This window comes from Notechis scutatus, chromosome 6 (assembly GCF_049901735.1).
Source record: "Notechis scutatus isolate UNSWTSFEM ecotype Mainland chromosome 6, rNotScu1.2, whole genome shotgun sequence".
In the NCBI taxonomy this organism is placed as follows: domain Eukaryota; kingdom Metazoa; phylum Chordata; class Lepidosauria; order Squamata; family Elapidae; genus Notechis; species Notechis scutatus.
The window spans coordinates 35,191,449-35,246,307 of NC_142014.1; the positions used below are offsets into that span (position 1 = coordinate 35,191,449).

Below are 54,859 nucleotides of genomic sequence, written 5' to 3' on the forward strand. Positions count from 1 at the left end.
GCATCTCTTCCCCTCCCTACCCCATCAACACTGATTGGAACAGTCCCTAGAGAAAGGAAGAAGCCGAACACAATACAGTGCCTCCCATCTTCAATTCTCAAAGCCAGCCAGAAGGATACCATGATTGATGGAATTGAATAGCTTCTGAGAGGTCAAGAAGAGCCAGGATGGATCCAGTACCTCTGTCCCTTTCCTCCAGAGGTCATCCATGAGTGCAATCAATGCCGTTTCAGGCCCAACCCTGGTCTGAATCCTGATTAAAAGAGGTGTATATAATCCACTTCGTCCAGAGGCTTCTGCAGTTGCTGTACAATTACTTTTCACAATCTTCCCCCCAAAAGAAGCTGGGGTTTGGGGCTAGGCAACAAAATCTTGCACTGATTTGGCTTTTTTTGCCAATGTCAGGCCCAATTGGTGTTGATAGGGAAAGATTCCAATCCATGCCTGCTTTATGTAGCACGCTGCAGAGCTTCATACTCTCTTAACACTTTTAAAAATCTATATGAAGCCATTGAGATCATCTGCCACCATTTGGTTCTGGATGAGATGTCATTATCCCAGATAGCACCAGTCTGCAATTCCTGGACTCATGACTGCTGCTTGTAGTTGTGGCTAGGGGAGCCTTTGCATAACTTCATATTGTGTGTCATTTGCACCCCTTCCTGTATTAGGAGTCTCTGCTTAATCACTCAAGCCCTGGTCATCTCATGCCTGAACTACTGCCACATGCTCTACATGGGCTTACCCTTCAGGAGCATTTGGAAGCTACAACTGGTGCAGTGTGTGCTGGTGTGAGCAGTCCTTGGGGCCCCTAGAGTGGCTCATGTTAAACCACTGTTACACAAACTGCACTGGTTGCCAGTTTGCTTCAGAGTGCAATTCAAATTTTTGGTTATCACCTTTAAAGTCCTCCATGCCCTGGGTCAAGGTTACCTGAGGAATTGTCTCATCCCAATGGGACTGGTCTGCCCCATTCACCTGGCAGAAAAGGCATGCTTTGGACCCTGTTTGACAAGGTATTCTAGTTGGGGGAGCAATATATGCCATGGTTCCTGCCCTTTCAAACATCTCCCCCCAGCTCCAGGGTGAGATCTCTAAAGAAAAGAATTAGGAGTGACATGATAGCGGTATTCCAGTACTTGAGAGACTGCCACAAAGAAGAGGGGGATCAAATTATTCTGCAAAGCACCAGAGGACAGGACAAAAACACTGGTTGGAAACTAATCAGAGAGAAGCAATCTGGAATTAAGGAGAAACTTCCAGTGAGGACAATTAATCAGTGGAATAGCTTGCCTTCAGATATCGTGGGTGCTCCCATCACTGGAAGTTTAAAAAAAACCCAAGACAACCACTTAACTGAAATAGTATAGGTTCTCCTGCTTGAGCGTGGGGCTGGATTAGAAGACCTCCAAGGTCCCTTGCAGCTATTATATTCTGTTCTATTCTACTCTATCTGCTTCCACTCTCCTGACCTTCCATAAGGATCTGAACACCTGGCACTGCCAGCTGGCTTGGGGTCCCAAGGAATTAGTATACTGGAGGTGATTGATGAACCAATAAAAGATCCCATCTCCTCCCCCGAGCATCCTGCTCTATTCCTCGCCTTTTAATTATAATTTGTATTGTTATTAGAATTATTGTTATGGTTTTATTGCTTTTAGTGTTGTAAGCTACCTAGAGCCCCCTTGTGAAAAGATGGGTGGCAAACAAATTTAATAATTTAATAAATAAGCTTAAATAGGCCAAAATTCTAATCCAGTCCAATGGTTTAACCCAGTATTATTTTGAAGCTGTTGTTAACTTGAATGAAACAGAAAAGTATAGACAATAGAAGAACATAACTGTTTGCCTGTTTTTGCAAAGAACTATTAATCAAATTGCTTAACTAAAATGTTTTCATACATAATTTAATCTGAAATACAATAATCCAAACAGAGCCAAAACAGCATTATTTTAGTTAGCAGTTAGTATTTAAAATACTAATTCTGATTTTTAATTGTTGCCCTGGTAGACATTTTATCAGATTTTTATAATACTGTACAGTTCCTTCTGCATTATTTTACATATCCTCATGCATTTATTTTTCCATTCTTATTTTTAAATATTAACATTTAAATTTAATTACACAAAGTCATTAATTTAATGAAAAATTCCACTTGTTAACCCTCATCACTTAGTTTTAGGATTGAAAATTACTGCTGCTCAACCTTGCCAGTCATTACTGCAGCTTTAAAATGTTCAAAACAATTTCTCTTATACAATATGTAAATGTAAGGAATTTCAGAATAATTACTTTTAGATCTGTATCACATTAGGAAAATACAGAATGACAAACCAAACTATCTGAAAGGTGCAGACACAATGGAAAAACAAATACTTCAATTTACAATGTATTTAATTTATTGCAATTATTTCTTTCTAAGTTCTAGCATTTTCCAGTGACTATGACTGAAAAACACTTCAAGAGAAGAAAGTGGGCTCTGGGTTGAAAATTTGAAACCAAATTTTCTGCAGACCCTAAACAAAGAAGTAACAAAAGATAAAGTGCATATAGGAAGAACAAGGAAGGGTCACAGAGAGAAAAAAGTTGATCAAAACTCTGATAATTTTAGTGCACCTTTATGTAATTTGCATGTCCCCATTCAATTCTATACAATTCTGATTTTTCATTCCAAAAATAATTAATTTTCATCATTAAATACTTATTAAAATATTTTTTAAATAATGACAACATGTACAAATGGTTATTTGGGGAAGCTTAGAACTTGTTGTGTTACTGTTGTCTATCTTGTCTTAATAGTCCTCTTATCCTTTGGATCCTGGCTTCAGGCTTGCAAAAGCTTTAGCATTCTTAAGAGAATAGAAAGTTTCATGGAGGAAAGAGATAAAATGAGAGTCTCTTTCAGACTTTTTGGATTCAAAAATAACCACAATGGTAAAATGAGGTTCAGGTCGTGTTAAGAAGTATGTGCTCTGAACTTTGTCATCAAAGAAATGGACAACCTTTTCCAAAGTATTCAGATCAGAAGCTCTATCAGTCATAATCATGATGACATTAGGCCAGTGCATGACAGGCCTGTCATTGGGTAGTGATACCACTGCTGGATACTGGTCTACACCCTTTGGGGCTTCCCTATAGGACTGTGGGTGATGATAACCATGTCCCTGAAAGCTCTCTGAGCCACGATTGTCAAAGATTAATGAAACATTAACAGCATCGTATTTCCTGATGAAGCTAGAGATTTTCCCAAAATAATCAGGAGTAGCTTTTGCAGTCAAAGTTTTCATTTCAGATAGGGTTGTTTGTCGACTAAGTGCCTCATGAAAATAAAAGCTAAATTTGGCAAGGAGAATATTTTTCAGTTTCATTAGCCACAGGAAAAGGTGTGGAGGTTGAACAGTTTTCTGAGACTGGCCACCAAAGAGATGCTTCTTTGTTTCCCGCTGCTTCTCAAAAATTTGTCCCCATGTCTGCAATTTGGTGTGAGCATTGTGCAAGTGGACCAAGGATGGCAGGAACTTCCATTCAGAGATCTCGGCCTGAGCCTTCAGAAGATGCATAAGCACATCAGTTTCTAACTGGAAACTGCCCTCCAGAGGACTAAGGATTGGGTGATGAAATCTAGAAAAGCGGGGGGAATAGTACATAAAAGGCATTATCTCAACAAGCCATTTATCGTTTTAGTTCAATATATACAAAAACCAGGATATTCTGAGTTCTAGTCTTGCCTTAGGCATGAAAATCAGCTGGGCAACTTTGAGCTAGTCATTTTCTCTCAGCCCAATCCCCCTCACAGGTTTGCTGTTGTAAGGGAAATAGGGAAAAGGAATATCTATAAGAATTTATATGGCCACCCGCTCATTGTCAGTAATTCTGGATGACTTACAAAAATAAATGTTATAAATATTAGGTATTGCTGCTTTATTTATAAAAATAAGGCAGAATATAAAGTTTGATGAATGATCACTCTTACATCACAATGAGTTTATACCAAATCAGCACTAAGTACCCTTGATACTAGATAGCCAACATCTTAAGTGCTATGAATTATTTTATTTACTTGGATGGCACATCTAAAAAGATCGTTATTATCCAACCATTATCCAACAATCATTATCCATCCCATCTCATTTAGTGTACACCTACAGAACTCTTAGGTCTTAATAGAGTACATTCCAATGGCATAAGAGAGATGACCTAAGGATAGCATCAGTTATGTAATTAAATTGTTCTCCATGACATCACTTTTTCTTGTTCGTTCCTTCCCTCAAAACACTTTTGCCTTGAAAATCACATTTGGGCCTATATAATATGAATTTCAGTTTTATGCAAATTAATTATCCAATTATGATCTCTGTTTAAGCAAATGTGTACACATGGACTAGTTTTCTGGTTAAAAAAGTAAAGATGAAAACAGTGCTATATTTGCATTAGAATTTTAACTCTAAATATTATAATACACTGCTCAAAAAAATAAAGGGAACACTTAAACACAATGTAACTCCAAGTCAACCACACTTCTGTGAAATCAAACTGTTCACTTAGGTAGCAACACTGATTGACAATCAATTTCACATGCTGTTGTGCAAATGGAATAGACAACAGGTGGAAAGCATAGGCAGTTGGCAAGACATCCCCAATAAAGGAGTGGTTCTGCAGGTGGTGACCACAGACCACTTCTCAGTTCCTATGCTTTCTGGCTGATGGTTTGGTCACTTTTGAATGCTGGCGGTGCTTTCACTCTAGTGGTAGCATGAGACAGAGTCTAAAACCCATACAAGTGGCCCAGGTGGTGCAGCTCATCCAGGATGGCACATCAATGCGAGCTGTGGCAAGAAGGTTTGCTGTGTCTGTCAGCGTAGTGTCCAGAGCATGGAGGCGCTACCAGGAAACAAGCCAGTACATCAGGAGACGTGGAGGAGGCCGTAGGAGGGCAACAACCCAGCATCAGGACCTCCGCCTTTGTGCAAGGAGGGACAGGAGCACTGCCAGAGCCCTGCAAAATGACCTCCAGTGGGCCACAAATGTGCATATGGCTGCTCAAACGATCAGAAGCAGATTCCACAAGGGTGGTATGAGGGCCCAACGTCCACAGGTGGGGGTTGTGCTTATAGCCCAACACCGTACAGGACATTTGGCATTTGCTAGAGAACACCAAGATTGGCAAATTCGCCACTGGCGCCCTGTGCTGTTCACAGATGAAAGCAGGTTCACACTGAGCACACGTGACAGATGTGACAGGGTCTGGAGACGCTGTGGAGAACGTTCTGCTGCCTGCAACATCCTCCAGCATGACCAGTTTGGCAGTGGGTCAGTCATGGTGTGGGGTGGCATTTCTTTAGGGGGCCGCACAGCCCTCCATGTGCTCGCCAGAGGTAGCCTGACTGCCATTAGGTACCAAGATGAGATCCTCAGGCCCCTTGTGAGACCATATGCTGGTGCGGTTGGCCCTGGGTTCCTCCTAATGCAAGACAGTGCTAGAGCTCATGTGGCTGGAGTGTGTCAGCAGTTCCTGCAAGACAAAGGCATTGATGCTATGGACTGGCCCGCCCGTTCCCCAGACCTGAATCCAATTGAGCACATCTGGGACATCATGTCTCATTCCATCCATCAACGCCACGTTGCACCACAGACTGTCCAGGAGTTGGGGGATGCTTTAATCCAGGTGTGGGAGGAGATCCCTCAGGAGACCATCTGCCACCTCATCAGGAGCATGCCCAGGCGTTGTAGGAAGGTCATACAGGCACGTGGAGGCCATACACTACTGAGCCTCATTTTGTTTTAAGGACATTACATCAAAGTTGGATCAGCCTGTAGTGTTTTTTTCCACTTTAATTTTGAGTGTAACTCCAGATCCATGGGTTGCTAAATTTGATTTCCATTGATAATTTTTGTGTGATTTTGTTGTCAGCACATTCAACTATGTAATGAACAAAGTATTTAATAAGAATATTTCACTCATTCAGATCTAGGATGTCTTATTTTTGTGTTCCCTTTATTTTTTTGAGCAGTGTATATATAACAATATTGAAAAATTTCCTAAACTCTGTTGATACTATTAATATATTACATATTTTCCAAAAATAGGAACTAAATCTTATTTTTTGAAATTTAAAACATGCTTTCATTTTATCCAGTGGCTGATCTGATAAGTCCTAATCAGCTTTTAGATCGGGGGTCGCCAACCTTTTGCACCTCAGGGACCACCAAATTTTAAATCCCGCAGACCACTAATATGAATTTTGACTGGTGGTGGCTTGCTGACATGGTGGGAAAGTCGGTCCTATATTCCAGAGCTGCAGTAGTCACAGGACTGGCCCTTTGGTCATCCCGGAGCAGCTTCTCCTCCACCTGGGTGCACCGGCCTGCCATGGACTGGAGGAGCTCCTCCGGGATGACCAAAGGGCCAATCTTCTGACTACTGCAGTTCTGGAATATGGGACTGACTTTCCCACCAACGTCAGCAAGTCACCCCAGGGCAGATTTCCCTCCCCACTTGGTCTTACCTTCCAGTTTCAGCTCGCGTGACTCTACTCAAGGTAAGGTTTGCGCTCGGCCAAAGGGTGGGGGCCAGAGGATAGACAGGCCATGTGGATGGCGCAGCCTTGTGTTCCCGAGCAATCTGGATTGCTTTGGGGGGAGTGCTTTGGGGGGGGGACATTTCTCTGCGGACCACCGAAATTTTCTCACAGTTGGTAACCAATGGTTTAGATAGTAGACAACAGCAGAATTTCAGCGCTGTTGGCTAGATTGGAAAAGTCCTAAAACATCCTGAAAGCACAGTAACCCACTTTCTTACTGTTGGAAGAATAACTGTGCAAATAGTTACCAAGAACTCAACTTGAGAGTATTGTTACTTTTACCATATTAATAAGAATTTTACAAATCTCCAGTCATCCCATACAACATACACATACTAACCTTGAGCTGTATCTTTTGAGGATGGATTCTAAAACATTTATCAGTTCCTCAGAGTTTATATACTTTTGAGTACTGAGGCTGTACATTTTTTCATAAAAGTCAGCAATTTCCATCCGAGCCTGGACAAAGAAGCAGAGCTGCTCAGAAAGATGAGAGAGTAGTTCTTCAAGGTGAGGAGCTGTTCCTCCCACTGCATTCCGACCAGTTGCTACCACCTTCTTTAGCTCATTATGCAGAGATGTATATATAGTTCGTATAGAATCCTTCCGGCTGAAGAATGATTGCCCACCTATTGTTTGTTGTTAAAGAATAGGGTGTTACTAAAGATAGGAATGAAATGGAAAATAAGATGGTACAATATTCATGCAAATTTTCTTTGGTTTGTTACATTCAGGAGCACATTTTAACAGCTGCTTTCATTATTCCTTAATACCGGTATATATTCATACTATAGTTAAAATATTAACTTATGTTTTATTAGCATGATGTTTCTATTTAAAAACTCCCATATCTCTCAAAATCCAACCTTTGCTTCCCCAATATTTAGAATTTTAAAATTAGTTATAATGACAATGAGTTCCTTTCTTGGGGAATTAATGTAAAGAGTCATTGTTAAATGTTGATACTTCACATTGCTACTAAAAGCTCTAGAAGATGGTTCAGCTTTTTGACCAATCAGAAGATGGAAGAAACTCTATATAACTATATAGCAATCAAGGTAATTAATGGCTATATGTACCAGAAGACTTGCATATAAAACGACAAGACTATTATAATAACCATGAAGAGAATTAAGAAAGAAAAATAACCTTTCCATGAAGGTAGATCCATAGGTAGCTGCAGATTTAGAACCAATTTTAAATTAGAAGTATATTTTTTTCTTTCACTTTATCCCTTCTTAAATACTAAGACATTTTCATTACTTTCCTCAGAATGTGCCAGTCATTTTATTATCAAGTTATTTTTTTAAATATTTTTTTCAACTACTATATAGTTTCATTTCTCTCTCCATCTTCCTTTCTTTCTTTGACCTGTAATTTTTATTATGTCTCTAAACCAGGATAGTTTTTAGCACTACTACAAATTATAACAATTACTCACATTACATAATGCAATATAATCCAGAAAAAAAGCCTATAAATACCAACTTTGGTACTTCAAGGGCTAGTCTTAAAAATATGAATAAAATTTATATTACATTAGCTGGCAGACTGTTCCTACTACATTTATCATAAAATAAATGTCCATCATAAAATGGGCAGCACAACTCTCCAAATACCAATCTATATTACAGCCACACTTAATCAGAAATGGTGTGTGTGTGTGTGAATTTGTTACTTGTTTCAAGAAAACATTAATTTTTCCTACGTAATCTGCCCATTGTGTCCAAAAGTAACACCTCCCCACCATAAGCAAGGACAGTGGCACTTGTAAGACCTCAACCCCAAATATATTCGCTAAAGATGCAGAGGAAGGAAAGAGAGAGAGGTGTGCGGAAGTCATTCTGAATAGAGCAACCGTGCTTCGGATAAGCTTAGAAATGCACGAATTTGGAAAAGTGAATCGGTTCTGTAAGAAAGATCGGGATTGAAGCCTCCCCAGCGCTGACTTTTGGCAAGCCTTGAGGGAGGCTCAGCAGATGAGGAAAAGGCTTCTCCCACCCCCCCAGCCCTCCCTGCAAGGGTTGACGTGCCCATGACTCAGGACTTCTTCCCAGGGAAGCGCCCCCAAAGCAAAACGGGGACAAGGTGGGAGAAGGGCAACTGCAGCGCCCAGCAGCAGCAGCAGCAGCCCGAGTTCGGGTACCTAGTTTCTGGCCCAGGAAGGTCATGTTATGGTAGGCTTTTTCAGCCGCCGCCAGATGGGCCAGTCCTGCCAGGAGCGAAAGCCAACTGCTCCCGGCATTCTTATTGGCTTCGCGCTCCTTTTCCACGTTGTCCTTGGCCTTGTCGTAGGAGAAGATGCCTAAATGAGAGAAAAACGTCTCCAGCACTGCCTGCTCTACCGGGACTGGAGCTCCCACGGGCATCGGCTCCCCCATTCGCCGCCCGCCGCCGCGACTATCGCGGCTCCCTCCGCTCGCCATCCTTGGCGCCAAGCGAGAACCCCGGACCCCACAGGAACAACAGGCGCGAGCCCAACCCCTTCCCCCTTCAGGAGCCATTCCGGAGAGGCGGTTGGGAAAGGCTCAACCCCACGTGACTTATCGGGGACGGGAAGGGCGTGGCGACGAGGGGCCGGTGGAAGCGGCTGAATCAGCTGTTGGGTTAGGAGGGAGACCTTCTTCCGCGTGTACCCGAGGAAGGTCTTATCCATTTCGAATAGTAGCAAGAGCCGCGAGGGAGGACTAAACAGCTAATTAAGGTCACAGAGCTGAGCTTAACTCGGGCTTAGCGCTTATTTGGGAAACGCTGAAAAAGGCTGCTCAGCGAAAAGCCTTAAAATCAAACCCTGGTTGACTGTTTCAGTGCCTAACAAGCTTTTCTCCTGTGGAACAGCTTTTTCAGCGCTTCCATGATGGATGTTAACCCAAAAAGTTCATGTCTATGATCTTCATTAGTAACAGAGGTCTACTGAGCTTAGTTGCAGAGGAAAGGTATGAAGATTGGAGAAGACCGACAGATCTTTCCCCCTTGTTTGGCGGAATAGTGATTAGAAAGCATTCGAAGACTGCCCGCAGTTCCGCTCTCAAGGTTCACGCAGCCTTCCAGCCTGCCGAGATCGAGAAAATGAGAATACGGATTGTTGGGGGCAATATGCGGACTCTGTAAAGCACTGTGAAGCAGTAAGTCTTAAGTGCTAGTGCTATTCAGTTTGAAGACATGATTGTGCTTGCTTTTTGCAAATTCTAGAACTAGGGACATCAAAGTGGCAGGATCTATTTCCAGAACAAGCAGGACTTTAAGAAAAGTGTACCTGAAAGAAGTGTGACATCAACAAAGTTTTTCTCTGGGCTTTATCAGATCTGCTTTCAGTGTGTCAATGTGCCGTTTTCAGAATACAAAGAATTGCAATGATGCGATGGATTTTCCCAGTGAAGAGGGTCCAACATGATCTGATACACTTTCCAAGTCTTATTTCTCTATTGAGGCACATTTAATTCTAAAGAAGGTAGTACTATATTTTTTTTTTTGGAAAAAATGTGTTCAACATTGTGATTAAGTTTTCTGCAACTTTACTTAGCATGTTGCCAGATAGAAATTAAAATGCTTTTATAAAGTTGAAATTGCTTAATAAAATTGATGTAAACATGCCAGTGAACATTTATGCAAGATCTAAAATTCTTAGCACCTCAGCTTTCTGCATAATTAGGGTATAGTAGAGCTGGATCAGAATACACCATTCCAAGGTGATATACCAGAACAGGGGTCTTCAAACTTGACAGCTTTGACTTGTGGACTTCAACTCCCAGAATTCCTGGTCCAGTCATGTTAGCTCAGGAATTCTGGGAGCTGAAGTCCACAAGTCTTAAACTTGCCCAAGTTTAAAGACCCTTGTAGCAGAGTATTTTTGATGCATTTCATTTGCAAGTCAGAACCACCTCGACTTGATTATGTCCATTTGTCCCATCATGTATGACATGAGAAACATGCTATGGATTTTGTCAATTAGTGTCATCTGGCAAATGCCAGGAAGAGAGCCTTTTGTGTTATAGCATCTGCTTTGTGGAACATAATTCAGATTGGCCCTGAACCTGTTGACCTTTCCTAGAGCTGGAAGGATTGGTGTCAGAGCCTGTACAGCTATTGTGTTGATATTTGTCTTGGCTGCTAGTTAATGCTTGTTAAATGTTTTAAATATTTAAAACTGCTGCCATTCAAAGTCACACTAATGAGATGAGCCATTTAAATAAGAGTAGAATAAATATGGTTTAAAACACAATCGAATGTTCAAAAAAACTTTATTGATACATGGAACTTATCAATCAAGCCTACATTTAGAAGAATGTATTTGGCCTCTTGGTAGTGAAGCGTGGCCTATGCTGACGGCGCAACACTCTGTGTGGCAGAGGGAATTTAATTTTAGAATCCTGTAAAAAGAGATTACGTTTCATTATAAGCACAAATAAAATTTCATCAGTTTGGGTACTATTCAGAAAATTTTAAAAATGACACTTTCTAGTGAAAGCACATATATTTCTAATGTTAGTACCAAGCGATAATTTAATCTATGCAAAATAAAGGATGGACTTCTCAGAGCACAACTATAAAATGAATTTTTAAAACAAGGCAAGTGATTATATACTTTTTAAAGCAAGTATAATGCTAAACAGTAAGAAACTATCATTTTGGAAGTCTAAAAATGCTACATATTAAAACTCTATAGCATATTAGCATTTATAGTATTGAGTATGTGTATGTTAGCTTAATATCTCATTTTCTCTAGAAAATCAAATTGGTGCACAAAGCATTCTTCAGTTTTTTTCCAACAAACCTGCAGTAATTTGAGCTGAAAGATACGACCCAATTGTTCTGTAGTTACCTGAACAGCCTGTGATTACAAATTGATGGAGGAACTTCAATATATATGTGTTCAATCAATCTTCTTATAGTCATTGACCAAAATTATAAACAGTTTCATAAAGAAAGTAGAAAAATTTCAAATTATATCGTTTGAGAATACACACACTTAAAATTTGCTTTACTTACATGGAACTGTTTGACAGCAGGTCTGCGGCATTTGCTAGCAGCAATCTCTTCAACCTTCATGATCTGAATAGAATGAGCACGAGCTCTATGACGTGCTCCCATATCACGATCTGCAATTCATTGGTTGAATTATACATTTTAGCAAAAGAATTAGCTCTGATCTAAATACTTTTACCAATCGCCATATAGGAACAGTTATTAGTTGTAGAATCTTTAATTTCACTTTCAAAAACACTTCAGCTCTTGAAAGGCGACAAGAAACATTTAATATCTGCACACATGACAAGAACATTTTATTATAAACAATGCTCTTTGGGTTTGCATGCAGTTAAAAATTTCAAAACTAGTAATGATTTATGGTTCTGCCGTATAAGCTGAGCATACTGAATTAGAGAAGAATCAACAGGTTCTAGAAATGAAAAATGTAATAACTACATTCAATCATTTGTATCCAAAATATGTTTAGATTTTTTTTAATGAATTAATGAATGGCATGTTATTTATACTTTTTAAAATCAGGTGGACTTGAGTTTAAGGGAAGCTAAATATGCAATAAATATTTATATAGGAATTCAATTTTAAGCATTTATTTGGAAAGACTTAAGTTATATTGTGATGTAATCCTTGATACCTCTACCTTAAGATTGCCAATTTTAAGTGCTTTTCAAAGGAAGTATGTAGATCTTCAAACTTTTGAGTTTATTTTTACAAACTTTGTAACCTATTTAATCATATTATTGTATAAAATACTATGCACTGCTAGAAAGAAACCTATTAAAAACTAATGGGGGAAACTGGGGCAAGGGGAAATAAACAAACTTAGTAAAAAAAATTAAAAAATAACCAGAAATAAAACTAAACACACAAATTAAACTATTCAGATTATACAACTTCCTTTAATTTTAACATTTTTAACCAATTAATTAAACCTAGACCACAAATGATATTATCAATTCTTGCCTTTCTTTGTGAAGAAAGCTAATTTGAAAGCAGATAGTTGACTGATTTTTGTTAAAACAAGTTTTAACTTCTGGAGCACAAGTAGCTTCCAAGAATATATCATCACCCTTTTGCAGCAAATTCAACACCAATCTACCCAAAGTTCCTCACAGATTAAAAGATTCCAGTTTTAAGGATATTTAACAAAACACTGACATCTGTCGAAGAATGTGATTCAACATTAACAATCATAAAACTGAAAAGAAATTACAAGTGGACATGTCTATTTCATGTTTCTTTAAATTTATTACATATCCAGCATAAAAGAGGAACCTTTTCAAAGCATCCTTTGACTAACTCTACTAGCCCAATCAAAGGGTTTTTCTGAACTGAATGGAAGTTTAGGATATTAAAAACATATCTAATATTAAAGCCTGAAGCTACTAATTGAATATATATCTATACCAAATTTCTTGCATATTCTCCAAATTAATTTTTGAACTTTTTTGTTGCTTTGGCAATAATTGTCTAATACCAAAAAAGGCCTTCTGGGATATACTCACATGGGTTTTGAATTGATAGACAATTTGGATTTGAAGTAAATATCAGGAAGCTTAGTCAATAGTCTAAGCTAAGGAAAACATTACCTCTCTAAATGGCACTGTATAGAATAACTTATAGCACTCATAGGTAATCGTAACATGAGATATGAGTCTACCAAGTTTCAATATATAACACATTTCAACAATTCAATTTTAACATTGTCAGGTAGTCCTAGACTTACAACAGTCCATTTAGTGACCATTCAAAGTTACAACAGCACTGAAAAGTGATTATTGACCATTTTTCACTTACCCATGATCACATGATCAAAATTCAGACACTTGGCAACTGACTCATGACGGTTGCAGTGTTTCATGGTCATGTGATCATTTTTGCAATGTTCTGATATGCAAAGTCAATGGGAAAGCCATTCACTTAGCAACCATGTTAGTAACTTAACTGCAGTGATTCACTTAACAACTGGGGGGGAGTCCTAAAATGGGGCAAATTTCACTTGACAACTGTCCCACTTAGCAACATACATTTTGAGCCTGATTGTGGCCATAAATCAAGGATTATCTATATTACCATTTGAGAGCCAACTTGGTGTAGTGGTAGTTAAAGCATTAGGCTAAAGAGCAGAAATCCCATGAAAGCCAACTGGGTTATCTCATGCCAGTCATTCTTTCTCAATCCTAGGAAAGTGATAATGACAACCCACTTCTGAAATCTTTCCAGGAAAATTGCCAGGACTTGTTGGGAGTCAAAACTGATTTAAAGGCACCCAAAATACCCCATCCCCCATTATTTACTATCTCCTAAGTTAAAAGTCAAAATACATTAGCTAGTAGTCAAAGTAATAGGAACATTATTGTAAAACCAATACTGAGGAATACCAATTCTTGCAACACTTTTCTTTTATGACAGCAATATCTTAAGATGATCTAATACTGAATGGCCTCTACTTACAGCACTGTGTAACAGCTCCAGCAGTTGTTAAATCCCTGTATTCCCTGTACATATTGTGAGTTCCACTACGAGAATCATAGCGCAGCCAAATACCAAAATTTTTCACCTTCAGAGGAGATTTCTCAAAAACCTAACAGTATAAAAATATCCATGTTAAAATAACAGAAAACTAATCAGTGTTTTAATTAGCATGTCAAGTCTAGAACCAACATCCTAAAGCTATAATCCAATTTCCATAGAATACATTAGATTTTCTCTGGATCAGAATAGACAGGGTAAAAAAACATACCCAAGATTACATGAATCTAATCCTGAAACAAACTGAAATCTTTATGCAGAAGTACTATGATTCTTTGCCCACCCACCCAAAGTGCTTTGTATTCAGCACACAAAAGACTGGTCCCATTTATTACTACTTCACCTATTTCATGGTCTGCTGTTGAGATTTCTCTCTATAAGCATATTGACCTATGGAAGGCCTCCTCAGATTGATTAATTAGCACAGGCACCACATAGAATCAACCTGTAGCTCTCTGAAGAAGCCAGGACTGGTTTGCTTTTCCAGCATTCTACCTAAAGTAGTGGTCAATTAGATGCCTCCACATGTTGGACATAAAATTGATGTATATTCAAAGTAAGATTAAGAACTACCTTACTCTGCAATAGAATATTAGCAATGGATTGTACTAAGTTTAACCTGCTTTTACCTCTCTCTGCCAAATTCATTGAAAGAAATTTAAAAAGGGCACTCTTGGAAAAAAAATCTTTCCATACTGTTTCTAATTTTAAAAGAACTTTATAACTACTATCCTATCTCCAGGTCACAAAAACCAGCCACAATTTTTTATGTTTATCTTCAATAAACGGGTCATTCATTTCAAAAGAGTCATGAAATGAAATAGGATAAAGTAATTTAAATTTTTTATAAGTCATCAGTAATAGAAATTTTAAGACAAACTTTTTGAAAAAAGCATTTTGATCCAATCCGTATAGATACTCATAATTATTAGGGATAAGCAGTATTAGAAAATATGCTTTCAATATTTAAATCTATTCCACTTCCTATTACGATACCTGTCCACAGTATACAATTTCCCCAGAAGATTTTTTCATCTTCTTCAGTTGCGAGACAAAATACCAGAAACGGGACTTTGCAACAACATGGTTAGGAGCAAAGATGCGCATACGATAGAGAGGTGGTGTTGGACATTTGGGAGTAGGAAGGCATCTCCCAACAACTTTATACTCCCTCAGCTGAAAGGAGAAAAAGAGAAAGAAATATGAATAAAAATTCATTATAGTTTTAGAATCAAACCTGATCAAGAGATGCACTTATTACAAGAAAAAGGTGTTATTTAGCTGCTTTACTAGATCAAAGTAAACTCACGCCTCGCCAATGCTCTGTAAACTCAACTATAAAGATTTTCAATAATAATTACAGAGGTAGAACACATATTGTCTATTTGAAATCTCCTCGAGTTCAGTCTTGGAAACCGATACGAGGATGAGAGCGAAAAGAACCTAAGAATGACATGAGTAGGACGGCTCCAAGTGCATTTTCTTCTCAACTGATCTCGCTCTACTATATTACATTCTAGGTCCGGGAAAGATGTGGCGAGTTGAATCCGCCGACCTGAGCAGTCGACCCGGGCCCACGCTACAGGCATTAGCGCACGGGAGACGGCCATATTGGGTGCTCACTCGTGGCAGAGGAAAAAGACGACTGCAAGAAGGATCCCGAATGGAGATTCCTTCCCCGCCTTTCTACCATTCTTTGCCTTGCTCGCATTCCTTCGTCCCCGCAGCAGCAGAGGTCTCCCCGCGCGAGACCCCCAGCAAGGCCACACGCGCAGCACTCACCGTACCCGACGCCTTCATGGTCTCGCTTCTCTCACGGCCGCCCAGAAAAGGAAGTTTCGCAGGCGCAGGACGCACACGTGACCATTGCCGACACGAAGTACCGCCTTGCCTAAGAGCGGCTACCGACTATTGGACTTAAGGAGCACGTTCTTATTGGATGGAGGACGTGTCTGTCCTTAAAAAGCCCGGTTTTACCATCTTCTAATCGCCCAAGCGCCTTTCAGGCGGCGATTTAAAGCTTATATTCGTCTCTAATCGAGTTTGGACGGGCGTGTTTTTTTTCTTCATGGTTAATGAACCGCTTTGGTGACTTCTGAAGACCGACAATGCTATTGTTTTCCCTGGTTTGTTTGCTGCTTACTATAGTGTAGCTTAAGCAGCTAAAAATAGCCTTATTCCTACATAATATGAAGGATTTCTGAATACGCCACAGTTAACGGTGCTTGTAGCACGCCTTTGCCTGGTTTTTTTCGTGCAGACCGTCAGTCGGGGGAAGCGAAGGCAATGGTGTGTTCGCTAACAAGCTGCGAATAGATTGGAAGCGACCAGGCAGGCTTGCATTCCACAAGCCGCTGTGGAAGTGAAAGCTGGGTTATGCGACAGCCAGCGTGGTGCAACCGCAAAGTTCACTGGGCAATTCGGGGCGAATTACTCTGACTCTGCTAGCCTAATTCATGGTGTTGTGGGGAAATATTGGAGGGAACACGATGCTTCTCAAAGGTCTTGACGGAAAGATGGTATATCAATGTAATAAATGCATCATTTGGAAACGTTTGCATAGCTTTCTCTCCTGAACGAATCCCAGAGTCCAGTCATAAACTGCCAGTAGACTCATTATTTGAGAAGAGTGAGGCCTAAAGATAACTGTATAACTAGAATGCTGTTTCTAATAAAAAAAATCTGCATTACAGCCTTTTCCAGAGAGCTAGGTCTTTGTATAATGCATCCAAAGTAGGATAATGATTTAAGCTGGGTCGTTGAGTAAGAAATGGGTTGATGTGTTCAGTGATCTATTTGTTTTTTAGGCTGTCCATAGTATTCTAGTGAGACTTCTCCAACACCAGAAGAGTTTTGGTACGCTTCCTATCCTGCTTTTTCAAAATCCAACTTTCCCTATAGTATTATGGGGGTTGGGGGGGGGGGGGGGGGGGGGGGGGGTGGGGGTGGGGGGGGGTTTTTGTTTTTTTTTTTTTTTTTTTTTTTTTTTTTTTTTTTTTTTTTTTTTTTTTTTTTTTTTTTTTTTTTTTTTTTTTTTTTTTTTTTTTTTTTTACTATAATATACCCAGTTGTTGGCTCTAGATATGCCACAGAAAATGAACAATCCTATGAGAAAAGCAAATATGCCACATCCAGCAGGAATCTATCACCTCATCAATAACTAGCTTATTAGATGATCTAATTTAATTGGAATCCAAATGTAAATGCAATTTGAATATAATTGATAACATATGGAGAGATCTTTGGACTTGTAATTATAATTTAGTCAGTATTAAAATATACCAAGAGTTTACTGCATTCCTGATAACACTGAATCACTTATCCACTGACTTTTGGTGAATGTACTTTATTTAATTAACTTGGAAATCTAAATCCAACTGAGTGTGATGGGGTGCATTTTGCCCAGTCTAAAGTATGTATGTGTATAGATGGATACAGACAGACAGACAGACAGACAGATAGATAGATAGGCATTTTTAGTTCTGTGCTTAATTTTTCTTCACTTCTGATATTTATGTAGGAAAAGATCTATATTCACTCTGTCATTTACCTTTTTTGGATTTTTTGTGCAGATAAGGAATTGGGAATGAAGACAATTAGCCTATGCTTTTATTTAGGTGATAGATGGATGAGCTGGCTCCTGATCTGTTAATATGGAATTAACGAAGCAGGAGTGTATCTACAGGAATATATCTTATAATACTGTAGGAAGGAGCTTTACCTCTCAACAATACTTAGAAGTACTATAAACTTCCTTATTGAAGATTTGTACCAGCCTCGTATTGCTTTATTTTCCGACTAAAGCTCCAGGCACGAATTTGTTTTACATTAGTTTTAGGCTGTAATTGTACGTACACCATATTGGGAGTGAAACCCATGGAAATAATCTGATAGGTTAACGATTGCATTAATTCAGTACTTTCTTCCAGGAAAGTTTACGTGGACATTGCATTTAAAGACTGAAGCCAATTAAATGAGCGCTTTACAGAACTACAATTCCCAGCATCCCATGATATTTAAACAGAAGTTATGTGTAGCGCTGGCATATTCCAAGTATGTCAGTTGTCTGCCAGTCGATGAAAAGTAGGGGAGCTAAAACGATTCAACGCGAGAGATTTTTTTCATTCAAGACCAACGTAGTGATTGGGCATAGCTAAAGATCTGGCCATTGATAGGAACGCAAAGCGAATAGAAAGGCTGGGGGGGGAAACTCGTCTTTTCTATCTTAGGCAGCAGATCGAGAACTATGCTTCCCGTCATGAGTTGCGCCTAAGCAGAAAGCCTTTTTCCCAGTATGCAACGCGTTTTCTTCCCCTGATTGGCGAACTTAAAGTAAGGATCGAAAAACCTGTTTCTAGCTTCCAGAATTTCTCTGAGGCGGTTTATTGCCTGGCGAATCTCGGGTTTGGTGTCGCGGAGTATGCTGGGTGATGTAGTTCGGGAATTGGATCAGTTTCCCGAGCGGAACTGTGTGAAAAGAGATCGGGGTGCTGCGGAACCCCCCAGAGGCGCGTCAGCTGTGTTGCGTGTTTCCTGGCGGAGCGGCAAGTGTGCCGCGGGTGGCCTTCCCTGGCTTCCTCTGCCTGGGCCCCCTGTTTTGTAGCGGCCTCCCAATCGTGCGAGAAGGCAAAGCCCTCCTTGATGGAATAGCTGGGAAGGTAATGAAATGGGCACGGGGTCTGTTGGAGGGCTGAGGGCGCTTCCAGGGTGGCTGTATTTGCAAACTCAGGAGGGGACGGGGACTACCCAACTTTTCTTTAAATGCAGAAATCGCTTGGCCCAGGAGGCCCCAGGGTGCAGTGGCGTGGCCGCCTCGTGTTCTAAGTCCCGTGATCAAGCTTGAAGGTTGTGCTTTGGGGATGGATCCCCCTTTTCTTAGGGCCTTACTAACCTAAAGCCGCATAGATTACCTCCTATCCCTTGGCCCGTGCCTCATTGCCCTTCATTTCGTCCCGTGCTGCGTCTGCTCAAGTATTTTCTGGCTCTTTCCTCCACTTGGGGCTCTACTAAGGTTCTGGCTTGTTACCTTCCAAAATTCTTAGCCAGCTGCCTGGAAAGTCTAAGATTAATTATCCCAAAGAAAGATCTGCGCTTGAGGAAGAGACCTATGTAGAATAGCCATCAATTTCCCAGTGATCAGCCCACTTTTATCACTACCAATACCAGAAGGTATTCTAATGGGGAAAATAAATTATTTGTGCATTACAATGGAAAGCAGATTTTTCTTTTACTTGATAACTGAAACGTAGTTTCTGTCTCATAGTCTTCTGTTGCTTTCTTCTTGGGTCACCTACCTTTCTTAATTGGCAATCAACTTTATTTCATGATAAATATGCCCATGTTCATCTGAATTGACAATGAAAATTGTTTGACATAATATATATGCAAGTCATTTCCTGATAGTTCAGCCAAATGGTGAATGGGAACATAGATAAAATAAAGATAGCAGTTCAAGAAGTAATAAATATGCTTATCTAAAAGTCACTGAAAAGTATTCAAAAATTAGCCAACAACCCTGCCAATATGTACAGAAAGGCATCTTCATTCACATCCTTATATTCCTCTGGTGTTGCCATAAGCATTTTTATTATTTACTCCTCTTGTATTCCAAAATTGAATCTTCTATGTGTGATCACTATTATCAGATTGGCTCAAAGACATTTTATGTCCCTAATGGTTTTTTCAATTGAGGATTTCACTTCATGCATTTCAGTAAAATAGAAAAGATGAGACCTAGTTACCAGCCTTAGTGGTATCTGTGTCACATGCAGCATTCCTGCTAACTCTTAAGGATAATTCTGCACACATTTTGACCAATCTGTCACAAGTGAAAAGCCATTTCACTTCAAGCATAGTTGTTCTATGCAAAGTAGTTATCTAATCTATTCAGTACTTTGGAAGCTAAGATCCTGTTATTCATAAGTCATAATCTAGAATATATATGCAGTGTACTAATAGATACTTAAATATAAGATTTTTCTTGGTGATATTTTCAAATAGAACAACAATAGCAATAGCAGTTAGACTTATATACCACTTTATAGTGCTTTACAGCCCTCTCTAAGTGGTTTACAGAGTCAGCATATTGCCCCCAACAATCTGGGTCCTCATTTTACCCACCTCAGAAGGAAGGAAGGCTGAGTCAACCTTGAGCCTGGTGAGATTAGAACTGCCAAATTGCAGGTATCTGGCAGTCAGCAGACAAAACTCTTTTTCTACTTTATCCACATCTACATTAGCAATAACTTGCTGTGTCATAGAAAGTCAGATATGTTAATTGACTAATTTATTATGACAAAAATTTATGACAGTTCATTTCATCAATCACAACCTAATTACACAAACTTGTGATTTTGAGAAGATTGTAAATAGTGAATGATAATGAAATGTAGTAAAAAATTGTTATGTATTACTTTATTTAGTGACAATTTGAAAATTGATAAATACAATAATTGTACTTGTATATTTATAATGCATTCTGCCATTGGTGATGCTTATTAGTACATAGTGAGTTCCTAAACTACATTAAATTATAATTTGTTTAATCATTGATTGATAATTCATAATTCAATGATTTACAAATTATAAGTCATAAATAATGGTTTACAAATTATAGCACATGGGTTTGCAAAAATCAAACAAACCACATTATACAATAACTAATTTGAAGTGTGGACCCAGCAATAATATAAATGGAACAACTATCCTAGTTGAAGCTTTAGAATAAGGGTCTTCAAACTTGGCAAGTTTAAGACTTGTGGACTTCAACTCCCAGAATTCTTTAGCTAACTGGAGGAGGGATTCTGGGAGTTGAAGTCCACAAGTCTTAAAGCTGTCGAGTTTGAAGACCCCTGCTTTAGAAGATAGAAATTTCTTTATTCATTGTCACACACACACAAAACACAATTTATATATATAAATATAGGTGATTCCTGATTTTCTGTTATCATTGGCAGCAGAAAAGCAGTGAACTAATTCCAACTAGCAATGGACCACTGGAAAGCCCACTGGCTTTTCACAGAACAAGTGCTGTAATTTATATAGATGAGCATTGTAATGCAAACCTCAGACAAAGGGCTGACTGTACCATTCTCTAAATAATTTGAGTTTATTGTTTATAGTACTGAAATAGGTTGGTGGTTTGTTGTTGTTGAGTTTTAGAATTCCTTTGCAATTATTTTAATACAGACAATATTACATTTTTAGGATTGTCATGCCCCTACCCTTCCTTTTAGATCTGCTTGAAGCATAGAAAATTGACAAACCAGTAGAAGGTAGGATTTTTTAAAAAATTTCCTGATCACCTATGACACTTAGGTGAGCCTTTTAATGTCCCTCCATTCTCTTTAATAGCAATGGTAACCCAAAGACAAAAGGCAAGGAGCTAAAGAAAAGCATGACAGACCATTTAGAACCTACAAAAACTGAATCAGTGAGGCAGTTTAACTCTGAGAACTTTTTCCAGATAATATTCAAGTTTTACCTGTTTCTCCATTGGTTGGTTACATATTCTTCACATGAACTACAAAACTCTTTGCCAGATTTTCTTAAGAAAATGAGCTCATGCATTCATTTTCTACTCAGAGAAAGAAATTTATGAGGGTGTTGGGTGACTGTTGAAAAATGTGTCTTGATTAAGAAGTCTAATCTATATAAACTAAACTGTTGTGTCCTGTAATAAAGTGGATATAATTGCAGTATTTGATGCATTTACACTTACTTGACTCATCACATGGTTATAACTCAGGTTATAATCTTATATCTGAGAACAATTATCACAGAATTCTCCTGAATTGGTGCCTGGAGAGTTCTGTTGTGTCACATTCATTTTAGGTCAAGAGTCCTACTTAGTTTCTCACCTTCTGAATTAACATTGTTGGCAGGATTATCGTTTATAATCTATCCATTCTTTTTATAGGTTGTTACACAAAATTCTCATATGCTTTTTGTTTATTTGGCTTTTTATTTATCAGTTTTTAAAATAGTTTTAAACATCTTTTTGCTTTCTCCTATTTTTCATTAAAGGTGATGAATACCATTCATTGGATGTTTATCACCTTTACCAAATTTTAAATTATATGTCTCTTTGAAACAGCTTAGATTCTAAAACAGGGGTCCTCAAATTTTTTAAACGGGGCCAATTCATGGTCCCTCAGACTGTTGGGGGACCGGACCAGCTGGGTGGGTGTGGCTAGGTGGTCATGTGGGTGTGGCCAATTTAGCAGTCCATTAAACAATACACACAAACTAAACTTTTGTTTGTTTTGCTCCTGGGGATGTTTTATTTGCTTTTGTTTGCATGTTGTTCTTTTGATTGACTTTTTACAAGATCATTTTTTAAGTTATTAAGAGTCTAGTGTCCATTTCAGGAAACTCAGTTTTGCAGCAATTCTTCTCAGCCCCAAGGAGCTTACAATCAACAAATAGAACAAACCAGGGAAGGCATTGCCTCTTCTTGTTTTGGGTGGGTGGGAGGCAAGGAACTCAGCCCAAGAGCTGGCTCTCCTTAGAGAGGCAAAGAAGCAGGTTTATGTCGACTCCAGAACCTGGAACCAGGCAGCCTTCAGCAGCAATTTCCCGCATACTTGGGACTTTTCCCCAGCCAAGTCGCCCAACCAGCACAGGCTCCTTTTGTTCTCTCTCCACTGCTGCTCAATGCCAGAACAGACAAGAGGGAAAAGGGGTGCTTCTCCTCTGGGCTTGATTCCTCTGCCCCCTCCCCAATAGCTCCCATGCCAAAATAACATGTTTCATTGTCGCTGAAGCAGCAACCATGAATCTGCCCATGAAAGGAGAGCCTGGCGGCGGCTTTCAGGGCAGGGGATTCAGCTGATGTGAGGCACTTTGGGGAAGAGCCAGGGAGCGTTCCAGGAAGCCTCACTAGCCCCCCCCACTGCTGCCATCACTCAGGCAGCATTTCCCCTTCTACCAGACCCAACAGGCGGCGCCCAGCTGAGCTTACCTGAAGTGGGGCGGGGTAGGAAGTGGCAACCCTCCCAAGGCTGGAGGAAGAGTGCCTTTGAGCCCCAGACACCAGTTTGGGCAGCACCCTATCGACTCGCCTGCACATGTGGAGGGAAGCCCCTTTACCCCCATGCCACGCCTTCCCAGAACGCTGGCCAAGTGGGGAATTTGGCTGAAACTCTCAGCTCAGAACAGAGATGGGGGGGGCTGCAAGACAGAAGGCTGCCTTCAGTCCAGGCAAGGGGCTGTGTCAGTCAGGCAGAACCCCGAAAGCGCTCTGGACTGCTTCCTCACAGGGCAGGGCAGGGCTCTTCCTGCCGAGCAGCCCCAGTGAAGGAGGTGCATCGTTGGGGGTCTCTACCCCTGGCAGCTCCTGGGTGGCAGCTCCTGGGTGGCAACTCCGGCTACCGCTCAGCAGACCTGCCCATCCCAAAGGAGGCAAAGCAACCAGCTAGAAAGGCTGAGTAGAGGTGTCATGCCCCTGTTGGAATCTGATTCCGAGGGGGAGGCTGAGCAGCTGACAGGGAGTGGGAGTGTAGCTTCGGTGGCTGTGGAAGAAACTGGGGAAGGGCAAAGTCCGGCTGGGCAGAGCAGGGGTAGGTAGAGCAAGGCAGAGGGAATTCAGAGGAACATCCAGGCCCACCCCCTCTTCATCCTAGGGCACTCAGAGAGGAATGGAGAAGGGAGCAACATGAGTTGCATTGCTTATGGGGGAGGAAAGGACCCTGATTCCCTTCATTAGCTGCAGCTGGGAACACAGTGTTTGAAAAGGGAGATTGCACACAGCAACTTGTTGGAAGCAAATCGTGAGTTATCTTTTATTGTTGAGGCTTATCTGGGTTCCTGACATCTTCCCAACTGTGTGTGTTTTGTTGGCCTTTGAAGTCTGCAATTCCTTATCTTGCCCTGTCCAGTTAATTGCTGCAGTGTGGTTTGTGTGGATTTTTATTTACAGTGTACATGTACTTTGTTTTCGGACTGAATTTCCTCCACTTAAACACTGATTTGGGAGAGTTTTTTCTCCAGCTGAAGGTAACTGGACATTGGGGGCAAAGTTGGAGGTATTAAAGGGACTTTTCTTACTCATGTGACTGTGTTGCCTTTAGGCCACGCCCCGGGTCATCACAAGAGGTGGTAAAGCATGCCCAGGCCCAGAAGGAAAAAAACGGCCACCGCAAGTGGGGAAAGCCAGATTCCCATTGGAGCCCTGGCTGCCAGACCCAGCAGAGATAGGGAAGGGGAAGAATGTGATCGCGCCAATGGGGATCGAGCTTTCAGGACAGAGTGCTCGTGAGTTGCAGCTAAGGCCAGTCTTTCGGGCAGCCAAAGCCCGTCTCCTCTGCTGGCGCTCCTGCCTCCCCTCAGTTCTCGGAAGAACCACTTGCTGGCCCTGGGTGCCCGAGGGAAGCGCCGGGTGGCTGTTTCAAAAGCAGTGGGAGCAGTTTATGCGTTGGGCAAGCCGCAGGATACAGTTTGATCCTCCTCGGTTGGGGCGCCTCCCTGGGAATTACTGCCTGGTCTGGCCCAGGTGTTGGGGAAAAACAGGACAGTGCGGAAAGGGGAAAGGGAGAGGAGGAGGAGGGGCCTTACCTGAAGGGCAACCTACAGAGAAAAGCTGAAAGGCTTTTCTCTAGTTCTTTCCGGTGAGCCATCCCTGCGTAGCTCTCTGGTCCCCACCCACTGGCCCATGCCCTGCCTTGGCTTTAACTGAGCGCAGTGGACGCAGAGTGTGTCTCCTTCCCGTGCCATCAGGCTTACATTTGCGGGTAGCCACGGTGAACTTTGCAATCCCCGCAGGCTGGAAGGTAAGTCTAATGCCGCTCAGCCCACTCCTCCAGCTCGCATCTCCACCTGGAGTCCTGGACTCTCTGCAGCACAGCTGTTGGGAGTGGCCAGGGACCACGTGGCTGCACTGCTAGCATTGCCCCTAAGCCAGCCAGTCCACACCCGCCACCCTTCACCCTTCACCTTTGTAGTGAACAGACCTTAATCACGCACTTCTCCTTTTGCAGTGCGCAGACCCCAATGGGCTGGAAGATAAGGGTGACAGAGGAGGAGAGGCAATGCGGGCAGCGCAGCATGCAGGGAGGGGCAGGGGGAGGGGCATAATCACTACTGTGCATGGGCCAGATAGATTGAGTCAGCAGGCCATATCTGTCCCGCGGGCCATAGTTTAAGGATCTATGCTCCAAAAGGTGACATAGGAATATGGAGAAATAAACCTCTTTCCCCTGAAAATCTGATCAAAAGTTAGTATGTCAGCCAATTGTTGCTTCCTACAGATATTACTCAACTTATGACTGTTCATTTAATGATAGTTGAAGTTATGATGGCCTTTGAAAAAGTGACTCATTAATTTTTCTCCTAGTTATAACAACCGGATGAGCATGTGTGGTACACACATACACAATATGTGATTGCAATTCAGGTACTTGGCTCGCGTTTACAAGATGTTGAAGCACCTTGTGGTCACATGATTGCAATTTGCAATTTTTTCAGCTGGCTCCTGACAAGCAAGGCCAGTTGGGAACATGCAGTTGGGGACTGCACATAATCACATGATTCACTTAACCACCATGGTAGAAATAGTTGTAAAATTCGGTCTGATAACATGATGGCTTACTTAACGGGTTGTATCACTATGGGGTGGTATTCTACGGGTTTGTTACGTTTCGGTAGAACCGGTTGTTATGATTCCGGTAGTTCAGAGAACCGGTAAAACGTTCCCCTGGCTGGCCCCGCCCCTCTCCGCCCACTCCTCCATTGCTTGCCCAGTCCTTATTGCGCATGTGCGACATTGCACGCATGCGCGAGAATCACTGATGGAATTCTCCCCCTGCCCGTCCCACCCAGTCACTCCTTATAGCACATGTGTGCTACATCGCTTCCCACATTTTCCCGCCCACTGCTATCTCTTCCACCACCAGCCAGCCTTCCACCACCTGATCTCCCTAGATAAGTGAGGCTCTGCAAGCCCTGGTTGCCTACATGCCGCTGCTGCCGCCAGCACCAGTTGAGTCCTGACTCCTGGGCCGGCCTAGACTGCCACGCCACCGCCCTTGCTGCCACAGCCACCACAAGCCCCAGCTGAGTCCTGGCTCCCGGGCCAGCCTAGGCCGCCGCTGCCATGCTGCCACCGCCCTTAGCACTCTCATCCTAGCAAGCTCCCGCCCCACTTGCCTGGCTTGCTTAGCCACCAGCGCTGTGGCTCCATGTGGCACTTGTGGCCTAGCAAGGTTCCCCCCCCCACCCCACTTACCTGGCTTGCCAGTGGCTGAGAGGAAGGTGAGCCAGGGCTGAGCAGTCACTGCTTGGGTCCCGCCAGGATTCTCCACAGTTGCTGGGCCTTGCCTGCTAGGAGCAGGGGATGGGGGGGGGGGGACAACCAGAGAGCACGATCCTATGCCGCCCAGGCCCGCATAGCATCAGGGAAGACAAGCCAGGGCTGAGAGCCGCTGGACTCCTCACTAGCCCGCACCTCCACTCTGGCGCAGCAGGCAATAAGGTGCACCCAGGTGCGAAGAACAGGGCGGCGATTCCCAGCTGCTGCTTCTTTGCTAGCCAGAACCAAGCTGGTAGCCCATGTGCCGTCTCCTTGCAGAAGGTCCCAGCCTCACGTGTGCATACTTGAGGCTGGGATCTTCTGCAAGGAGACAGTGCGTGGGCAAGTCCCTTTGGCACCGCGAGATGCATTGCTCTGTGTATACCTGAGATTTATTATATTTAATTTTTATGTTAAAAATTAATCACACCAGGTACCATGAGATGTATCTGCAAGGAGACTAGTGATTAAGAACATATTGCCTCTATACCTTTACTAACAACATAGGAGAATGATACTTTTGTTTTGCTTCATATCTGGTTAGAAGATTTTTTAAATCTTGCCTAGTATTGACTGTTTCAGGCTTCCAGATGTGCTGGGCTGTAACATTTATTTGCCTGCCTAGTATGGTAAAAAAGAACAGGTATACAAACAAATTTTTGTTATATGATCTTTTTGTCTAAGATGTAGTTTATCTGAGACAAAATTATTTTTAAACCTTAGCTTTAATTTAGAATTTTGCTACCATCTTAATTTTATTTCATCCATAGATGTTTGTATCTCTGATTGTGTATGAATGGGATAATCCTGTTAAAGAAGCTGGAGAATAGCAGCAGAAATGGATGAGCAAGCTCTTCTAGGATTAAATCCAAATGCTGATTTAGATTTCAGGCAGCGAGTAAGTTTAATTATGCTTTTCTCATAATTTTTGTTTTGATAACAAGCTCAGTAAGGAGAGCATTTTAATTTCAGCTTGCTATAAATATTTCTGACCTATAGCCAAATTATGGCTGTTTTTTAAAGCTATATAACGCTTATCAAGATCTTTTCATCTCTACTTCACACTTAGTCCTTACCATTTCATTGCTCTGTAAAGATTTCACCAAGTGCTTTCATAGTGCTGGTCACCTGTATCTTAACATCTTTGAGAGATGTTAAGATGTCCTCTGTCATCCATATTTTCCTATTTTTTTTTCAACATTGTGTTCATATTACTGCATTGTTATCCCCAACCCAATTTTGTCTTTTTTCTTTTTTTGGGTTGTTTCCTTTTGTGACCTGGGTATTCTTCTCTATCCCTCAAAGTCCAGTTAAGATATGGGTAGTATTGGATTAAGTTAAACTGACAATCTGGGTTATTTTTTCAGAAGCAGATGACAATTAAAAATATGTGTTAAAGTGAGAGTGACTTTTTGTTTTGGACCCCTCTCTGGCTTGGAATTAGTGCTATCTGCCATATGATCTCCAGCAGATTATCATGGAGGGGACTTGATTCTTTCCTTAGGTTTTCATCAAAATATGTGAGATCTTGAAAGTTGATAATGGTCATAGTTGTAACCAATTTTCTTTCTCACTTCTCCATGTTTGGTTAGAAAATGAAAAAAGGGAGATACCCTTATATTTGCCGATCTGCAAATATACCTTTCTGCACTATTTGCAGGATTCTTGACCATATGAAGACCTATTCATGTTTAAGGAATTGTAAACAGATCTCACAAAAGACAATATGGATGATAGAATAGAGGTCAGGCCTTCCACTCATTTTCAAGCCTTCACATGGTCAAACATCTTATTTTTTTCCGTGCTTATAATTAATATTTAATTCTATTGGGAATGAGATTTCCTCTTTCTCCTGCTTATTCTCTTTTTTTCCAGTTTTCTACCAAAGTGCTATTCCTCAGACCTCTACTTCACTTACTTTCCCTCAGATTTCCCTTATTCCTTTAGCAACTTTGCACTGATTAAAATAACATGGATTCTTAAATTTACTTTATTTCAAAGTTGTAGAGAATCAGCTATTTTTATTATGCCAATGTCTGTTTATTAAAAATATATTAAAAATAATTTCAGGCATTGGCCTATTTTGAACAGTTGAAGATATCTCCTGATGCTTGGCAAGTATGTGCTGAAGCTTTAGCCCAAAGAATCTACAGGTAACAAAATTTAAGTTGTTTCTTTTCTAAAGTAGAATGATAAGAGACAGTGTATTGTGTAAGCACCATTCTCCAGTGTGCTGACGAGAGAATCCAACGAATGGGTTAACTCCGCCTTTCTGCCCAGAGACTGAGTCCTTTTAAACTTTTTTAGTCACACCTCTCTTGACTGTGCCCCAGTTTAGACTCAATCTTAGTCCAAGAGAGTCGCATTAACGAGCTCCACAGAGCAAAAAAGCAGAGTTAAATTCTTTGGATTCTCTCTCAGCACATCAAGAAGGAGTGTATCAGGTAAGACCAACGCCCCTTCTCATGCACCACATAATTTATAATAATACCAATAAAGGGGAATATTTGTAGTTCAGGGTTGAAATAAGCGGTCCTTGGTGCTCTCTAGGCTTGGTTGTTTTCTTGCAAACATTTCATTATCCAAACTAGGAAATTTTGTTAACACTACTAATGTTGCTTAGTTTGGATAATGAAATGTCTGCAAGAAAACAGCCAAGGTCAGAGAGCACCAAGGACCCCTTGATCCATAATAGCTAGACATCTGAGATTAGTTTATATTTTTGTAGTCATATTGAAATTGCATATGAAGTAGAAACAGTACTCTGTATATACAATAATTGTAAATATAAATTTCAAGCATCCAGCTCTATTATTGTTTGATGTGGTTATATCCTGATCAACACAATTAGTGGAACTAATGGAAGCTGAATTCTCTTCTGTTTCTCAGAAAGTTTGTCAGCCCCCCAGAATTCTTCTTTGAAGTATATGGCTTTGTTTAACTTTATGGGCTAGGATTATAGTGGAAAGAACTGTTAAATTAGCAAAAACCTAGATTGTTCTTATGTGTGAGATTTGTGATTTTCACATACGCTGCTATCTTTAGTGTTTTCAGTTAAAAGTTATTCTGTGTCACTGAATGCTGCTTTTTGTCCTTTTACATGTATGGATCCAAACCAAAGGCTAATCTGTTATTAGTCTAACAGCCTAATTTGTTATTAGTCTGAACAGATATTATAACAGCATGACTGTAACAAAACTACATGTTCGAACAGATACTACTGTATTTCTGTCTCTTAACAGACTTAACAATCTCTTAGATGTTTTAGAAGAAATTATTCATTAGTTCACCCATGCTAAAGTTTGAATAGTTTGAGCCATTTGCTGACAGCTAAACATAACCCGTGTTGTAATATGAATTGCATGCTCGTGATCTCTTGTGATAGTCTGAAGTATCCACAGCCAACTCTATGATCAACCTCTAGGAATTTAGCTTAAATATAAAATCTTGCTTGAATTGGACAATTTTTAATAACATTTTACCACTTTGCCTGTAGTGTCGGAAGCAATGTTTAGTTTGTAGTAATTATAGCTAAATTTTGTAATCTGTCATTAAACCAAAAATAGTTTGGAACAATGATTTCTGCTGCAAAAAGTATGCAATTTTGTTATTTAAAAGGATATTGACTTGAATCCAGATATCAATTTAGGTCTTCAAATGAAGAGCAGAATGTAAGCGAAATCAGTAAATGAATACATATGTACATATTTGTCTATAATTTTATATTTGTGTACTATTATAATTATGAAGAACGCAACATTTTAATCAGTGACTATCCATGGACTAGATTCCTATCCAAACCATCTTTAGATAAAACATAACAAATAAACTGTTTCATCCCAGATTTCTTAAATTGTTTTTTCTATTTCAGTGATGATCACATCAAGTTTTTCTGCTTTCAAGTTTTGGAACATCAAATTAAATACAAGTGAGATACTTGTTTTATATTTATGAAAGGTTGAAGTAGATAAACTTTGAAATCCTTTCCAAATTTACAATTTTTGTAAAGGTCTGTATTGGAGATGGGGAAAACGTAAGACAAACTATATATTAGCATGTGTGCATGTAAACATACACATATAAGTATGCATATATAAATCAAATTACTTGTTTCTGATTATGTATTTTATTTACATATTCAACTCCGGTGTAATCTTCTAATTCAAAAATTCCTATCCATAGCAGTTGTATTTAAAAACCCAAAATCTTAGGTAGCCAACAGGATACTGGAAGCTTCTGCAAGAATGTTTCTCTAAAATATTTGTAAATATTTTGTTACGTTTCAGGTATTCTCAACTAACTGAAGTACAGCAACAGCTAATTAGGGAAACACTAGTAACATGGCTACAGGCACAGGTAAGTTTTTCTCATATAATTTATTATTATTTACCATATGCTTTAATAATTTTCCAAATAGGTTACTTTATCTATAAAAATATAACCACTTATTTCATTTATGATCATATCTTGAAAAATGATAAAAATGTGTTTTTTTCCAGATGGTGAATTCTCAGTCAGAGAAGACATTTATACGAAACAAAGCAGCTCAGGTCTTTGCTTTGCTGTTTGTTACAGAATATCTTACAAAATGGCCCAAGTTTTTCTTTGATATTCTATCTGTGGTAGGCTTGAATCCTCGAGGTGTGGACCTTTATCTCAGAATTCTTATGGCAGTTGATGCTGAACTGGTAGATAGGGATGTTGTTCACACCTCAGAGGTAAGTTCCTTTTTTATAAACTCAATGTGCTCATTGATTTCAGTGTTGTATAACATTAATATTGACATAATAAGTTGGTTTTTGGTGACAGTTTCATAATCAACTGTTTTGTTAAACAAAGCAGATTTAGAAGCCATGTCTTAAAAATGGCATATTTACAAACTACAGAAATGTCTTTTTTAACCTGGTATCATCCAGATGTATTGGAATGATTTCAGAATGTTTGTGCTAGCTGGGGAACTCAAGAAATTTGAGTTCTGACATACTTGCAGAATATTAGGTTGGGAGAAACTGCAATAGAGCTTGTGATACAATATGAGATCATGGTCATATTTGAGATTATAGAAAAAGATTGTTTTAATTTCTACTTTAAAAACAAGAAACTGAAATATTTTTTTTGCCTAATGCAGTTATGAATCATTTCAGCCTCCTTAAATTCCATCTGCTATAATAATTATGTAGGGAGAAACACAAGTGATCTATATTCCATTCAAAGTCACTTCTTACAATTGTACTTGATGTAGTGATATCTGACATATATTGACAATAATTTTCATTATTACAAAGAAATGCTATGTTTTTTAATATGTAAGTTGTCTAATGTTAGGTAAGTGATTGAGGCAACATTCAAATTGATTAGAGTAAATAAATAAAAAAATAAATGATGCAGGCAAAAATGTAAACATTCTGCAAGTCAGCCACATAGAACTACAAATTCATTGTCACATGCACTGAAATGTAACACACACCCCGACCAGAAACAAAAATATACACAGTGCAATAAAGTAAAAAGTATACATAAATAAAAGGGCATACAAGAGAAGGGGCAGAAAGGAAAACTAATTCCCTTAGATTCACCAAATGCATAATATAACATAATATAATACATAGATGGATACTCCTACTCACATGCTCTAAAACAGAAGATAATGCATACAGATACACAGTAGGGGGAAAATAATCCATAGAGATGTATAGACTGCAGCAGCAAGAGAAAAAAAGATTGGTAAGCACAGGATGATGAAATATATCAGAGTATTAAAAGGCAGAAGGCATGAAAAAGCTGAGGAAAGCAAGGCAGGGAGAGAAAGATATTCAGAAACATGGAGGCATGAGTTAAAGGAGAGTATTTTTTAAAAAAACCAACTGCAAGCAGGGCAGGTAGTTAAAAAAAGTAAGAGATAAGAAAAAGTACAGAGCAAGGTGGAGAAGTAATATAAAGATTGTTGGGGCTGTGAGTACAGTTAACCAATCAACATCAAAACTTCTTGATAATCTATCCCAGTAATGCTGCTTTGGGTGAGACCACACTGGAAAGAGACTAAAGTTTGGCATGAGGCCCCAAGAAGGGAGTTTTAGACTTCCTCTCTTTTACGTGCACAGACGACTCATAATTTTTTTAAAAAATGCATTTTATCCCTAATATGTGATTTTTTTTTAACATTTAAACATCATGTCATACAAAGTTTTAACTATTAAACATTTGAAATTACAGAGTAGTGATGAAGAGACATCAGCCATACAGATGCATTTTATGATTAATATTAGATTACTGCTACGATTAACTTTCCCAGCATTTTCAATTTTCAAAGAACAGAAACAGGCATCTCAGTTTTTACTTTTGAAGACTAACGTCCTTATTATATCTATAGGAGGCTCGCAGAAATACTCTACTAAAGGATACTATGAGGGAGCAATGCATTCCAAGTTTGGTTGAATCATGGTATCAAATCTTGCAAACATATCAGTATACAAATTCAGAATTGACATGTCAATGCCTTGAAGTAGTTGGAGCATATGTCTCTTGGATAGATTTGAGTTTAATTGCAAATGAAAGGTAATGCTGTTATTGATTCTAAATTCACTAATGAAGTTACTGTGTAATAAAACTGTAGTGAAATTTTAGAGTAACCATCATTAAAAAATAAATCTTTTTTAATTGTTTGGAAAATTAGCCACTTTAAAATTAATTGTTAGCTGTCTTGCAAATACAGTGAAACCTAATTTTAAAGGGCTATTTTTGAGGAGATTGTCTATTATTTCTGAATATCTGTTAAATATAGGAGTATCTCATTGTGGCAATTTACAACACTATAATTGTACCATTTTATGTTATTTACATGCTGTTACACAAATAGCTTAAATTGACACACAGAAAGTAACATTTACTGGCAATTTCTGTTTTTACCCAGAAAGTAAAATTTTGATCTTTTTTTTTTCTTTAGGTTTATAAATATGCTGCTAGGTCACATGTCCATAGAAGTTTTACGAGAGGAAGCATGTGACTGCTTGTTTGAAATTGTAAATAAGGGAATGGATCCAATTGATAAAACTAAGTTGGTAGAAACTTTGTGTCAAGTTTTGCAGTCTGCTGGCCTATTTATAGTTGATCAGGTTAGTTATTTTTAGTGAAAGAAAAGTTACATTACTATGATTTGTATGACTGTTTGTGTCTTCAGTACTTATAAAAATAATTTGTGTTGTTTGCTCTAAACGGCATTTTATGATAGCTGTCCCAGTAATTTAACTGTGCTTATGTGATAAAACATTTCTTTTCATCAGTGATAAAGCTCCCATTATCCAGCTTCAATGTACAATACTCTGTCTGTAGTTTCTTCCACATTGTATAATTTTATAAGCTTGTCAGCTGAATAGATTTGGGTGGGGTCTGTTTAAATTTCTGCATTTTCACATTTTCACATGCTGACATGATGTGTGTGTATGTGTAAGTAATGTATTCATGTGTAAAAGAATTGGGAATAATATAAATCCATGCCATAGCCACTAACATAATTATAAAATTCAATGTTTGCAAGTGGTCTTGAGAAAATAATAACAACATTAATATATTTTATTTATTGCTGTTTCATCTAGTAAATGCAACCAGTATTGCTGTCTAAGTGATCATTTGAATCTACTATAACATTATGCATCATGGAGATTTTATTTTTTACAGGGATATAATCTGTGACTTGAGTTGTTCATTTTTCTTTAAATGTGTTTAATGTTTAACCTTTACAGGAAGAAGATGTAGACTTTCTAGCTAGATTCTCTAAACTGATCAATGGAATTGGGCAGGCATTGATAGCTAGCTGGTCTAAACTTGTGAAGATTGGAGATTTGAAAAATGCTCAAGATACCCTACAAGCGATTGAAGCAAAAGTGGCTCTAATGTTACAACTTTTGATTCATGAAGATGATGATATATCTTCAAATATAATCGGGTTTTGTTATGATTATCTGCACCTATTGAAACAGGTAAATTTATGAAATTTTGCATTATGAAAAGTCCATGTTTTCTTCAATCTTTTCAGTATTAATATGTGTACGTTGCTTGAGACATTTGAAAACTAGGTTTGTTTCTTTTATTTTGTAGCTCCCTGTGCTTTCAGAACAACAAAAAGCTAATGTAGAGGTAAGAATAATGATATGTCTTTTTGAAGTTCTTTATTTTACTAATCAATAAAACTGCCATGGGAAGCCATTTCAGATCTGCAGTAAAACAAACATATTTTAACATTAAAATTGTAAATTAAAAAAATGAAATAATTCCCAAACTTATTTAAATTCTTATCAGATAATAACTTTTTTTTACCAACAAGTCATGAAATCATTATATGTTCTTTAATTTAGAGGAGGACCCCTGCCCCAAAATGCAGCTGCATGTCATTTTAATAATAAATAAATCTGGTATTTTCCTTCACTCTCCTTCCATCACCAGTTGAACACAATGACTAATTGGGGAAAAAACCCTTCAGGTGATAGTTCTTAGCATTATGAGAGAAGAGGAAGTTTACTTATTGGGAGAGGGAGGGTAACATAGAAGAGAATGGTCAAAGCTAGAGGGGAGGGGAAGGTAATTTATTCTAAAATATATATATATTATTTATTCTGATGTCCAAACCAGCTCAGTAAAAATATATAAATCAAATGCTAAACCGGTTATTTTGAGTTCTCTGCAGCTGAATGTCTTGCACTTAAAATTACTATTTATTTCCTTGCATTTATAATGGTATGGTATAAAACAGCACACATACAGATTACTTTAATAATATTTCATTACTTCTGTTCTGCATTATTTCTGTCGAATCTTTCTCACTGCTTTTATTATTTTAATAAATAGAAGTTTATATTAGATGATAATTTTATCACTGATTTATCTTTCTAGGCAATTATGCTGGCAGTAATGAAAAAGTTAACATACGATGAAGAATACAACTTTGAAAATGAGGTTAGAAGTCACCCTTTAATAATTCAGTGACAATTTCAGTTCTTGTGGTATCTGTTTCTTGTTCCAGTTAGCCATCTAGCTCCAGAAATGATAGTTGGACTAATCTGGATACTTTTCAGAGATACCCCATTATAACTTGTGCTTCACTGGTCTAAAATAAAATATAACCACATTGTAGATGCACAGTGGACTCATTAGTATTTTGCCCATCTTTCCAATGTCATTCTAGAAAGCTGAGAATGAAGGAGCATTATTCAAAGTGTTGTAGCTCTGTCCAAAATAGACTGAATATTTCAGCATGAAGGATTATGACGATTACAAAACAGTGCCCCAGGATTGTCAAATGATTCTGAAGAATGTAACAGTTGACCAAGAACAATTAATAGGGCTAAACGGTTTACATTGTATGTTTCCACTGGCAGGCAAAGCTGTCTCAGTACCACATTCTACATAGCTTTGTCACTAAAATTTTTCAGAATTTCAGGACATTGTTAAGCTAAACCAGGGCTGTCAAACTCAGGGCCCGCTGGCCGGATCTTGCCTGAAGGGTGCTTAAATCTGGCCCGTGGGCTGGCTGGAAATAGCAAAGGATTGATCCACGGTGCCCCTGGCAGCCAAAACGGGGTGCAGTGAGGCCACACACTGGACGGGCTCCTGTAGCACTCTGCCATCCAAAACGGGGGTTGCTGTAGGAGGTGTCCATCTTGTCTCCCCCCTCCACCCCAAGCTGGCCCGCAGAGGAGAAGTACAATGCTGATCCGGCCCTTGAAGAAATCCAGTTTGACACCCCTTAGCTAGACTGACTTATCAAATGCTTATGAAGACCAATATCAGGAATTAGAGGCAATAATATGTAAAGTTTCCTTTTGGGAAGTTAGATTGGCATATGCTTGTAAGTAGCCTTGAAAACTGTATGATTTTTTCATTAGTAAGTTTCTCATAAAAATGGAAACAACTTTGATGTAGATAATTATTTATTTTAACATTCTGATCTAAAACAAACTTTTAAATAATTTTCATAGGTATGTTTTACAAATGAGAAGTATTTGATCCTTTGGGTTCTTTTCTCCTTCTATTTCACACCCACCACTCCATCATCAGCACAAGAGATCAAGTTCCTGTTCCTGCTTTAAAATAACAGTAAAGGAACAGGACCAAGAACAATCATTTTGGTGTAATGGTTAAAGGTACCAGGCTGGAAACCAGGAGACCATGAGTCATTTCCTGCCTTGGGCACAAGGCAAGAACAAATCACATTCAAAAATGTCAATAAAAGTATGCTGTTTTGTCCACCTAGTTATTAGGAATCAAGAGTGAGACAAAAGGTAGTAAGAGTGATAATAATAAAGGCATTTATATAATTGCAATCTAGCAGGACTATAACAGATAATAAGATTACAGGCAACAAGGATGATGGGTCTACTAATGTTTGTTAATCATCTAGCAAGAAATGCCTTGTAATATCCAAATTCTAATATATTATGGAACTAATTTGTTCATACTATCTATGTTGACAGGGTGAAGATGAAGCCATGTTTGTAGAATATCGGAAACAACTAAAACTGTTGTTGGATAGACTTGCACAAGTCTCACCTGAATTACTATTGGTTTCTGTTCGCAGAGTTTTTAACACTACATTGCAGTAAGTTTCAAATGAATTTCTGATAAAAGTTTTCTAGTAATTAGGTAAATATTTCTTTCTGACAACTGATACTTAAGACCTGCTTTCCAGTTGGCTGATTGGTAATGATTACATTTTAGTAGCCAAAATCTGATTACTGGAACTATAAGGATTTCATAGGGTTTTTTGCTATGTAGGTTCCTTTGTTAATTGTTAATACATTTGCAAGTCTAATAGTTTCATTAACCTGAGGGGGGAAAAACTTGTTAACGGCAATACCTTTCTCCCACTCCACTCCCACTCCATTGTGTTCTCCTGGAAGAGGGAAAAAGAAGTGCTTTGCGAATAAATTGGAAAGAATTAAGTGGTATTAGCTTCAAAAACACTTGGCAATTTAAAACACAAGCATAAAATTTTAATGTGGGGAAAAGAGGATTGCATACAACAAACAGAAAGAATTTATTTCATTATAATATTATATTGCCAAGTTAGGTTTCTTCTTGTTCACAAGAAAAATACTTGAATAATCTTCCCTCTTTTAGGGTTCATATTCTTTAGTGCATACTACAGTAAAAATATATAGAAGTTTATACCAAATGAATCAAATTAAATTTCAAATTATTACCATAAGCAATGACTGGTGACTTGGAGAAAGTTTGCCCAGAAGATAGAAGAGAGGTTTGAAGAAGGCTGGTGTAGTTGATAATCCCAGAAATTAATTGTTAATGTTTAATTTATCTGTTGATGAAACATTCATGTTTTTATAGGTATCTTTAATTCACCTGAATTCAAATAAATTATTCATAAAATAATTTCATATTTTGTTAATTTGTTTTCTATCTATTCTTTCTTATAGGAATTGGCAAACCAAACCATTTATGGAAGTAGAAGTAGCAATAAGATTGTTATATATGTTAGCTGAAGCTCTTCCAGTATCTCATACTGCTCACTTTACAGGTGATACAAAAGCTAGTGCTCTGCAAGACATGATGCGGACTGTAAGTATGAATCAAAATTGGTGTAATTTGTTATAATTTTTATATCAACAAAATTGACTCAGTCATTTTTCTGTTTTCCTTTTCTCTTTAGTTGGTTACATCAGGTATTAGCACTTACCAGCACACATCAGTAACTCTGGAATTCTTTGAGACTGTGGTCAGATATGAAAAATTTTTCTCTTTGGAACCTCAACACATTCCGAATGTTTTAGTAAGTTCATACTAGATAGCTATTTGTTTATAAAATTGTCCATAATATTGCATCTCTCTTTTAAAATAATATTGAATAATATTGGATCCCTTCGGATCCAATTTGCCTCTTTTGGTTTGGTAGAAATTCAAATGGCTAAATTGTTCCTTTTTAATTGCAGATAGCATTCTTGGATCACAGAGGTCTTCGCCATACTAATCCAAAAGTACGAAGCAGAATATCATACCTTTTTTCCAGATTTGTCAAATTCCTCAAGTAAGCTTAATGACAGGTCATTTAATAAAAATGAATATTCTGAGACAATGATAGCATGGGGAAAGAATTTTGGCTATACAATAGAATTATATAAATGGTAGAAACTACAGGATTGCAATTATAAGTTAACAATGTCAACCACATATAAAGAAAATTTGTATAAGATGTTTTATAGATGGCCTTTTGCACCAATGAGGTTGGCAAGGATTTTAATGATATCGGCCAAATGTTGGAAGTGCCACCTGATACCTGGTTGATATTATCATATGTGGTGGACATGTGTAGAAGCCAAAAAATATTGGACAAAAATACACACGTAGTTGAAAAAAATGACACAACAGCATATTGATTTAAAACCTGAAATATTCCTGTTGGGGATCTTACCTGAAACTTATAGTAAAGAGAATATATACTTAATTATTCATTTGCTAACTGCAGCTAGAATTGTATTTGCTCAAAGCTGGAAAAGTGAAGAGATTCCTACTGATGAAAATGTGATTAGGAAAATATTAGAATGTGCAGAAATGAACAGATTAACACTTGCAATTAAAGAGAAGGAGCAACCTGAATATTACAAGATATGGGAACTATTTTATTGATGATTAGAGAAAAAACATAAAAGCTAGAAATATCTAATAGATTAGTGAAATAAGGAAAATATCTTAATAGAATTAAACATGGTAAGAAGAGGATTGTTAGAATGATAGATATACAGTATTATACATGCTAATAAGTGAAGATCTAAACATGTTATTGTTATAGTGTAAGAGATATGTATATTAATAAGATAACAATGGAGAACTAATATCAATGTAATGAATATGGTCATAATTTTGATTATTGTTGCAAAAGATATCTGTATTCAGACGACACACCGTTAAATGGAAGATGAATTGTTTGTACTTATAAAAAAATAAAAACTTTTCTATATATAAAAAAGAATATTCTGAATAGAATTTGATAGGTTTGGTAAATAAAGAAGACTGTTAAATACACTCAGAAGGATGTTTTTCCAGCACAAATAATAGAAGCATATCTTAATTTTTAAGATTGATTTTTACTTCCAAAGACCAAAACCATTAATTTATAATTTATTTTTCTCTTCAACTATGTCATTCTAAAATCTATACATACTATTGTGATATAGTTCTAAATCATGATTTTCTTATTTCCACATTAATGAAAATCTAATGTGATATGATGATTAGTACATTCATTAAACACTGGGTCTATCTCTTTTGCTCTGCCATTGGAGTACAAGATAGATTTGTATAATTGATGCTGTAAACTTCTAACTGATAAACTTTAATACAGTGGTATTGTTGAATTTTAATATTGGAGCTATTTAACATATTTTTAAGTGTGTAATGTGGCTTACATTCTTATGCTTTAGTAAACAAATGAACCCTTTTATTGAAGATGTATTGAACAGAATACAAGACCTGCTAGAGCTTTCTCCACCTGTAAGTATTTTCTATTAGCTTTAATGAAGATTGCAGACTTGTGGATTGCTGAAGGAGAGAGGGAGAACTTAGTTTACTGAATTGCCACTTAAGTGTTGGAGATAGCTAAAGGAATTTATGAATTATAATGGATCTTTTTTCTGAAAACTCAAGGTGGCAGATCTCCCCTTGTATTATCTCCATAATACAGCCTATTGTTTGAACTAACAGAATGTGATTGCCATGTAATCATCTGATGAACTCTGTAAATAAGAATGGATTTGAAACTGGATCTCCCTCCCTCAAGCCCATTACCTTAATCTCTGTTTGCATATTGGGTTCTAATATATACACATATTTGATTTATGAGTTCATCAAGTAAGAACCTTATCTCTGATTAGCCACATATGATATGTTTGATTTATTCTTTCAGTTATCATAGAATATGTCATGTCTGTATTTCATCTGAAATGGTCCTGGAGGTCCTGGATACAGGCTTAAATATTTAACTTTTTAAAAATAAAAATAGAAGATACTCACAAGCTCAATTGGTATCTTAGTTTAGTCTGTCTTAAGATAAAGATAAGATAAAAATAAGTGGAGATTGTCTTGACTTTTGTGGAGTAACACATTATATGCTCCTGATTCTTAAAAACATTAGATGACTCCTTCAAGTCATCTCTAGAGAGTAAAATATAAGAAATGCTAAAATATGAATGTGGTTTATTTATATAATAATTGTGTGACTGGTTTAAGATGTATGAAAACTGTGTCTAGACAGTTGGGAAAATGCTGTTATTCCCTTGCACAAAAACAGAAAGATAGGAAATAGAATGCAAAAACTCATACAGATAGTTTCTTCATATTTTTTAACTTTTAGGAGGTCATGGAGAAATTACCCATTTGATAGATTTCATATTATTGTAATTTCTTATTGAAAGAAAGTTGAAAGTGAATAGGGTTGAATAGCAGAGAGATTTGTATAGGTATGTAATTTAAAATCTGTTGTTCTTTATCAGAATAGTTTATAATGGAAAAAGGCTTGTTTGAAAATAGTTGCAATACTTAGCAAATGGGTCAACACTAACCATCAGAAGGCAAGGATGTGTGATGTCTTCCTTGCTTAATATATTTATAGAGAAATGCACGAAGAATGATTGTGGTGACAGTAGAGATGTGTTGGTTAGGGTACGGATATCTGTACTGTTAAGAGTGGTGCAAGTTATACATCAATGACAAAAATGTAAGCAGTATGAATTTGAATATTTTGTTAGAATATTAATTAAATGGGAAAATGGATGGAAAATTTTTAATATTTACAAATGTCAAAAGATTGCTTTGTAGTCTTCTCTGAATGATTGTCAAAATAAACCAAAATGATTGTGTATAAGGATATCCTTCTGCCTATGGTATTACATGTCACGTAAAAATTGGGTAGGCCAGACAAACAAAAGTAAATTAAATGTAGTGGAAATATTTCTTGACGAAACAAGAATACATAGTATTGAATGAAGATAGATGTGTCTAGTATAAAAACAATTCAGGTGTGGATATACAATGAATTAACAAGGATCAAACTGCAAAAGAAACATAAAAAGTTAGTATTGTGAGGTGGATTACTCTATAAATCAGATTAATAAATAGAAAATGGGTCAAGAAGGAAAAGCTAAAGGAAGATGTAGATCAGGGGTATCAAAATTTCATTGAGGGCTGCAGCAGGATTGTGTTTGATCTCGGGGGGCCAGGATGGGCGTGGCAAGCTTGACATCACTCTTGTGATCAAATGCCATTTTTGCTAATAGTTTGTTTTGCTAACACTCTACCAGCAAAAATGGAGCACAGGAGGGCCATACATGGCCTTCACAAGCTCAGTTTTCGCTGGCAGAGGCACTGTGGGCCAGTCCTTTGTTGTTTCCACGGTAGCCCAGCGAATCAGATCTAAACACACTGTGGGCCGGATCTGGCCTGCAGGCCATGGGTTTGACATCCCTGATATAGATGGATGAAATCGGTAAAATTCTCAGGAGGACTGGGAGAAGTTTAAAGAACAAAAAACAATATTTGAAACAGTGTCTGGTCAGGGTGAAACCAAGTATGATTTGCAAGGACAAAAAGATGTAATAGGTAATGGTGAATGGTACAGCTATAAACATTTATGTCTCTGTGTGACATGTGTTCACATGTGTGACTTTGAGTCAGTGTTGATTTCTGATGACTGTCTGGGCAAATTCCCTGCAGTTTTTTTGATAAGATTTTCAGGAGTGATTTGTTCCTGCTTTCTTCCTAAGGATTGGCTCAAGGTCATTTAAACAAGAACTGTTAAATCTTCCATTTTGAACTTATTGCATCAAGATTTCTTTATTTTCTAATAGCAGTGACTGTGGGTGGCTTATAAAAATCACATTCACCATAATACCACATAACAATATAAACCTATGACACCCTGGTTAATCCCCCAAAGAAAAAAGCCACAACTTTAACAGAGGTCACCTAATTGCTTGCCCAATGCATGGGGCAACAGTTGGATCTTCAGAGGCTTATAAAAGGCTAACAGGGTTGGGACCATCTAAGTCTTTGGGTAGGTGCTGTTCCACAAATCAGGCACATCCACAGAGAATACATGATTCCTGCAAGAATCAAGTAACAAGATAGCATTATTTGATGGGGAAGACCCCTGTCAGATTTGATGCAGCAGACAGAAACAGTGGGGGTAGGAGGCTAGTTTGGCCTGGTCCCAGGCCAAACTAGCTCAATGAGCAGCAGTGATATATTAAAGTATTGAGAGACATTAAAACAGGCCTCAATTTTACAGGTTACACTTTTACACTTTTACAGGATTATAGCCTCAATCCGTAGTACATCAATGGAGTATTGAAATGTAACATTTATCTAATAAAGTTACTGTAATTAGACTATGCAGTTGGAAGGGAGCATTTTTAAAGAAACCATAGCTACACTGGTGAACAATCATACAGCATTTGGGACGTTTTAGGAACTTCTGTGCAATTTAGATTGGTTTGGGATTTTGTTATAAAACTTGGGGAGACTGGAGAACTCAGTAAGCAGAATAATGAGAAAATTACTTTAATTCTAGGAGAAAATATTTAATGTTGAACAGCAGACTCTTTTCTTTTTCTTGGTTCCAGGAGAATGGTTACCAGGCTTTTTTAACCAGTGATGATCAACTCTTTATTTATGAGACTGCGGGAGTATTAATTGTGAACAGTGAATACTCTACAGAACGCAAGCAGGCTTTAATGAGGAACCTCTTGACTCCTCTAATGGAGAGATTCAAAGTGCTGCTAGAAAAGCTTGTGATTGCACAAGATGAAGACAGACAGATGGCATTAGCTGATTGTCTAAATCATGCTGTAGGCTTTGCAAGGTAGGATTTGTGGAGCCTATTTGAATTAGATTTAAAAGCAATGTAGTTGTCAGCATAAAAATATCAAGTTGGAACTAGACTTCTTTTTACATTTAGTTAATTATTACTTCAGCTCTTCCCTTCAAGGTGTTCTACCTACACTTAGCTTGGACAACCTCTGCAGAAAGATATTATGATATATGCTAGTGAAAGCCACTAAGTAGTCCAGGAGAATCAAGAAGGCTACTGTCTTTCCTCAATATTCTGATAAAAATCTTGGGGTTAACATGGCAGTGCTCAAACCCAGCTAAAATTGGATTAGGAAATTTATTTCTTCCAGAAGTGTCTGGTTCTAAACAGCAAAGACGCTAAGTGCACCTCATGCCCAGGAAAAGTATGTTGGCTATAATCATAATGATAAAATAAGACTTATAATTGTTCAGCTCTTCTGAATCCAAAGAAATGTTAGTACATCTGGTTCAGAGAAATTTATATAATCCTACTGTATATGAAATAAACCATCCAATTTATCATTTCAAATAATTCATCCTAGGAAACTGTTTTATATGGCATACCAAAACCATAGTGTAATATATATATATATTTATTTTCATAGCCGTACTAGTAAAGCTTTCAGCAACAAGCAGACAGTCAAACAATGCGGATGCTCAGAAGTGTATCTGGACTGCTTACAAACATTTCTACCAGCTCTCAGCTGCCCCTTGCAGAAGGAAGTTCTTAGAAGTGGTGTACGCACCTTTCTTCACCGAATGATTATATGTTTAGAGGAAGAAGTTCTCCCATTCATTCCTTCAGCCTCTGAACATATGCTCAAGGATTGTGAAGCAAAAGATCTTCAAGAATTTATTCCCCTCATAAACCAGATCACAGCAAAGTTTAAGGTAAGAGTCTCTCTTAAATGTCTCAGTCTTTTTGTATCTACTGATCATTTCAAATTTAATAAATAGCTGCTCTGAGGAAAACACATTTTAATAAATGGCTATTATATTGGTTGCAGCTAGTTATAAAATATCTTTTTCATATAATAGAAATCCTAAATGAAAAATTGCTAAAAGTTAGAATGCAAGGCACATATGGCACTGACCTTCATATATTATCAAAATACAAATCTTCTATTCTGAATCCACCATTTGTTGCTGTTGAGACTAAATGAGAAACAAATAGTAAGCTCATGAGTATCCAGCAACACCTCCACATTGAAGACTGAAACCCACTGCAAACCATGATGTTAGTGTCCAAACCACAGTGTTTCCAGCTGTTCCTGGTTATAATAATAAACTGTTAACGCATAAAGGGGAAATGATTGAAGAGTACGAAGTTAATAGTTGAACTTAATTTTATGGAGCAGTGACAGACTCTGTTTTTATAACTTTTTCCATTTTATTGTATTATGTATTTGCTCATCATAAACTTAATTAGCCATGTTTTTCATATCTATAGACCCAGGTCTCCCCATTTCTCCAGCAAATGTTTATGCCATTACTGCATGCTATTTTTGAAGTACTGCACCAGCCTGCTGAAGATAATGACCAATCTGCTGCATTAGAAAAGCAAATGTTGCGAAGGAGTTACTTTGCCTTCCTACAAACAGTCACTGGCAGTGGAATGAGTGAAGTCATAGCAAATCAGGGTAAGATAAGAGTTCGTTTTCAAACAGATACTTTAATGGTAATAAAACCAGAAAACTGGAGATGGAGAATGCCCTGCTCATCAATTTTCTTCGTTAGAAGCACATTTTGTGAATGGCAGCTTCCTCAAAATATATGTATTTACATTTGCATTTTATATTGCTCGATTGCAAATTAATTTTTTCTACTATAAATCATATCTCCTTTTCTAAATAGATTTTGGGGGCTGTGTCTAAATAGATTTTGGGGGCTATACACATACATTACACACACACACACACACATTTTTAAGAATAGCATTCTTCAAAATGTACACACACACACACACACACACACACACACACAGTACGTATGTATGTATGTACATTTTGAAGAATGCTATTTAACATTGTTGGCTGTGGAATAGTATTAATCCATTAAGATCAGAAAGCCAGTTCCCAGGCAAAGAGCAGTCCAAAACTGCAAATCTAGAGTGAAGTTGTTTCCATCATAAAAGATATATTATAAAACTCTACATGCTAATCACCTACATAATTCTTTATATATTGATAACATTCCAAATTTGAAGAATATAGTCAAAATTATTTTAACATCTTTAAATTGTTTCCCAAAACTCTTATTAACATATTTTTCATGTTACACAGTGACTAGTCCTGTTGTTTTAGTTTTTTATCCTCTCCATACTTTACACTTGTAACACATGAAGATGACAACCACTCCTTTTCAAATATTCATTGAAGTGTGCAATGAACAAAAAAAAATGCTATTGAATTAACGTCATCTTAAAATAACAAGATAAAAGGTAAAGGAGTCCCTGCAGATTTTTCTCCACTGGTTTTGCCAAGTATGGAGGAATAGTGATCATCTCCATTTCAAGGCCATTGAGCCAGTGCTGTCCAAAGATATTTCTGTAATCATGTCTAGCATGACATGAGAGAGCGCTGTTACCTTCCAACTGAAGTGGTACCTATTTATCAGTACACAAGTGCATCCTTTCAAACTGCTAGGTAGATTCACCTGCAGTTTTCAAACCAGAATTATCCCAAAATGTAAGTTTATTATTTGAATTGCTGAAAATTAGGATTTTTAATTCTGAAGCACAATATGATTAACATTAAAAGAAAACCAAGCCTTGGACGATACAGTGAATAATTTAGAACAGTATTAAACTGAACTATTTAATACTGTAGAAGCAGTTCTTATATTTATTTTTGTATGTTCCTTGAAGGAGGGACATTTGGAATCCATTTATATGTAGAAAACATCTCTGTCTTTGTAAATAATTTTAATGATTCAGAAGAATTAATTACATATTACTAAATTATACTGTTTCTCTTGCATCTAGGTGCAGAAAATGTAGAGCGTGTACTGTTTACAATCATCCAAGGAGCTGTTGACTATCCTGATCCTATTGCTCAGAAAACTTGCTTTATCATTCTTTCAAAATTGGTGGAACTTTGGGGTAAGCCTCCATTCATATTTTCATATTTAAACTTAATGCATTTTTACTATGTGCATTCAAATCAGCATATTTGAAGTATGGTAATAGTAGGTTGATATAATAATGCACTATTACATGCCTATTTACTAAATAGTGGATGAACCAATTGATAACACTCATATTTTTTAGGAGGCAAAGATGGACCTGTGGGTTTTGCTGACTTTGTCTATAAACATATTGTTCCTGCATGTTTCTTAGCACCTTTGAAACAAACATTTGACTTAGCAGATGCACAGACAGTATTGGTAGGTATTCTATCATCTGATTTTATTGAGAAATTGCTGAATGTGTCTATGCTATTTACTGGTAATTTACCTGGAGTTAAATGAAAACTAGGAATTTTTGATAACATTTGTTGTCCAGAAAATATGGCTGTCAATTTTCATGACCTTTGAATTCTGCCCAAATGCAAAAGTTTAAAGAGTTATCTCAAAGTATTCTAGGTTTCCATATATTACGTTTACGAGGTATATTCACAACTACTTAGTAGCATTAAAATACTCTTTCTATGATTTGTGCTGGATTTCAAACTGCTAAGTTGGGGATCCGGATCTCAACAGGGTTTCTTTGTAGACTAAACCCTGTTCAAAAAACATTGGGCTTTAAGTTCAAATGATATTCCTGATACATGGAAATTAATTTCCACCCCAAAGCATGGCTTCAATGAGTAGAAAACCCTTTGTCTGGAAGACTTTATAATCTGATGGTAGAATTTCCATCTGAATAGGTGAAACAGATGGCTGTCATAGAAATACATATAGGGTTGTTAAGTAGCTTAGATCTTTTAAAGTTGAATACATCATTTTTTCACATAATTTGTACTAGTCCCCTAAAACTTAAAATTAGGAACATTTAAACTATATAATATTCAAATATTTGAATTGAAATCCCTTCGTTTTGTTTTAATAGGCTTTATCAGAATGTGCAGTGACATTAAAAACAATTCATCTCAAAAGGGTAAGTATCCTGAAAGTAATATTTTATTTGAAACTTGTCTTACTCGGGAATTTTGGATTCTTTATTTTGACAGTTTTCTCTCCATGTTAATTTTCCATTTTGTTCTGGCAATAGCACCATCAGAAATCCATTTAGAAAACTGAAATTGTACTTTCTCGATGTAACTTTTTGAAATAAATTACTCATACTGTTTGTTTAAGCTTAATTTTCATAATGATTGATTGCAGAACTAGTGAATTTACTTTATCATGTCAGAATTGCTGAATGGTAGCATATATAATTGCAAGGAGCACTTTTTTGTCAGAATATCTCTTATGTTAAAAATTTTAAATTTCCAATCTCACAATTATTAAAAGTGACTGAAGTGTCTTTTCATTTGTTTTTGTAGTGTTCAGTCCTGACTGATATTACTCTTAATATATAATCTTATTCCATTTCCATTTTTATTAGTTTATAATTTAAAATACAAGAATACAAAAGCAAATAGTAGAAAAAATAGAGAAGGAAAAGAGGAAAGGAAGAGTGTAGAAAAGAAGAGGAAAAAGAAAAAGTAGGCATTGACTTCTGATTGTTTGGTGCAGTAGGATAAGATAATAACATCAAACTTCAACTTTTTACTTTTGCCTATTAGTATAAACTAGCCATTAAGTTTTTTTCCATTAAACTCCAAGAAAAGTTTTTGATTTTATCTTTATATTCACTTTAAGAATTTTCTGTATTAGAATATGAATCATACTCCAATATTTCCTTGCTTCATCACATGTCCACCATAAATGATAAAAAAGTATCTTCTTTACATTTACATATCCAACATTCATTTGAAATACCTTTATATGTTCTTGATAACTTTTCTGGTGTTAAATATCAACAGTACATTATTTTATAGAAATTTCCTTTCAAATTATAATTTAGTATAAATTTTAAACCTTTAATCCACATATTCTCCCATTGTTCAAGCATTACATTATATCCAAAGTTCCTTGCCCATTGAATCATATAATACTTTACATATTCATTTTCCAAATACAAATTCAATAACATTTTATAGACCAGCAATAATACATTCATCACTACCATACAGTAAAATTTCCAATTCATTTTTAACAAAGTCAAACCCATAATTCTTTTTGTCTAACTTAAATCTTCCTTTCGGTTGTGAATACGTAAACCAGTGTCAGACATGTCCTGATTCTAGCTCTTCTTTAGACTTGAGGGTAGGACCACCAAAATTAAAAGACATTATTTTACCGTAAGTCCACCAGTTCGGCTTCATCACCATTTCTTTTCTAAAAAAGGCCTCCTGGGGGGACACTCAAAGAGGCATCTTTGCAAAAAAAAACCACCCTTTTTTAATATTTATTCCAAACTCATAGAATGGTACGTCTAACAAAATGGTTATTGAAATCAACATTTACTTTAACCTTGTCATACCATAAATAACCGTGCCATCCAAATCTTAATTCATGACCTTCTAGATCAAACAGCCTCTTTTCCTGGAGATTACCCACCTTTAGCCAGACCAAACAACAAGAGTCAAAATAGTTTCAAATCTGGTAAACCCAATTCCCCTCGTTCCTTAGCATCTTGCAGTAGGTTATATCTAATTCTTGGTTTTTTTCCTTCCCACATAAACTTAGAAATATCCGTCTGCCATTGTTTAAATCATGAATTTTACCCAATAGTAATAAATGCAATTTATCCCATCTTAATAAATCATTTTTGAGATATTCCAAAGAAGCACATAGTTATTTTGAAACAGTTTGTGTTTGTATTTGTCAGTATGACCTCAAATATTTCACCTTTTTCTCAAGCCTAAAACCAGACTTTCTGGTCAATATGTCACAGTCTGAGAGAACACATTCTGGATAAGTATTGTTGTTTGCTGTTTATTCTAAAATCCACTAAAACCCCAAACTCATTTAGTTTCAAACATATCATTTAGTTTCCTCATCAAATATTCTATATTATTTTTGGGCCTTGCAGGAATATAACCAAATCATCAGCAAATGCCCTCAATTTATAAACCTCCTTCTTGATACTCATACCTGTTACTTTCTCATCTTGCCTAATATCTCTTTTCAAAACTTCCGACACCAAAATAAACAACAAGAGAGACAAGGGACATCCTTGTCTCATACCCTTTTTAATTTCACATGAATTGATTAAGTCACCATTAATAACAATTTTTGCTTGCTATGATGTATGAACGGCTTTAACCCCTTGAATAAAATTATCTCCAAAGTTCATTTTTTTTCCAGAACTTTAAGCATAAAATCCCAATTTACATTTACTTCTCTACATCTAGGAATATTAAAACTGCTGTTTTTTATTTTGATATTGTAAATATTCAATAATATTCAAAACAGTTTTCACATTGTCCCTTAACTGTCTTTCTGGCAGAAAGCCAGACTGATCTTCATGAATATATATTCCTGTAAAAACCTTATTTAATATTTCTGCCAAAACTGCAGCAAAAAGTTTATAGTCATTGTTTAATAATGAGATTGGTCTATAATTCTTTATCTTTGTAACATCTTTACCTTCCTTCAGTAGCAACGCAATATTAGCTTCTTTCCAAGTTTGAGGTATCTTTCCTCCCTGTAATATATTGTTCATTATATCCTTTAGTGGTTGAAGAAGTTCATCTTCGAAGCATTTATAATATTGGCTTGTAAAACAGTCTGGACCTGGAACTTTATAGAGTCTTAAACTATAATCTTGTCAACATGGTGTAATCAAGTAAAATGGAACAAATTTGAAATAATAAAATATCTAATCACTGTCACTGTTTTCTAGGGCCTTGAATGTATCCAGTATTTGCAACAGGAATATCTCCCTTCATTGCAAGTAGCACCTGAAATAATACAGGTTAGAGGGTTTTTTTTTAAATCCAGTGCATGTGGCTTTGGCAGTAGATGGACATATTCTGAAGCTGATCTAGTTTGAAAATTTTCTAAATGTTACAGAGTTTTTCATTTGAGAAGTATCAGCTCAAGTGGTTGCAAAGTGTTTACTGATCTTTGGAACAGTGTATTAATCTTAGTTTTTAAGGAATCAATACTAACTGTCCAAATAGAAAATGAAATTACATGAAAAATTGTAATACTCTGGTTTACTGCATAAATACCCTAAAATTCGTGAAGCGCTATCTGATTATGATGACTTTAATTCAGATTTTTGCCCTCTGCCTCCTCTAATCAAACTAATTGGTGCAAATATAGAGTGTGTTCTTGCCTGCTAGGTTTATCAGTTAGATTACTGAAAATTGGTTATATTTTGCATCAAGTATTAGAGGTGTACTGTCATAGCAAGCAACAACTTCTAATTAATCCTGGTTCTTCTTGGAAAAGGTAAGATTACAACACATTGGATAATTTTCAAGTACGTATTTTTCTGATTTAGAATTCTTGAAATATGTTTTTCATACAGGAATTCTGTCAAGCACTTCAACAGCCTGATGCTAAAGTTTTTAAAAACTACTTAAAGGTAGGTTAAATTCATACTTATATTTTGACTTTCAAGAGTCTTGAACGCTTGTAAACATGAAAAATAGCACATGAACTGTATGGTGAATATTTAAGCAATTCAGCTATGCTTATTGTCTCTGATACTTTCTCTCTGCCTTTGTTGTCTTTGTATGCATATTGTTCTTGAAAAAGGTGAAATGAATGATGGTTGAGATGAAGATGATTATATGAATAACTGCTTCATAATAACGTTATAGAAGTACCAATGTGGTTCAACTCATTATATTTTTTATTGATGAGTGTATCAATATAGAAGCTTTCGTGTGGTTTAAAAAATGGTCATACAAGCATCATTACAAGTTATGAGATAGGTCACCCTATCTCAGTGGGTGGGTGCTCAGATTCACATGCTCAGCAGGGTTAGCAAGGAAAGGTCCCCTGATCATGGCAGATCACAGAACACCTGTATCTGAAGAACTACATATAAGTGCTTCTTTGAAGATATTCAAATACACAAAATATTTGGGGCTGTGTGACCCTGGGGGTTTCTTACATCAACATGTGAAACTCCTACACAACATTTCAAAATAATTGTCTATAAAGAAAACTAATTGAAATGAATGAATAATGAATAATAGAAGTCAATTTCACTCACTATGTTCTCAAAATCTAAACTAGAATTGCATTTTTTCTATCTCGGTAAATAAATAAAGGAAGAGTTTTAAATATGTGTTGTATAATTAGAACTTATTATTTAAATTTGATCTAACACAAGTGCACATTATGAGTATATTTTACTTCTAAATGGTATTCAAGAAATTACTGATTATTACTATTTACAAATTTATTTGTTCACGGTGCATTATATTAAGTTTAAATCCATAATTAAATATATGGCACCAAAATACCACAACACTTTCCTGGAAGTATAAACTATTGTTGTTATGAAGATTATTAGTTTTGGTGTTACAGTTGCAATGCTATATCCTGCCCAAGTTGGATGCTCTGTGCCAACTTACTGCCTTCCATTATATCTAAAAAATTGGCTATAGTTTTCTAAAATTGCTTTTGTCAATAGTACAATCTCTTTCTATTTGATTTTTTTCAGTTTTTTTAAACTCATGTGATATATTTTCTTTAACAGGTATTCTTTCAAAGAGCAAAACCCTGAGGAATCTACTGGAATTTCTGCCTGTCTCCCATAATCAGGAACTCCAGATATTGCTAACTTCTGTGCCATTCATTTTTTTTTCTTTTTTTAGTTTATCTGTGCATAAATCATATGTGTACTAGCTTTTTCCACAATACAGGAGAATTGCCTATACTTTGCTGGTTGATGCACATAAAGACATAAAGATAACACAAAGTCCCTGATTGCCTGTTTCAAACAATACATTGGATAACTATATGTTGTAATTAAAAAAGCAAAAATAAAATGCTTTTTTATTTTGAAATTAAACAGTGTATATAAATTCCAAATTACATAGAAATTGTTATAAATTATGTACATTTTAAAATAAATATGTGCATATTAGAAGCAAGATTAATTTGTTCATGTATTGTGGAATAAAATAAAACAATCAAACTATTTGTAAATGGACTAAAAACAGAAATCAAAACAGTTATTAATAGTATGTGGCACTACCTTTTTATACAAATAAACATTATTCAATGAAATTGTTAAATTGTCTTAAATTATTTTTATATGTTGTCCATTAAGTAAGCTGTGTACTGAATAGAATTGTCGTTTAACTCTTTTTTCAAAAACTGGTATCTGAACAGAATTTTATATTTATTTTAGAAACTCTGTAAACAAATTAATGAAGGACACAAGTTAACTTGGGTACATACGGCTATATTTACAAGACTCAATAAAATTGTCTTCTAGTTATGTGTCATACTTTCTGTTTTGAGAATTCCAGAATGTTTAATTTTTCTCCTGGACCCAGTTTATTCGGGAATGATCTAAAGGAGGAACCACACATTTCAGAGTTCCCTGGGCTTTTAGAATGAACTGTTTTTAAGGTATTTTTGTGCCTCTTTCACTCAGTGTCTCTTAGCTACCATAACAGATGCTTCTCAGAGCAGGATCCTAAGGATGCTTTCAAAGAAGAGATGGTGGGAGTCTGCTAAAGCAAACCACAGAAAATAATGAGATGTTAACAAGCTTTTCAATTTCTCATCTGGCACCTTGTTCTAGTATTTTACTCAGTATAATTAGGTTTTCACTAACTCTTTTCTTTTATGGGCAAAAAGTTCTATTAAATAATCTGTTTTCTGAGCCTTGTACTATTTGTGACATTTTTTAACAAAAGCTTTATTCTGTTTTGATATTCCTATATCTAAAAATAATCAATACCTTTATTTTCAAAGGATTATGATTTTTGGCTAGGTATCTTTTCAATTTCACTGAAGCCATTGCTGCATTGTGTTTACTGCAGATAAAGCACAATAGTACAGTTGGATAATCAGTCATGGTAAAAACCATTGAAAAGCTGCTTTAATTGTAAAGACAGACTTGTGTTAGTTGTTGCACTTAGTGCAGTGAAATGTCCCAGAAGATTGTTAATATTGCCTGAAGGACTAAGACTAGAATCCCCTTCTTTCATCTTACTCAGTTTCAAAAATGGGATCAGGTGGGATTACTGCTGCTGTACCAGCCTCCCTGCTGCATGGCAACTTTCCTACCTGGGCTCTTGAACATCACCATGAAGCTGGCAGTAGAGGTCCTCAGGCTTATAGTTCTGGGGGACTTCAACCTGGCATCCCTGGGAGTGGAGTTGGAGATAGCCCAAGATTTCAGGGAAACCATAACTTCCATAGACCTGTCCCAGGTCATCCAGGCCTGACGAGGAATAGTGGTCACTCACCTGATTTGGTGTTCTTATTGGAGCAGTGCCTATGTGACCTGGAATTGGTGGGGTTGTCCTTGACCCCCCCACACACACACACTTTCATGGTTGGATCACAGTCTGGTGGCAATGAGTTTCTCAAAAGCTGTACTCCCCCTCCCCTGCAGGAAGGCAGGACCTATTAGATTGGTCTGTCCCCGTCAACTAATGGATCCTGACAGGTTCCAGAAGGAACTGGGGGTTGTAACTGCAGATCTGAGCAGTCCATCTGAGCTCTTAGTCACTGTTTGGAATATGAAAGTGACTGGAGGTCTGGATAGGATTGTGCCCATGCGAACACTCCTCACCCATGGTATACAGAAGAACTGAGAGAGATGAAACGGATGAAGAAATGTCGAGAGCGCCACTAGCAGAAGATGGATGAACTGAATTGAACATGGCTAAGAGCTGCTATTAAGGCCCATCTTGTGGCGATTCGTGCAGGGAAGTATAAATACTTCTCCATACTAATGGAGTCTGCAGATAATTGCCCAGCAACCCTCTTTAAAGTGAGCCACCTCCTGGGAAAGGAAGAAATTGAGGTCCACCTGAATAGGTACACTGAGGAATTTGCAGATTTTCTGGAAGACAAAATCACTCGACTTCATTCCCAGTTAGATGCCGGCATAGTTGCTAGTCCAATTGAAGCCCCTGCCCTGTTATCTAGGAATGGTTTGACCATGTTGCTCCTGAGGAAGTGGACAGGATCCAAGGGAAGTATGCATGCAAGCACTTGTGTTTTAGACCCAATGTCAGGTTCCCAAGTAACACAACCCCAAATGAAAGAACAGACACGAGGTTTCCTCAAAGAATATTTTATTAGGATATGTCAAATTGACACGATGCTGGTGAAAACCAGATGTAATTTCCCTCCGGTTTCCCCCCCCCCAATTATAAGCAAAAGTTTGTCACTTCCCCAGAGGTGTCAGTCACATGGTCTAATCATCACAGTCCAGATGTGGGATGGCTTTAGTCTCCACCTCCCAAACACCTGCACACTCAACCTTGGTTCCCAGGGGAAGAATGTTGTTTTGGTTTACCACCCCACTATAGACCCCCCTCCCTATCCCTTATCTCCAGTCTGTGTCAGCACTGAAGCTTTGAAGAAAAAACCCCCAATAGAACAGAAAGATGGCCACCATCTAGTCAGCTTCAGGGTTAATACCCA

General features: G+C 37.4%; 3 protein-coding genes and 1 non-coding gene across 7 annotated transcripts; 1 reads left to right on the top strand and 3 right to left on the bottom strand.

The window, feature by feature from the left end:
• Positions 1–1,893: 1,893 nt before the first annotated feature.
• Positions 1,894–10,174, bottom strand: KICS2 (KICSTOR subunit 2). The gene is made up of 3 exons (XM_026667794.2): positions 8,729–10,174; positions 6,923–7,211; positions 1,894–3,622 (listed from the first exon to the last, which is right to left on the bottom strand). Exons 1-3 carry the CDS (start codon positions 9,084–9,086, stop codon positions 2,806–2,808), a joined length of 1,464 nt encoding a protein of 487 aa, XP_026523579.2. The 5' UTR covers positions 9,087–10,174; the 3' UTR covers positions 1,894–2,805.
• A 632-nt stretch (positions 10,175–10,806) lies between these two features.
• Positions 10,807–15,933, bottom strand: RPL18A (ribosomal protein L18a). 2 transcript variants are annotated; one of them, XM_026667792.2, is made up of 5 exons: positions 15,888–15,933; positions 15,097–15,276; positions 14,023–14,152; positions 11,572–11,681; positions 10,807–10,952 (listed from the first exon to the last, which is right to left on the bottom strand). In XM_026667792.2, the coding sequence occupies exons 2-5, from the start codon at positions 15,205–15,207 to the stop codon at positions 10,860–10,862; spliced, it is 444 nt and encodes a 147-aa protein (XP_026523577.1). In that variant the 5' UTR covers positions 15,208–15,276; positions 15,888–15,933; the 3' UTR covers positions 10,807–10,859. The 2 variants fall into 2 exon arrangements, with proteins under 2 accessions (XP_026523577.1, XP_026523576.1); XM_026667791.2 differs by having other exon boundaries at positions 15,883–15,933.
• On the bottom strand, positions 11,772–11,900 carry LOC113412334 (small nucleolar RNA SNORA68). The gene has a single exon (XR_003370909.1). It is a non-coding gene; the product is annotated as a small nucleolar RNA SNORA68 (small nucleolar RNA).
• Positions 15,934–16,111: 178 nt separating the features above from the next.
• Positions 16,112–52,691, top strand: XPOT (exportin for tRNA). 3 transcript variants are annotated; one of them, XM_087967939.1, is made up of 25 exons: positions 16,112–16,602; positions 27,157–27,284; positions 28,457–28,539; positions 30,258–30,314; positions 30,673–30,742; positions 30,886–31,104; positions 32,757–32,941; positions 33,330–33,498; positions 34,126–34,362; positions 34,481–34,519; positions 35,273–35,335; positions 36,853–36,977; positions 37,813–37,954; positions 38,046–38,165; positions 38,326–38,420; positions 39,814–39,883; positions 43,009–43,247; positions 43,843–44,128; positions 44,688–44,877; positions 46,221–46,337; positions 46,506–46,621; positions 47,286–47,333; positions 50,130–50,201; positions 50,763–50,819; positions 51,945–52,691. In XM_087967939.1, exons 2-25 carry the CDS (start codon positions 27,225–27,227, stop codon positions 51,969–51,971), a joined length of 2,886 nt encoding a protein of 961 aa, XP_087824065.1. In that variant the 5' UTR covers positions 16,112–16,602; positions 27,157–27,224; the 3' UTR covers positions 51,972–52,691. The 3 variants fall into 3 exon arrangements, with proteins under 3 accessions (XP_087824065.1, XP_026523574.1, XP_026523573.1); XM_026667789.2 differs by lacking the exon at positions 16,112–16,602 and adding an exon at positions 18,119–18,432; XM_026667788.2 differs by lacking the exon at positions 16,112–16,602 and adding an exon at positions 18,145–18,758.
• The last annotated feature ends 2,168 nt before the right edge of the window (positions 52,692–54,859 follow it).

Coding starts and splice junctions, on each gene's coding strand:
- KICS2 (XM_026667794.2), bottom strand. CDS start 9,086: ATGGCTCCTGAAGGGGGAAGGGGTTGGGCTCGCGCCTGTTGTTCCTGT. Junction 7,212..8,728: donor CTTCCTGGGCCAGAAACTAG/GTACCCGAACTC, acceptor AACAAACAATAG/GTGGGCAATCATTCTTCAGC. Junction 3,623..6,922: donor CTCAAAAGATACAGCTCAAG/GTTAGTATGTGT, acceptor CCGCTTTTCTAG/ATTTCATCACCCAATCCTTA.
- RPL18A (XM_026667791.2), bottom strand. Junction 11,682..14,022: donor TGGAGCTGTTACACAGTGCT/GTAAGTAGAGGC, acceptor AATGAATTGCAG/ATCGTGATATGGGAGCACGT. Junction 10,953..11,571: donor CTGCTGTCAAACAGTTCCAT/GTAAGTAAAGCA, acceptor CTCTTTTTACAG/GATTCTAAAATTAAATTCCC.
- XPOT (XM_087967939.1), top strand. CDS start 27,225: ATGGATGAGCAAGCTCTTCTAGGATTAAATCCAAATGCTGATTTAGAT. Junction 33,499..34,125: donor GCCTATTTATAGTTGATCAG/GTTAGTTATTTT, acceptor TAACCTTTACAG/GAAGAAGATGTAGACTTTCT. Junction 43,248..43,842: donor CATGCTGTAGGCTTTGCAAG/GTAGGATTTGTG, acceptor TTATTTTCATAG/CCGTACTAGTAAAGCTTTCA.